We start from the raw sequence: 72,089 nt of genomic DNA on the forward strand, positions 1-72,089 counted from the left end.
AGTCTGGATTGCTGTGGCCTCTTCTAGCGTGATGCGCAGGACCCGGAACACCGATTGGACAGGACCTCCAAATCGTGCTTGCCTGGCCCGTAGGAATATCCTTCTGCAGATGAGAAAGGGGATTAACAGTCTGCAGAATAGTGTGCTAGCTCCCCCCTTTCCCCCTTCGTTCCTCTCTAACTTCCTCCAAACCCCGGTTTAAGCTCACCTTATGGTTTGGAAGGATGAACTCTCCATCCTGCTTCTGGTGCAGGGGCGCGCGTTTGTCCAGTTACTTCACTGGTTTTCAGAATGGCGCTGGCAAAATCCACTTGACTTTCCTGAGCGATGCGCCGTAAGTATGAAAGTTCAAAGTTCAAGTGAGGCCCCCTTTATGTTGTCTTTCTAACCTGTGATCTGTCCTTTATTTCAGGTGCAGAACGAAGGCGATGCGTCGAGGGGTTAAACTGCCGAGGTGAGTAGTGATGAGGGCGATCCCTCTAAATGTCCTTATCATTCCCCAGAAATGTCTCTTGTCCTTTCCCAATAGGGGCGGGGGTACGGTACCTGCCAACGGGGCGGCGCCGACCCGAAATGTGGAAGAAAAGCCGGTAAGTATTATGGCTGTTAATCAGGCTTTCCTTCTGTGTTCCTTCTGCTCACCTTTTGTTTCTTCCTCTCTCCCCTAGGTGCAGAGATGTGGCGTCCGATACTGACAGCCGCGATGGAGCCGGGAGATGTCTCGAGGACAGGTGAGTGAAGTGTGGCGCTGCAGCGAGCAACGCGATGCTTTTAAATGGAAGTCTTTCTTCAGGGATGCTGGCGAGAAGATTCCGGATGCAAGTAAGAAGTTTAAAATAGTCATTGGTTTTCACCTTTCTCTTCTCTTTATTCCTTGCAGGTCTTCCAGGTTCGAGGCGGGCGTGGCTGGAGTCCAGGAGCAGGAGCAGACACGGTGAGCGTTAAGCTGCAGGAAGCAGAACAACGCGAAGCATGAGCTGCTGTCTGGGCGTGGCTTAAATAGCCTCCAAAGAAGTCCAAGGTATGTATCCTTCCCCAGCTAGGTATGTATCCTTCCCTGGCCACGCCTGAGTGAAAAAATAGTCCCTATGAAAAAATAGCCCCTTTCAGGTCTCAGCGGCCGCTGGGCTTTTACCCGAGGGCATGATGCCTGCTTCCGGGGGTGCTGGGCCTGGCCTGGTGCTCCGGGGGTAGGCATCATGACAATAGGTGCTGGGAGCCTCATCAGCACTGCTGATCACTTTCTTTCTTAAAGCTATGTATTTAAAGTGGATGCAATTTGCTACTGATGGCCTATTTAAGAGACCATTGTTGTGTGAAGAGCTGCAAAGGGGCATTTTTATTTTGAAAGCACATGTTGAGATTGAGTCCCGTTCATATTAATAATTAGGGTACAGAAAGCTTGCGTATCTTTATTTCTCAAGGTAAGTAACATCTATTGTGTATCAGACTGCAGAAGCGAAGCCTTGTGGCATTTTAACCACGTTCTATTGATATGTTGTATATGTTTTATCGCTAACTGTATTTGTTCGATGTCTCCTGAACTGCAGTTTTTAATTGCCCTAATCTCTGCCCACATAATCCTTTTCTGATGGACTATGGTAAAGTTACAAGAGTGCATGTGTTTCTTAGTCGTTTTTTGCTCCAACAGTTGGATCTATTGTCGGGGCACAAGAATTCTTTTGCAAAAACTTAAAAGTTCTGCACTCCAAAAGACTCGAATTGCCAATCCAAAGAGGTTGTATTAACACATTGGTGTGCACTCCGATTAACCTTTTTCCACCCGAGTGGAATTCCAGCTCAGACGGTTACCCGCCGGATTGATCATCAAAGAAGGGGCATTGGTTTGTGAAGGATCACATGGCAAATAGTGGAGAAAAAAAATCCAGTCCACAAATAGCTATTATCCCTAAAACTGTTTCTACAGATGGACAACTGGAGGCACTAATCAAACAGTGGTAGACTCGCGTAGATGTAGTCAATAGTCGAATATACCCTCACGTTGTTCAATTTAAATTTATTAGGCTCGTCTCCATTAACAGAACCATTCAGCATAACCAATCCAAGACCTTGCAAATGTTGGACCCAAGCTTTACCAAACTCATTATTTACTGAATGGTAGTGAGACATTCCAATCCTAGATTAAGTAAACATCTAGCGGTAAGGTCCCCCAAAAAGATTAGTTGGCCTTCCACATTCTGTTCCAGCTAACCATTCACATGGGAGAATGTTTTAATCAATCTATGTGCTGAAGTGCCCCAGGTCTATGTGCCACTGTATATTTATTAGCAAGATGTCCCAAGTAATATCTACATTAATTTTGATATGAATCGACGGTATTCCAAATTTTAAAGAGGTGGATGAATTTATGAAGATGGGACTGGAAGTTATAACCATGGTCAACAATCCCCCAAATGGGCCCCCAGAAACGCCTTTTCATGCTGGTTGCCATGCGATTAAACAGCCATCAAGGGCAGGATTTTGTAGTAATCAGGTTTTCGGTATAGCAATAAGTGTGGAGTTCCCACCTCTGAATTAGATTGGACATTTTATGACCCCTAGTATTCCAGCAAAGTAAAGATAAACAAAATCCGGTTTGGTCAATATTAGGGATGTGATGAAAACTTTAGATTTTTATTTACCATAGACCCCCCACATATCTGGGACAAACAGCTTTGTGAACTTGATGCTGTACCAATAATTCCCAGGTAGCAGTGTTGCCTCAACTGTTCCATCTCCCTACAAAGAGCCTCCACCATGTCCCTAGGGGACTTTTCCTCAATAAAGTGTTTTCCCTGAACTAGAGGGATTCCTGTGTATGATGAGAGATCAAATCCCATGGACCTGATTGCATCTATTTGATATGATAGGTTATTTTAAGCACGGACCCGGGGATCGAACCTATGTTGCGCCGTGTCCTCTTGCTGCCAATGCGAGCACGAGCCATCCTCCCGAGACAAAGGATATTATGGACAATTTTGGATTTAAGATAAAGAACCACTTGATCAGTTGTATGCCGATCAACAAAAAATAATCGGCCTGTGGCAGACGAATTGATAAAAGTCAGTGAGGGAAATGAGCGCAGCATTTATAATACATTCGAACGATTCAATACAATAGATTTATGATCAGACAAAACGCTCTCTAACTAAACCAGGAGCCCCTCAGGGTGGTCCACAGGGGGCAGACCCAGAGAATCTACTTCCACCCTTCCACCCTGTCTGTTCCCCCAACTCCATTTACTCAGTGCAGTTGGACACACGGGCCCCCTCACAACATCAACACCCCACGTTCCATCCATGACAGGTTGGTTTAAAGGAGTTTGTGCATTAGAAGATTGCGTTAATGCGTGAGGCTGCATTGGATATAACGTTTGAGCGATTTCTACTGATGTTAATGGGGCAACATACGGTTTGAATGTTAGCATACAATCTTTGCGTATGACACCTTGGCTGAGAGAAGGTGTTCCATGCAGATATGCCATCACCGCTAGGGATAGTATTAGAGTCCCCCAACTGAGCTTCAGAGTTCCTTATTATCCCGTTGACCCACATCCCGACCTGAAGTTGAAATTTAGATGGATTTAGTGGAACCTTATCACCAAAACAGATTTGTGAAACCAGGGAATTTAGATGCACGTGATCTTTATTATTTAACAAATCAGAGCCTGCCCATGTTATGTTATATTTATTTATACAACCCACGTACGACCCAAGGGCATCTTGGCACTAAAGCGGAGGGGTGGCGGCACAGAAAGGGCTCAAAATAAGGTGGTTTTCAGAGAGCGTCAAAAGGAAAGATGGTCAGAGTGGTAGTTCATTCCAGGACCTAACCGCCGCCACTGAAAACGCACGTCCCCCGCCCGTCACAGTCTGACCCGCGGGACCGACAACAGGAAAGCAGACTGGGAGCAAAGGGAACGGGTAGGAACGTACCGAGGAAACTTTTCCTGGAGATATTCTGCTCCCAGTTTGTAAAATGCACGGTGGACCATGACTTAAACAAAATCAGTCTCTCCACCGGCAGGCAATGGAGCTGCCTGAGAAGAGGAGACATATGTGCCCGTGGGGGAGGCTGGAGAATTGCTCTAGTGGCAGCGTTCTGAAGCAGTTGAAGTCTGTTTTGTTAGTAAGCTAGGCTGGCCAAAATAGAGCGACCAAGAACCAGCACAGCCACCAAAGGAGCATGAAATGGGGATGAGCAGGGATGAAAGGAAGAACCTTCCTTAAGATGCGTAATTCAAAGTGGCCAGATTTACTAACCGCCGCAACATGCCAGCCCAACCCTGACCCCCAAAGTGGTTTGGACCACTCCCGTGGGATAATTAAGCTGGGGCAGAGCTTCAGCGCCGTCGATTTTCCCTTTACCATGCTGATGATACCGATTTATTACTCCCACTCCCAGATCTTCACGGGAGCTTGAACCTTTAGGAACTGACTTATGGACCACATCAACTAAGTTACAGTGTAAATCTCTTATTCTTAGTTTCGTCATTACCTCTGGTTTATTTTAACAAAGAGCAGAAGAATGTTTTAGATGCTTGTCTGTTCTTGATCGGCATAACTATGTTTTTAGATTTTGTGGGTATTACCTTCGTAGGTACATTCTTGACCAAAGTAACTGGCAATACATTATTTTCCTTGTCTGAATGCCCCCTACGGCCAGTTTAAATCAACATAACCCTCACCCCCATGCCTGTTATCTTGAGCCCTCACAGTTAAATCAAATGTCCATGGACGATCTTTGATGACGTGATGAACAAACAAGCACCAGTGTAGGGACTTGCTCTAGATTCACGGTAGTCGAATGGGGAGAATCTGGGCACGAGGATGACAATGTTAGAATGCCAGGATGAATAGTCCCCGGTTTTGTCGATAGGCAACTAATATGCTCCTCTTGTCGGGTTGAGTCTAGATCTACTTGATGAGACTTCACTGACCTCATCGCGGCGGCCAGATCTATTTTCTCTAATTCAGGGTGTTCAGTTGATCGCTGAGCAAAACGTTGTATACAGTCATTCGCGGTCACATGAAGTTTCACGTTCTCAAACTTAAATAGCAGGGATTCGAGCAGCACAGAAGGAGGCTTAGATTCTGTTCTTAATGACTCATAGAGTGAAACTAATATCGCAAGCACTTGATTAATTTCCCCCAAAGCTTAAGTGACGGAAAATCATCGGGGCCAGTAGTGTGTTTGAAGGCTGCAGACAACCGCCCAGTGGGGGCGAATATAGATGATGGGGACAAGGAGGAAAATTAAGAGTCCAGATCAACTTGGACTTCCTTAAGGGGTTCAGCATGGAGCACTGAAGTTGTTGCGCTCATTGATGTAGATTCTTGTTGGGCACTTGGCTTTGAAATAGTGGGAAAGAAATTGATGATTTTCGCTTGTTTCTGGAGCTTGTCTCCCGCTGTGGTAACTGTCTCTTCCACTGCTTGCCCATTAATGGAGTCATTCAGGGCTATGCCCATCAGCACACTCTCTGAGGATGAAGCAAGTGATTGTGGTAGAGGGAGCGATATAGCCCGCAGCATATCCTGATCAGAAATCATGGACTGAATAGATGCCAAGTTTGTAGAGAGCACTGACCCTCTCCTTAAGAACATAGTTTTAATGCCGAGAGAGCAGAGAGGCTTCAGAAGAGAATAATAGTAATAATAGCAATAAAGGCTATGAACCTAGACTCGCAACACACAAGACCAGAACCACACTCCCTTCATTTCTCTAGCTGCAACCAGCGTCAATGCTTCATCAGTTAGAAAAAAAGCCCATCCGAGGAACAGTCTTTATGAATGCGTTAACTAAACTTCCCAGAAGCGGAGTGAGCAACTCCACGTAGATGATCGTTAAAAGCCTTCACAATTTGATCTCCACTCACGGAGTGTGGCTGCCCGGGTGTCCACCACTCCAAACACTCCGGAACATGACTGAACCCTTTGTGTTCTCGCAATTGTTATATGGATCTGAGATTTAAAGGTACAGCAACCCAGTTCTCAGCGTCTCCACGGTGAGCACACATGCAGTAAGGTAGCGAGGCTTCCACTGTTGGTAACTTCCACACGACTGAGCACTTAGCGGAACACTTTGCATTTTTATCATTGGGTAATAATTGTATTTTCGCTGTGTTACAACTAACTGTAGGGTCGCCCGTGATCACCTGACTGAGGGACACTGAGTGTAAGGGATCACGTCCTAGTATGACAGACCCAGTCCCACAAGGACATACCACCATTCGACCCTCTGCCCCTGACCATCACTCACATAAAAGGGTCCATGGCAACGGCGGAAAGAAATGGGTGGGCAGTGACAAGGAACTCTTCAGAAAGGCAGGCGATGACAGACCACAGATCGCTCAGGCATGGAATGAGGAGGATGACTATGCAAGGGAAACGTCAGGATAATCTGGCGTTGAAGATGAATCGGAAATGGGGAGCAGAGCATACCTGAGGGAGCATAAAGGTGGAAAAAGTACATCACACCAAGTAAATGACAGACCATGCCGTACCATTCGAAAACCGAGACGATCAATCGAGGAAATTGGCTAGGACAAAGTTATTTTGGGGGAGATGTAGCGTCGCCCTTGATCACCTGACTGAGAGACAGTGTACAGAAAGAAGTAGTGGAACTATGTTCCCTGCCGGCCTGCACCCACCACCCACAAACCCCATCACCACACCCACTCCCACATTCAATACAAACCTCCAAACACATGCACCTGCTGTTTAAGGGGACATTCAGTGTAGTGCACTGAAAGTGCAAGTTTCAACTTCTTCCTAAACTTTTATTTTAAAACAAAACCATTCCGGAACGGTTTCTTTTCAAAATAAAACTATAGGAACAGTAAAATGTAATTTTAAAAAGTAGAGGAGCACCGCTCCCAACCGTTCCCGCTCACTTCAACCACCGGGCAGCGGTCGTGATATGGTCAGCTGACCATTGTTGATGTGAGCGCGCCAAGCACACGAATAAACCAGTTACTGTTTGACCCACATGGTGTGTGGTTGTGTCTCCTTGGAGCAGGCGCGCTTTGGCCTACACACACGCAGCCTCAATCAAAGGCTGCGACCTCACACTAACTGATGATCCACGACCCTCCGGAGATAAGCCTGCTGTTCCGTCCATGTTACCAAAATTGGACAAGGAGGTTTATAATATGCTTGTGCTTCCAATCTGTTCCGATCCCTTCTGGTGTACTAGAGTTGTGGGGCTGATTGATGGTTTAAAAACCAATATTTATCCAATCCATGGAACACTGGTGCCCCGGAAGTTGATTAATCGCAGTCACCCTATATAAAACCCAAGTGCATTACAGATGCTATAAATAACACATTTTGATTGACAAGAAATACACTATTATCAATTACTTTGCCTATAGAGCTACTCTCACTATATTAACTCCTTACCTGCCAGGCTGTTATGCAAATCTATGCAAAAAGGACGAGCATACTCGTCCTTGGCACTTACCAAAACATTATCTAAAAATAGGCTTCATTTTGGGAGGTGGCAGCATTTAGACTGTGTTGTTTTTTCGCCTTTGCCAATATTCCAGGGTTGCGAAACCTCCTCGCTGCGGAACACGTGTTATTTTTAACCTGATAGTTTATTTTCAGTCGCTTGTTTTGTTGCAAACCTTAAAAAAGGGGTTTCGGGAAAAGTCTTTCGACGTTTTTACCCATGGTTCTTAGTTATAACTAGCTAAGTGTAGTCACAAAAACAACATCGCATTTTAAGAACATGTTGACTGACAGTAAACCTGAGGTGGGCGTGAACCTTATGTCCGAGACCTCACTACAATGTCATTTGTTTTATTTATAAATATAAAGGTGCTTAGCTTTAAACACAAACTATCGCTATGTGGTGGCATTAATGTGATCAGAAAGTGTTGAGGCCAAAAAATATAAAAAATAAGGGCTCGTCCGGGATTTGAACCCGGGACCTCTCGCACCCGAAGCGAGAATCATACCCCTAGACCAACGAGCCGTTGTGCTCTGGCACTCTACTTAGGTATATGTGTCACTCAATATCATACAGAGGTACTCACTGGGTTGCTGTAATTTAAGTCATAGAGCCAGTAAAGTCAAAGTATTTTGTAACTGGGGTTAGTAACAACTGTGCCATCCAGGAGCCTTGACCTCATAGCAACAGGTTCAATGGTATCACTGCCTTATAGTGAAAGGGTCATTCGCAGTCTTTTGATACAGTGGCATGGTCAGTGGCATACACTCATCTGATGTGTAAGTGATATTACGACACTGCAGTGTCCTGGTAAGTGACATCATTGCCACTAAGGGGCATGGCCAGGTTAATCACTGTCCGCGAGTCCACATCGTTATGTGGGCGGAGCCTGGTTGAGGCTCCCGCGCGCAGTGGACTAGAGGACATGACGTTGGGGTTAGGGAGGGGCGGGCACGTGTTTCCGGCAGTTGCCGGTTGTAAGAAATAAAGGAAAGTTGTATGGCACATCGGCTCCGTGTATTTATGTGTGAGCCGCCTGCCCGCACTGCGCTAACCCTGAACAATGGCGACGAGGGGTGCCCAACCCACTCGTGCCTAGGCGAGAGGCCTGCCGTCGAGCAGCACAGCGCGTCGGCGCGCCTCCCCTGCTCGAGCGGATCACAGCGGAAGCCGGCCCTGCTACGCAGACACAGAAGAGACGCGTGTCATTAGCGGAGCACACGCAGCTGTACACGCGAGATACACACCGCGGCCGCTACACGCGGACAACGCCACGCTCACACCAGTATAGCGACATGGAAGCCAGCACCAGCACGGGGGCCCCCACCACGAGGAGAATCTCCCGTGAGTGTACAGGGGAAGGGAGACCTGACACGCTACCACGCCCACCAGCTGCTGCACACGCATCGGTCCCTGCAGGGGCGAGTAGGCAGCGTCTTCACAAGGCAAGCAAAAGAAAGATTGGAGGGCAAGCAACCCCAGGAAGACCCCTACAGGCACCAGCATAAGGAGACACAAGGGCCATCCTCACAAAAGGATCCCCACCTACAGTAAGAACATTGGTTGCTACAAATCACGGTACCAAGCATAAACCAACAATGTCAGACACAGCCCAAGCCACTGCATCATCATCAGGGAGTGCTGACAATGCACAAGGAGATGGGCAACCGGCACAGGCGGCAGGGGGTACAGCACAAGTCATGCACATGCCGAGCCCTTTCGAAATAAGAGACACATCAAATCTAGGACCCCGCTGGACCACATGGCTGCGAGACTTTAAGTTCTATGCCGGGGCCATAGGACTGAAGGATGATGAGAGGCTCAAGAACACACTATTCATGGCAGTAGGCCCAGCGGTAAGGGACATTGCGGATGAATTGCTCAACGTTGAAACGGTGACTTATGGTGAACTTCATGACAAACTCTCCCAATATTTCGCACCGCATACCAATATTGACTATGAACGCCACATATTCCATACCACAAGACAAGAGAAGGGTGAATCTATGGACAACTTTGTGATGCGACTCCGCATCAAATTGAAACACTGTGAGTTTCACAGGTATTCGAATGAGGAAGCTCTTAGATCGCAGGTAATTGCCGGATGTCTATCCCAACCATTCCGCAAACAACACCTGCAGAAACAAAGATCCCTGGACGAGATTCTGGCACTCGCTTGCATGGAAGCGGCTGTAGAATCCCAACTGGACAACTTAGGCAAAGTCACCATCCAACAATCCACGAGCAATCCCGATGTCATCAACAGACTGTACACAGCCCCTAGCCAAGGTGGCAAACGCCCAGAAGCCACCTGTTACAGGTGCAGTTATGAATATCCGCACACGGGGGAATGCCCCGCCATGGGACAACAGTGCGCCTCGTGCGGGGGTATGGACCACTATCGCGCCATGTGCAAGAATGCACCGGGCTCCACCATGAACAGGAAACGCACCCAGGACAGACGTAGAACAGCACGGCGAAGCCCAACCACCCTAAGGAGGGAGGATGACCATGATACGCCCAGAAAAGGGGACAGAGACCGCAAGGGTCCACCGCTTCGCATAGACAGGCGGTCACATGAAGGGTCCAGACGCTCTCAAAGGAGACATTTCGTCCAGTACATTGAGATGCGCTCCCCCACCAGCAGCGACACACCGTCGTCGGAGGATGACCAGAGGAGAAAGGAGTATGTATGGACACTCAACAACAACACGGCCACCCAACACAGCCCAATTCTCACGTTGCACGTCAACAACATCCTGCTACAATTCCTGATTGACACGGGAGCAACCGTCAACATTATAAGTGAACAAGCATATGAGTTGCTCACCCCACCGCCGAAAATCAAGCAGACCACGGTAGACATCTACCCATATGGAGCGACAATGCCATTACCATGCAAGGACGCGATCACGGCTTGGTGCACACACAAGGACCATGCGGCGAAAATCCCCCTGCATATCATAAAAACCGAAACCAACAGCGGGTGCATCCTGAGTTTCCGTACAGCAGTAGAAATGGGACTAGTACATATCCTATACCAATTGATGGCCCATAAGTACTTTGCCAAGCTGGAAGCCATTGAGCGAACATTCCCCAAAATGTCCAGAGGTCTTGGAAAACTGAAAAACAGAAAAGTGCACTTGCACATCAACCCGAACATTGAACCAGTGGCACAACATTATCGCGGCATAGCGATCAACATTCAAAGACAAGTGGAGGAGGAGCTGGACAAACTCATCAAAATGAACGTCATTGAACCAGTTGCGGGCCCCACACCCTGGGTATCGCCCAGTGTCCCCGTCCAAAGAAATCCCCTGATGGATCCATACGCCTGTGCGTCGACATGCGCAGAGCCAACGTAGCCATTGAAAGAGAAAGACATCTGTCTCCCCGAATAACGGATATGATCCACCTCCTACACGGGGCGAAAATCTTCTCGAAACTGGACCTAACGAAGGGATATCACCAGATAGAAATAGCCCCAGAATGCAGATACATCACCACGTTTGTGATCCACCTCGGCTTATTCCAATATAAACGACTCAGCTTTGGCATTTCGTCGGCAGCCGAGATATTTCAGGAGGAGATACACAGAGTGATCAGACACGTCCCCAATTGTCTGAACTATTCCGACGATGTACTTGTATACAGCAAGACCCAGGACGAACACGACAAAGCATTGCACAGGGTGTGTCAGGCCCTGAAAGAAGCAGGATTTACACTGAACAAGGCAAAGTGCGAATTCTCTAAAGTAGCGCTGAGATTCTTTGGCCACATTTTTTCGGAAAAGGGAATGCGCCCAGACACGGCTTTGAACTCAGCCCCGCCCCAAAAAACACATCAGAGCTGCGTTCATTTTTAGGATTAGCCAGTTATTGCTCCAGATATCTGAAGGACTACGCCACCATAAGTAACCCGCTACGGTTACTCACCCGTAAAGATGCATCTTTCACCGGGTCCCCGGAGTGTCAGAAAGCATTCGAGAACATCAGGAATGCCATCTCACATGAAGAAGACATGGCATACTTCGACGCCGGGAGAGAGACAGAAATAATCGTCGACGCCAGCCTGGTAGGACTCGGGGATATGCTTACCCAGAAAGACCTCATGGACCCGCCCAACATTTACATTGTGGCCTACGCCAGCCGGAGCCTCACTGCCACAGAACAGGCCTACTCCCAAGCGGAAAAGGAGAGCTTGGCAGTAGTGTGGGACTGCGAATATTTCCACTTATTGCTATTCGGAAAAGAATTCACAATAGTAACGGACCATCAGGCATTACTGACGATATATGGCGACCCGAGGGCACGAATGCCCCCGAGGATAGCCAAGTGGGGCCTGCGATTACAGGACTACAAGTTCAAGGTGGTACACCGCTCGGGTAAGGACGAAAACCCGGCGGACTACCTGTCCCGACACCCCACAGGACCGGCAGAGTCACAACCATCCATAGCGGACGCTTACATAAACTATATCATACATCACTTGCAGCCCCTGCCGGTAGGGTGGCCGGAGCTAAACATGCACTCCGAGCAAGATCCAGCCCTCCGAATCGTGAGACACTGCCTACAAACCAACAAGAAAACACTCATGAGACAACAAGCGAGGACCGAAGCGGAGACGGTGCGCGAGGAGGTCAAATGGCTCGATCAGGTGCGAGATGAACTAACAGTGGTAGAGGATCACATAATACTCGAAGGATGTAAAGTAGTGATCCCAAAGGAGCTTCCGGAACGGACAGTGCACTTGGCACACGAGGGCCACAAAGGAGTGGTAGCCACCAAGCGCCTCCTCCGACAAAAAGTCTGCTTCCCACAACTCGACAAGTTGGTAGACAACATCGTGGGGGGATGCCATATCTGCGCACAAGTAGCGCCACCCCCACAACCCAACCCACTGCAAATGTCACCGCTGCCCAAGCAAGTATGGGAAGAACTCGCTGTGGACCTCTTTGGATCCCTCAGAGATGGCACCCATGTGGTAGTTCTCATGGACGAACACTCTTGCTTCCCGGATGCACAGATAGTGGAGAGCAGCGCAACCGCCAGTGTCATCCTGACCCTGGACCGAATGCTGTCGGCATATGGGATACCCAAAATCATAAAATCGGACAATGGCCCCACATTTGCAAGTCACGACTTCCACAACTTCGCCAAATACATGGGATTCCAACACCGCAAGATCACCCCGCGATGGCCGCAAGCAAACGGCATGGTCGAAAGGTTCATGGCCACCATTAAAAGAACTCTCCAAATAGCAAGCATCCAGAACAAATCATTCGAACAGGCCATCAACCAATTGCTGAGAGAATACCGACACACACCCCATAGCACAACAGGGATATGCCCTGCGGACTTAATGTTTAGAAGACCAATTAAGACGAGACTACCAGACGATCCCAGAACACCAGAAATGACAGCGCTGGAACAAGAAGCCAAGAATAACGATGATGCAGCCAAGGAAAAGATGAAGGAGGCTGCTGACCGCAAGAGACGAGCGAGAGAAGCACCAGTGCAGGTGGGAGACGAAGTGTGGCTTCGGCAACAGAAAATGAGAAAAGAAGACACCACCTTTGCGCCCACCCCACTCATCGTGACCCACAAGAAAGGCACAATGATTACTGCACAAGGAAATGACTGCTCAGCAGTAACAAGAAACATATCATACTTCAAGCGTGTAGCCCCCACCTCAAGAGGGGCAGTGGAAAGAAACAGCGAAAGTGAAGAAGAAAGAATGTGGGACGAACCATACCAAGGAGATGGTGAGGAATCCGAAGGAGAGCAGAACACTGAATGTCCGGCCCAGGGGTGGACAACACCCCGAAGCTCAAGGCGTCCGCAGAGGAGCCGCATGAAGCCACTCTGCCTCATAGAAGAAATGGGGTAAGGACGCTGATGCTAAAAAGGGGGGTGATGTCCGCGAGTCCACATTGTTATGTGGGCGGAGCCTGGTTGAGGCTCCCGCGCGCAGAGGACTAGAGGACATGACGTTGGGGTTAGGGAGTGGCGGGTACGTGTTTCCGGCAGTTGCCAGTTGTAAGAAATAAAGGAAAGTTGTATGGCACATCGGCTCTGTGTATTTATGTGTGAGCCGCCCGCCCGAACTGCGCTAGCCCTTAACAATCACTAACTCTCTGTGATAGGGTTCAGCTGAACTTGTGTATAGGCGCGTTATAAATGTCATATATCATTGTTGGCTCTGTCTGACAGGGTCAGCTGTCTCACAGCTTCTCATTTATAAAGTTATTTATTTTATTGGCTCCCAGTGGCAAGTTCAGTGACAGCAATGCCTATCAGTGACAAGAACAGTGACATTATAGCCATCTTTCAAAATAGGGACAATGACTTGTTGGCTCTGAGTGATGGACACATTTACCTGTTATTGAGGGGTCAGCGACTTGATTGTCTCTCAATGACAGGGTCAGTGCTATCACTGCCTCTCACTGTCAGTCTTGGTGACATTATTAACTCATAACGACCGCTGCAGTGACATTTGTGTCTCAGACAGTGTCAGAAACAGTGACTGTGTTGCCTCTTAGAGACACCTCTGCCTCCAGGTGACAGGTAATCACATCCCTCTTCCCAGTGATATTAACCAGGCCAATGATCTATTGAGAACACCTTTTCTGACTCCATTTAAAATAGCCGTGTTTCGCCTGCAGAACACGAAGTGGAGGCTTTCCTTGATGTCGTGTAAACGATAACACATGGGAATGCAGGAGCGGTTTTGTATTAGTTACTGAGTGAGTATAATATCATTCATAGTAACGATACTTTAGCTCGCCAATTTTGCCCGGCCACCATGCAGCACTACGGTCATAAAGCGCCGAGCGTGCTGTGGGGTGCAGGAGGAGTAATTCACTTCCGCTCACACGGAACACTTCTGCATGACATCCTTCATCAATAAAAAGGTGCCGACCGCGCTGCAACTCTACAGACGAGGTGGCCGAGTGGTTAAGGCGATGGACTGCTAATCCATTGTGCTCTGCACGCGTGGGTTCGAATCCCATCCTCGTCGTGTCTTTTCTTTGGAAACGACCTTTTAAAATAAATACCAATGATTATATGTATGGGTAATTATCTAGTAAAAAGGAACACGATTCTAGTTAACTACAGTTTTTCTTTGTCGATTTACCTTGCACTTCAGTTTAATGCTAATGACTTTGGCAATCCAAAACATCCATCCAGGGCAGTTTCTAGTCCGCTTGGTTTTGGTGCTCAGGGCGAAACATTAAAATGCGCCCACCACATCTAGTGCCTGCCCCAGCTCCACTCCCAAAGTACACTGTTAAGTAAATCCTACCCAAACCTATAAATCACTGCTAAACAAATGAAATCGGTTTTATTACATTAGGATTCAATAACTTTGCAGTAACTCCTCCGACAAAGAGACGACACAAACAGTATATACTATTTTTAAAGTGTTGTGTCAATTTTTAGTCTATGTTAAGGGCAATCTTCTTAACTTTTCTGCTGCGAAAACGTATATTGCTGCTGCATAATCAATTTTTTCAACAATTTCACTCTCAATTGAAAGTATTGCAAGGGCTGATGGCCTTTCCTCAGTCATTGTGGATGCAAGTATTTCTTTTTCAGTTTCAATTTACTAAAGCTCCTCTCACCGTGATCTTAGAGTGTACCAGGCAGGTAGTATGTGGCAGGATTACAACAGTTTTGGTCTTCCAGCTCCAAACATGGAAAAAATGAGCTAGAAATTAAAAAAGGACTTGTGAGTTCTTTTTTAACAGTGATCTGTCAGATAATCCAATAGGCGGCCGTGCATTCATCTTACCTCGGGACCAGGAGAGCGGACTTGTAGAGGAGCAAAACTACTTAGAATAGCTCTCAAGTTTAAGTGGCACAATTAAATGTGGCTTCAACCATAAATTCTGAGGAACTTGAGTTTAGCATCACCATGTACCTCACGTACGCATTCTGCGAGCATCGATCAAATCACAGGGGGATGGGATAATATAATGCTGTGACAGGGGATCATTACAAGGTTGTTGTAAAGGTACTCACATTTAAGACTCTAATTCTTAACCAGCTTAGTAATATCGAAGCTGTGGGGACGGGGTCCCAAAACTGGGTCACTTGAATGACCCATTGAAAAACGCTGGCCTATGTTTAATGATGTGTGCTATCAGAAAATGCATGTCAAATACAAAAATACCACGTTTGCAACTGACACGAGCATGTCATTAAAATAATTGGGGATGGCCGTCAATAAAATTTGGAGGTCACAAGAAAATATCTGTTTCGACATTCATGCAGCAGAGGAGAAAACTGGACCACTTGAAGTACTTGTGAAACGATGAAAGAACTGTAGATGGGTCATGGGTAGGTATCTAGCGACATGTACACGCCGTGACCCTGAGAATACTAAGACAGGCTATTCGCAGACATCATATTGCATTTGTATATGCATTCATCTGCTTCCTGGGAATCAGTCGTAGTGCAAAAAAGAATGCAAGGATCGTACTTACTTAAACATGCTATCAATTTCAACAATAGTATAAAACAGCACATATATAGAAATTACCAAGTAACACAATGGGATTTTAAGCCATGCAGGGCAATTGGCAACAGCATTCTAAACACGCACGCAGATTAAAGACGAAATGCAAACATCCGTATACACGCTCACACACAAGCAATATATGTGGTCTACAATTAAACACCCAAATACAGTACACGCAGAAACAGCCATTGTGCAAATATCCTACTAGGAACATGTATAAATACAATCAATGTATATTTACTCACTTTTAGTTGGTAGAATATGTTCAACATGTGTGATTTAAAAAAAAATTCATAAAGAGATTGCTTAAAAGTAAAGCATAGAGGGTTAAAAAAATGGCAAATCAAAGCTGTACAGTTGAGTGAAGTGAAGTTCCTCGCTGTGTCTCCATTAACGTATCTGTATCAACCCTGCGGTTCAGTCAGCGGCGAGAACATAAACAAATAGTGGGTTTGTATTTCATGAATTGTACGTATTAAATGTATTGTGTAAGCGAGCGATCTGTGGAGCACGATCCACAGACCGTTCGCAGGGTCACAATGTTTTAAACATTTCTGGAAATAAACAAACAGTTTGAGAATGAAATGAATAAACGCAACGTATGACCCAAAGAACACCAAACGCTATGTACTCAGAGTTTAAAGAAACATCGGGCTGTATCTACCTTCTTCGGAGTTCTGCACACAAACCAGTTAAGGTGCCCTTTTATTCCCCCGACCCCAAGGGGTGCAAAAGTTGTCAGAGCCTCCTTCACCCCACCCCAAGTGGCGTGAAAGTTGTCAGAGCCTCTGACCTCTGCAATGTCAAGAAGTATGTGACTGCCAGTCAGAAGAGGGAGCGGCAGCACCTACTGCGACTACTGTGCTGCAACTACTCTCCCCACGGAAATTGTGCCCCACAAGCTAGGAAATGTCGTCCTCCAGGGACCAGGGCAATTGTGCCCCCCCCCCGGGGCAATTGCACCCCGAGCAGCCGCCCAGTTCAAAGAAACATGCCTGCATCCACCAATGGGAATGTCTCATCCGAGAGCAACCTTCTATCCGAGAACAACCTTCTACATGTCTCCGAAAACTACGATCCCTCCTTTTTAAGGGAAATGCTGTCTGGCATTTCTTAAATTAGTGGACATTGCAGAAGGAGACGCTTATTGTTCAATATTGTTTATAGTTAATGGAAAGATCAGTTATATAATCCTGCAATAGTTATTACAATGCTATGTAAAGCAGAGAGGGTCACACTTTACTATTGGTGAAATGTAGTGGCTGTTCTGTGTGAGGTGCACTCATTTTAGTCCTACAGTGGAGATGACTCACTGGATGTGCTTTTGGTTTAGTGCCTTGTTGGGGTCCTATTTTATGAAGTTTCAGTGTCCTCTCTTGTGTGGGGCACTCTTGCTTCAGTTCTGCAATGGTCTCCTTCTAATATTAGAGCACTGGTAGCCTTGTAACTGCGTATTGAAAGGCCACCCTCAACACAGGGAGCCCCCCCAAGCTAAGTGTAACACAATAAACGGGTAATGGCAGTTCTTCTATTCAGCCCTTTCTCAGCCTCATATCATGCCCCTTGGATCCCTCCCTGTGAGCTACCAATGAGCCAAGAACTAGGCCGGTGTACAAAAAATATATTTGTATTTATTTCAATTATACGTAATAGAAATAGCAATAAACTACACACACCACCTTCTTTGTGACTCACAATTGACTTCTTGTTACAGAAATAAATCACATCAATGGGTTGGGAAAATCAAAAATTACAATACTTTTGGTTTCTATAGAGTTCACTTAACAAAATAATCAGCACTGGTCAATGATGGAATTCCATTTACATATGCAATGCTGTGCAATTTTGATTTTCCTGCATGCTTAAAAGGCTAACAGTTTAATTTTACAAATTTGTGCAAATGCATATGGCAATTATTATTTTTACCCACACTTTTGCTTCAAAATAAAGAACAGGGTGATTTAGCAGTTTGTTTTTTAGACCACACCCCCTACTTTGGTCTTTGTTGTAGAAGTTCGACAGAAACATTGGAATGATTTGGGAATTTTGGATTTCACACCCGGCTTCACTTAAAGGTCTGTGTTGGGGAAGTTTGACAGAGAAATTGGGATGATTAGAGAATTTTGGATTTCAGACCCCCCTCTACTTAAAGAACGGTGTTGGGGAAGCTGGACAGCAAACATTGGTATGATTGAAGAATGTTGGATTTCAGACCTGTCCCCCCTACTTAAAGGCTGAAGTCTACTTACATTGAAAACCTCTGTTTAAAGTTCAGGAAAGCCAGCTGCATTTCAGGACCCTCTGGAAAGATAGGGCAGGGGTGTGGTCACTTCACTCTGAAGGATGTCCCCCAGCATTCCACCATAGGATGCAGTCAGCTTTTAGGTCTTCCCAGCCATAGACATCTCCACCCAGAGGCAATCTCAGCAAAATCACCTTTTGGTGTTTCCGTGTGGCTGTCGGGTGGTATGTTTTAGCAGCTCCTTTCACAATGGTAGTTTTAGGAGCTCTTTTCTTTCCTCATAGTGCATCCACTTTATATAGCAGTGATGACACCATAAAGTTTACAATCTATGGAACTTTGCAAATAGGTTTGGACAGTTACCCTTCTCTCTCCTCCCAAAACCAGCCTCTCCTAAAGGATTGGTTTAGGAGTCTGGAACAGACCTATGGCAACTCCCCTTTGAAATCCCCTTTTTTCGTTTCATGTCAAATTTTGGCAAATATCTAGTTATGTGTCAACACTTTGTGATTTACTAGTAATTTCCATAATAAATAGATTTATATTCCGCTTCAGCTAATCAGGGGGAATTGTATAAAATGACAGCCAGGTCTGCACCATTTTGCACACCCGTTTGGCAATTTACCAGAGTTTTTACAAAAAGAATAATCGTTTGGAACATGCAATTTATTCCCCACATACCTAATTTTACCCTCCACCCATTCGCTAACTCTTACATTCGGAACATGTTCAGAGCAGCCAGGAACCCCTTTTAGCTGGTCATTACAAATCCCTAAGTAGCAGATGGAGAAATGTTATATCACAAAAAGCGCCTTGAAATTATCTAAAAAATTAAATATGAATGTAATCGATGTGATGTGTGGTTTCTGGGAAAATGCAACAACTGTGGCAGTCCATTTAAACAAAGGGAATCTTCATATGTGCAAAAATTAGCTTCCCTTTCTGTAGGCCAATTGTGTCTCTCGGCCAGCCTGTGACCATAGTCTTTTTATGAGTCTCTTTGTTGTTTGAAGTTGGTTGTTTGAAGGGATCTATGTGATCACTGCAACCACACATAATTGCGACGGCCAAAATGGAGACTTTTAAAATATTTTTAATTAAACCCCTTATATACCAGATAGATAGGTGGGGGGAGACCCCCACAACCCTCTATATTACTATCATATCCCATACCCCGCCCACATATATATGTGGTGTAAATGGGGTGCTTAAAACAACCAAAAGTCAAGCATTTCGGCTGTCATAATTGTGAGGGCGACATCTTGGGCCATTTCCGTTTGAAGTTGGTGGCTGCAGATCATAAAACCTAGGGCCTTGGCAACACAAACATCCTCCTCCCCACATTCCTGTCATGCACTGGCTAAAGCATTTGCTTGCTCAGAACTGCCTTCAATGACAGCAGGTGTAGGGAAAATTTGTTTTCGACAGCCATTGGGCCACATTTTATTGCAGTTGTAAACAGTTTGGATGCACAAACTAGGCTGGCAGTGGGAGTAGCCATTTGTGAATTTTGCCCATTGTCCTTGGCTGACAGGCACCCACATACCGTGTTTTCTAACATCAGCCTTTATTCTTTAACACCCAGTGCGTTTTACTGATCAGAGTTCACTTTGCTTTTGCGCTGAAAGCGCAAGACTGTTTCTTTCAGTCATTAATAAAACACACTTTTAATTATTTGCTGTTAATTTTTCTGCTGAAAAGTGGGCCTGAATTGTCACATTTGTGAGAAACCAGAGGGTGTCTCACCCGCTAGTCCCCAGGGATATCTCTCGCAGATGACCAGGGCATGGCCATCGCCTTTGGATCCAGACCCTGGGGGTGAAGCAGTGCGGGAGGATCACCTGGTTGAGGGGTCTTCGGGGAGTGGGGGGTGAGGCAGCCGATGGTGATATGCGGTTTTATATCCTGTTTTGTTTATCCAACCCATCCCATTCTTTAGGATTCTCTGAGGTCCCAACTCACCCGTCCCCTTTACACAAACACTGTGCCAAGGAAGAAGAGGGTGACTGAGATTAACAACATTAACTTCCACACATCGTACTAAACATGTCCCGCTAATCGGGTCAGGCAACGTCAGGCACTTGACTCTAAGTGTGCACACCTGATACCAATTAGCTCTCCTCACACGAATAAAAGGCAGAACCTAAAGACACACTCAGAGCAAGGCAGAACAAGAGTACAGGCAGAACTTCTTGGGCAAAGGCAAACCTATTGAAGCAGTGCGACGGACCAAGGGAGAAGAGCAGCGGGTCAAAAACCCCAAGAATTCCCTACTGAAAATGAAACCGTGAACCTTGAGTCGAAGTGGTCCAGCGGTGGTCTGTAAACAAAGCCATGCACATTCGAAAGCTTTCGGCATCCGAAAGTGGGCCGAACCCGCAAAAGGAACCCGAAGTATAATAAACTGGTGGAAGAGGGCCCTCTTGCAAGTTTTTGTTGAACTTTGTTGTGAGAGGTCTGAGCCCGACAGAGAGGGACCTACGTGAACTTTTTGTTGAAGCATTATTTAGAAGTCAGGAAAAGAGAACTTTAACGTGGGAGGCCAGGCGGGCCTCAACTGACGTTGTGGAACTGTTTATTGTGTTAAAAGCTAACATAGGAAGGAGAGCTGGTTTAACCACATTTATTCTTTTGAACACTGAATTTTCCTTTGCATACATTTCTCCTTTATACACCTTTTGTACAAGATATAGGGCAGGCATTAGGTTTTGTAAGCATAGGCCATTTTGATTTGACAGACACCACTAGGACTGTTTTGTTTATCGTTTGATGGTCGAGACTACTCCCATTTTAGTTATAGGGCAAAGTAGGAGTTTTTTCAGCCCCAACAACTTCAATAAAGTTTTTACATATTGTACCCATTGTGTCAGTGTCATACTTGTGATACCATGCTCCCCGACACGTGCACCACATTTTGATTGGTGGCAGTGTCAGGGAAATTGCTACATTTTATTTCTCAGCCAGTAATGTGATGTGCTTTTCCAATCTGCACTTGGATTACATTTTTGTAACCGTTCCCACTCACTTCGACCACCGGGCGGCGGTCGTGATATGGTCAGCTGACCATTGTTGATGTGAGCGTGCCGAGCACACGAATAAACCAGTTACTGTTTAACCCACATGGTGTGGTTGTGTCTCCTTGGAGCAGGCGCGCTTTGGCCTATGCACTCGCAGCCTCCATCAAAGGCTGCAACCTCACACTAACCGATGATCCACGACCCTCCGGAGATAAGCCCTCTGTTCCGTCCATGTTACCAAAATTGGACAAGGAGGTTTATAATTTGCTTGTGCTTGCAATCTGTTCCGATCCCTTCTGGTGTACTAGAGTTGTGGGGCTGATTGATGGTTTAAAAACCAATATTTATCCAATCCATGGAACACTGGTGCCCCGGAAGTTGATTAATCACAGTCACCCTATATAAAACCCAAGTGCATTACAAATGCTATAAATAACACATTTTGACATTTTGATTCACAAGAAATACACTGTTAGCAATTACTTTGCCTATAGAGCTACTCTCACTATATTAACCCCTTAGCTGCCAGGCTGTTATGCAAATCTATTCAAAAAGGACGTGCACACTCATCCTTGGCACTTACCAAACCATTATTTAAAAATAGGCTTCATTTTGGGAGGTGGGAGCATTTAGACTGTGTTGTTTTTTCGCCTTTGCCAATATTCCAGGGTTGCGAAACCTCCTCGCTTCACAACACGTGCTATTTTTAACCTGATAGTTTATTTTCAGTCGCTTGTTTTGTTGCAAACCTTACAAACAGGGTTTCGGGGAAAAGTCTTTTGACGTTTTTACCCATGGTTCTTAGTTATAACTAGCTAAGTGTAGTCACAAAAACAACATCGCATTTTAAGAACATGTTGACTGACAGTAAACATGAGGTGGGCGTGAACCTTATGTCTGAGACCTCACTACAATGTAATTTGTTTTATTTATAAATATAAAGGTGCTTAGCTTTAAACACAAACTATCGCTATGTGGCGGCATTAATGTGATCAGAAAGTGTTGAGGCCAAAAAATATAAAAAACAAAAGTGAAAATGTGACTATGATAAAAGGGCTCGTCCGGGATTTGAACCCGGGACCTCTCGCACCCGAAGCGAGAATCATACCCCTAGACCAACGAGCCACTGTGATATTGTCTGCTATGTACTCTCCTCTATGTTAGGTATACGTCACCTTCAATATCATACAGAGGTACTCACTGGGTTGCTGTTTTCTAAGTCATAGAGCCAGTAAAGTCGAAGTATTTTGTGACGGGTTAGTAACAACTGTGCCATCCAGGAACCTTGACATCATAGCAACAGGTTTAGTGGCATCACTGCCTTATAGTGAAAGGGTCATTCACAGTCTTTTGATACAGTGGCATGGTCATTGGCATACACTCACCAGATGTGTAAGTGATATTAGGACACTGCAGTGTCCTAGTAAGTGACATCATTGCCACTAAGGGGCATGGCCAGGTTAATCACTAGCTCTCTGTGATAGGGTTCAGCTGTACTTGTGTATAGGCGCGTTATAAATGTCATATACCATTGTTGGCTCTGTCTGACAGGGTCAGCTGTCTCACAGCTTCTCATTTATAAAGTAATTTATTTTATTGGCTCTCGGTGGCAAGTTCAGTGACAGCACTGCCTATCAGTGACAAGAACAGTGACATTATAGCCATCTTTCAAAAATAGGGACAATGACTTGTTGGCTCTGAGTGATGGGCACATTTACCTGTTATTGAGGGGTCAGCGACTATGATTGTCTCTCAATGACAGGGTCAGTGCTATCACTGCCTCTCACTGTCAGTCTTGGTGACATTATTAACTCATAACGACCGCTGCAGTGACATTTGTGTCTCAGACAGTGTCAGAAACAGTGACTGTGTTGCCTCTTAGAGACACCTCTGCCTCCAGGTGACAGGTAATCACATCCCTCTTCCCAGTGATATTAACCAGGCCAATGATCTATTGAGAACACCTTTTCTGACTCCATTTAAAATAGCCGTGATTCGCCTGTGGAACACGAAGTGGAGGCTTTCCTTGATGTCGTGTAAACGATAACACATGGGAATGCAGGAGCGGTTTTGTATTAGTTACTGAGTGAGTATAATATCATTCATAGTAACGATACTTTAGCTCGCCAATTTTGCCCGGCCACCATGCAGCACTACGGTCATACAGCGCCGAGCGTGCTGTTGGGTGCAGGAGGAGTAATTCACTTCCGCTCACACGGAACGCTTCTGCTTGACATCCTTCATCAATAAAAAGGTGCCGACCGCGCTACAGACTCTACAGACGAGGTGGCCGAGTGGTTAAGGCGATGGACTGCTAATCCATTGTGCTCTGCACGCGTGGGTTCGAATCCCATCCTCGTCGTGTCTTTTCTTTGGAAACGACCTTTTAAAATAAATACCAATGATTATATGTATGGGTAATTATCTAGTAAAAAGGAACACGATTCTAGTTAACTACAGTTTTTCTTTGTCGATTTACCTTGCCCTACAGTTTAATGCTAATGACTCTGGCAATCCAAAACATCCATCCAGGGCAGTTTCTAATCCATTTGGTTTTGGTGCTCAGGGCGAAACATTAAAATGCGCCCACCACATCTAGTGCCTGCCCCAGCTCCACTCCCAAAGTACACTGTTAAGTAAATCCTACCCAAAGTCTATAAATCACTGCTAAACAAATGAAATCGGTTTTATTACATTAGGATTCAATAACTTTGCAGTAACTCCTCTGACAAAGAGACTACACAAACAGTAAATACTATTTTTAAAGTTTTAATGTCAATTTTTAGTCTATGTTAAGGGCATTCTCCTTGACTTTAATGCTGCAAAAGCATTTATTGCTGCTGCATAATCAATTTTTTCAACAAGTTCACTCTCAATTGAAAGTATTGCAAGGGCTGATGGCCTTTCCTCGGCTATTGTGGAGGCAAGTATTTCTTTATTAGTTTCAATTTACTAAAGCTCCTCTTACCATGATCTTAGAGTGTACCAGGCAGGATTACAGCAGTTTTGGTCTTCCAGTTCCAAACAAGGAAGAAATGCGCTAGAAATTTAAAAAGCACTTGCATGATCTTTTTTAACAGTGATCTGTCAGATAATCCAATAGGCGGCCGTGCATTCATCTTACCTCGGGACCAGGAGAGCGGACTTGTAGAGGAGCAAAACTACTTAGAATAGCGTTTAGAGTCACCATGTACTGCACGTACCCGCATTCTACGAGCATCGATAAAATCAAATCAAATCACAGGTTGATGGGATAATATAATGCTGTGACAGGGGATCATTACAATGTTGTAAAGGAACTCACATTTAAGACTCTAACTCTTAACCAGCTTAGTAATATCGAAGCTGTGGGGGCGGGGTCCCAAAACTGTGTTACATGAATGACCCATTGAAAAACCCTGGCCTATGTTTAATGTGTGCTATCAGAAAATGCATGTCAAATATAAAAGTATTGTGGTCTCGTGCAGAGGGGATGTGGCCTAGCAGTTCGGGCTGGACTGCCCCTTTTGGGGTGGGGCCAAGCCTGATTTGCATATGGTTTTTCCCTTCTGTAATGGCTTGGCAGGCGAAGAACGGTGGTCTGGAGGGTGCCCAGAGCATTGCCAGTGGTTAAGATTAATTCTAAACCTTCCAGCCATCACCTCTTTGTTTTTGCTATGTCACCCCGAGTGGGACGGGTATGCCCAGACGTGGGTCCCGTGCCTGCTGGACCTAGAGACCCAAGCTACTCCTCACTGATGAGCCCCAACAAGGGCGAAACATGTTTGGGGATGCTTGTGGTCTCGTGCAGAGGGGATGTGGCCTAGCAGTTCGGGCTGGACTGCCCCTTTTGGGGTGGGGCCAAGCCTGATTTGCATATGGTTTTTCCCTTCTGTAATGGCTTGGCAGGCGAAGAACGGTGGTCTGGAGGGTGCCCAGAGCATTGCCAGTGGTTAAGATTAATTCTAAACCTTCCAGCCATCACCTCTTTGTTTTTGCTATGTCACCCCGAGTGGGACGGGTATGCCCAGACGTGGGTCCCGTGCCTGCTGGGCCTAGAGACCCAAGCTACTCCTCACTGATGAGCCCCAACAAGGGCGAAACATGTTTGGGGATGCTTGTGGTCTCGTGCAGAGGGGATGTGGCCTAGCAGTTCGGGCTGGACTGCCCCTTTTGGGGTGGGGCCAAGCCTGATTTGCATATGGTTTTTCCCTTCTGTAATGGCTTGGCAGGCGAAGAACGGTGGTCTGGAGGGTGCCCAGAGCATTGCCAGTGGTTAAGATTAATTCTAAACCTTCCAGCCATCACCTCTTTGTTTTTGCTATGTCACCCCGAGTGGGACGGGTATGCCCAGACGTGGGTCCCGTGCCTGCTGGGCCTAGAGACCCAAGCTACTCCTCACTGATGAGCCCCAACAAGGGCGAAACATGTTTGGGGATGCTTGTGGTCTCGTGCAGAGGGGATGTGGCCTAGCAGTTCGGGCTGGACTGCCCCTTTTGGGGTGGGGCCAAGCCTGATTTGCATATGGTTTTTCCCTTCTGTAATGGCTTGGCAGGCGAAGAACGGTGGTCTGGAGGGTGCCCAGAGCATTGCCAGTGGTTAAGATTAATTCTAAACCTTCCAGCCATCACCTCTTTGTTTTTGCTATGTCACCCCGAGTGGGACGGGTATGCCCAGACGTGGGTCCCGTGCCTGCTGGGCCTAGAGACCCAAGCTACTCCTCACTGATGAGCCCCAACAAGGGCGAAACATGTTTGGGGATGCTTGTGGTCTCGTGCAGAGGGGATGTGGCCTAGCAGTTCGGGCTGGACTGCCCCTTTTGGGGTGGGGCCAAGCCTGATTTGCATATGGTTTTTCCCTTCTGTAATGGCTTGGCAGGCGAAGAACGGTGGTCTGGAGGGTGCCCAGAGCATTGCCAGTGGTTAAGATTAATTCTAAACCTTCCAGCCATCACCTCTTTGTTTTTGCTATGTCACCCCGAGTGGGACGGGTATGCCCAGACGTGGGTCCCGTGCCTGCTGGGCCTAGAGACCCAAGCTACTCCTCACTGATGAGCCCCAACAAGGGCGAAACATGTTTGGGGATGCTTGTGGTCTCGTGCAGAGGGGATGTGGCCTAGCAGTTCGGGCTGGACTGCGCCTTTTGGGGTGGGGCCAAGCCTGATTTGCATATGGTTTTTCCCTTCTGTAATGGCTTGGCAGGCGAAGAACGGTGGTCTGGAGGGTGCCCAGAGCATTGACAGTGGTTAAGATTAATTCTAAACCTTCCAGCCATCACCTCTTTGTTTTTGCAATATAAAAGTACCACCATTGCGACTGTCATGAGCGTTTCAGTAAAATGAATGGGGGAGCCATCAATAAAATGTGGAGGTCACAAGAAAATATCTGTTTTTGACATTCGTGCAGCAGAGGGGAAAACTGGACCACTTGGAGTACTTGTGAAACGATGAAAGAACTCTAGCGGGCTCATGGGTAGGTATCTAGCCTCGTGAGAATACTAAGTCAGGCTATTCGCAGACATCATGTTGCATTTGTGTATTTGTGTATGCATTCATCTGCTTCCTGGGAATCAGTCGTAGTGCAAAAAAGAATGTGAGGCTCGTAATCACTTAAACATGCTATCAATTTTAACAATAGTATAAAACAGCATATATAGAAAATACCAAGTAACACAATGGGATTTTAAGCCATGCAGGGCAATTGGCAACAACATTCTAAATACGCACGCATATTAAAGACGAAATGCAAACATCCGTATACACGCTCACACACAAGCAATATATGTGGTCTACAATTAAACACCCAAATACAGTACACACAGAAACAGCCATTGTGCAAATATCCTTCTAGGCACACAGCTCCACAATTGTCGAGGGCAGGAGCCCGCAACAGCAGCCACGCACCGTGCGTGCTGCCGGCCCGATCCACGCTGCAGGAGCATCTAGGATCCCAGCTGCCAGCGATCGTCGGAGCGCGGCCTCACATCGCCGTGAAAGCACCATTCCACACAGCTGCTGCAGTCTGGGCCGTGCAATCAGGCACGGTGGCCCCCTGCATTTGCTGCATCTTGCCCCCAACCTGCTCCCGCACCACGAGAATCCGCCGACCAGCATATTCAAAATGGCGGCCATCGAAACGCTTCCATAGCGTCCTGGTTGCCTAGCAACACACCGCCGAAGCCTCCTATTTCAGCCGGCGCCATCAACCGGAGGCGGAAGCCGGCCCACGTCCACAAGGGCCACGGAGTACAAGGGTCCTTCCTGTCTGCCCCTGTCCGCCACTGCGCTACGGCGCGAGACGCTTCCCTGCCGTCCAACGCCTCCTCTCCCTCAGAGCCAGGCAAGCACACCTCCCGCATCATCGTGAAATCCATGACCCCTCCTGCTTGCCCTCCTCTAACGAACGCCCTCACCCATTAACTCTGGCACCTGAGCCAATGACTATGGGCTAGAACAAGCTCAATCTTAGCTCACGGAAGAGACAGTAACCGTAAGTCACTACCATTTGCCTGCTAATGTTACTGCATAGCATCTCCCCTAGACAACATTGTGTTAGCCTGCCAGCATTTATGATATCCTGCCAGCATTGTGTTAGCCTGCCAGCAATTATGATATCCTGCCAGCATTGTGTTATCCTGCCAGCATTGTGTTAGCCTGCCAGCATTTATGATATCCTGCCAGCATTGTGTTAGCCTGCCAGAATTGTGATAGTCTGCCCCCGCGCAACAAACACTTGCTCAGTATGTCCCCCCCGCTCCTCCACACCTGCCTAATATGTGCGCTACTAACCCTCATGATCACATTACTCAGTAGTAACAGAGAGCTTCACCCGCACGACCTACACTCACAGAGACCCTCAACTATAATGGACCGCTTCAGTACACGCACGCCGCCACTACAACTCACGGCACTAACACCTGACTCGAACATTAGATTAGTCAGACTCAGAGCCCGCACAGCACCCATCCAACACCAGGCCAACACGGCACACACAACACTCAGAAACTACAGACTTAGCTCACGTACCACGAAAGTCAACACACCCTACTATCATAGGAAGAATACCTCATACCACAATAGGAAGTCTACTGTCTATACACCCAGCAGCAATCCCTGCACCCCAATTAACACTGCCGCTACACCAAATCCTCTCACCCCAGGACCTCAGAACGCCAGCCATACTCAATACAAGTGCGCTCTCCTCAACGTAAGATCCCTCAACGCCCACGCCATAGAAGTACATGATCTACTAACCACTAATGACCTAGACATACTAGCCATTACTGAGACATGGCTTTACCAAGCGTCTGGCCCTGCCATCGCTCTAGCCCTACCTCCAGGGTATGCCATCATCAGACAAGACAGATTGACCAAAACAGGAGGGGGGGTTGCCCTTATACACAAAGAAACTCTACCCATTAGAACCACACCACACCAAGAAGAGGGAAATGTTGACATTCTATCGATCAAACTAGCACCCTCGCCGAACTGCACGATCAATATTCATACTATTTACTGTCCACCTGGCCCTGCCACCAACTTCCAAGGCCAAATTAACCACCTAGTAGGAAATAACATTAAAAAATCCACGAAATCACTCCTCTTAGGAGACTTAAACTTAGGACTCAACGACCTCAAGGACAAAGCTGCCTTATCTCTAGCCAAGGACCTCCACAATCTAGGATTCTCTCAAAAAATCGTAACGCCTACACACACTAAAGGACGCACCATAGACTGGATCTCTGACCACAATTGCAACATAGCAATCACAGCCAACACCAGCCTCCCGTGGACAGATCATAATCTCATTCTCTTCGATATCCCCAGCACCAAGAGCAGTAGAGTGCCCACCAAAGCTACGGCTACCCTAGCTAGAAGTTCCAAAAAACTCACAGCAGCCAACATCGGCGCACTACTTAACGTGCCCTGTCTAAAGCCCCCTTTCCCATCAGACCCTAACATACTTGCGGAAATATTCAAAGATTCCAACACAAGGGCAGTGAACACTGTCGCCCCCCTAGAAAGCAAAAAAGAGAAAAAATCCTTCCACTCCAACTCGTGGTTCTCAGAGGATCTCCAATCAATGCGCACAGACAAACGCCAAGCACTCAAAAATTGGCAACGCATTCCCTGCGACAACACAAAAGATATATTCAAAACCATAGCCAAAAAATACAAAGAGGCCATCTTCCTAGCTAACTCCGAAGCATACAACCAACGCATCACTGCAGCGAACTCTCAAACTAAAGAGCTATTCTGCATTTTAAAGAACTAACCATACCTCCCACATGCCCAGACGAGATCGTCAAGGATGAGGCTTGGTGTACAGGCATACAAACAGCCATGCTAGAAAAAATAAACCTCCTCCAAAAAAAGATATCACACCATTACAACTCCTTACCCAAGCAAAGCTCACTCACACCCATGAAACCTAATGTCAAAGCCAACAACATACCCAAGTTCACCTTCACCGAAATCTCCAATACTGAGGTCATCAACATCCTTAAACATCTCAAACCATCACTATGTAAGGGTGACGTATGCCCCCCAAAAATTATCAAAGAATGTGCGGAGCAGCGCGCACCCATCCTCACCGCGTTCATCAACGCATCATTTAGGTCAGGAATAGTCCCAGACACCCTCAAAGAGGCCTGGGTGCGCCCCCTCCTAAAAAAACCTACACTTGACCCCACGAACCCCAACAACTATCGACCCATAACCACAGTCCCATTCCTTCTAAAATTACTTGACAAGGCCGCCCATATAAAGATCCAACACTACCTGGAATCGAACGCAATCTTAGGTAAAAGGCAATCTGGATTCCGTAAAGGACATGGAACTGAAACCGCCCTTCTAGATTTAAAAAACGAAATCACCAACATTCTCGACATAGGCAAGCCCGCTCTCCTCCTCCTCCTCGACCTATCAGCAGCATTTGACCTGGTAGATCACAGCACACTCACCAACCATCTAACACATGCAGCACACTTCTCTAAAGACGCTGCCTCATGGGTAACCTCATTCCTACAAAACAGAGCTATGAAAGTCTTCTCCAACACAGCTCATGCAGCGCCTTCCATCATCCACTGCGGGGTCCCACAAGGCTCGTACATGGCCCCAACGCTATACAATCTCTTCACCAAGCCCCTGTTCGACAAGCTAGACGCTATGGGGATCACCTACACAAATTACGCTGACGACACGCAGATACTCTTGCCCATGACGGGTAACTATCATCAAGACTCCACCGCCCTTCAACTAATCTACTCCACCATACAAGCCTGGATGGCCACCAACGGCCTCTGCTTGAATGGGGAGAAAACTGAAATCCTCATTTTAGGACAGAAGCCCACTCTTGCCAACCTCAACCCACTATACACTAACTTTAACATAGACAACTGCATTATCCCAGTCCTATCATCAGTCAGAACATTAGGAGTCCACATAGATGCCACCCTATCTATGGATAAACAAGTAAGCGCAATAGTCTCGGCCTCGGCATTAAGTACCAAACTCATCAATGCAATAAAACCGTTCTTAACTAAAGATAACTGCCTGTCCATAGCAAGAGCCACCATTGGAGCTAAGATGGATTACTGCAACGCGCTCCTAGCCGGCACATCCAAGAACAACATATCAAAGCTCCAAACCACCCAAAATAATGCTCTCAGAGCAGCGCTCAGCATACCAAAAAGAGAGCACATCACTCTAGCTAGGAAAGCTGTCCATTGGCTCCCAGTCAAGGATAGGATTGCTTTCAAAATCCTCACCACAACGCATAAATGCATCAACCATACAGCACCATCCTACCTATCCGACACTCTGTCTAGATCCCAGTCCATAAGACCTACCAGATCTACATACACCAACCGTCTCATCATACCACGCATCAATAGATCCAAGGCAGGAGGTATAGGCTTCCCCTACCTGGCACCAAAGCTTTGGAACACACTGCCCACTAACCTCAGAGCAGAAACATCCCTCCTCTCTTTCAGGAATCAACTCAAAACTGCTCTCTTCAACTAACATGCGCACCTGCACACCCTCTAGCTCTCTATTTACATGTACCTTAACCATAACCATTGCCCAATGTAACCAAGGGCACAACTGTATGTAACCAAGTATAAGAAACACTGTAACCAGCGCCACAATGCCTTCGGTCTGATGTGCGCTTAACAAATGCGAATAAATAAATAAATAAATAAATAATGTGTAAATACAATCATTGTATATTTGCTCACCTTTAGTTGGTAGAATATGTTCAACATGTATGATTTACAAAATAAAATGTCATAAAGAGATTGCTTAAAAGTAAAGCGTAGATGGTTAAAAGGAAAGTGGCAAAACAAAGCTGTACAGTTGAGCGAAGTGAAGTTTCTCGCCATGTCTCCTTTAACGTGTCTGTATAAACTTGCGGTTTCCGTCATCAGCGAGAACATAAACAAATAAGTGTTTGTAGTTCTTGAATTGTACGTCTTAAATGTATGGATCGTTCGCTTACACAATAGATTTAAAATGTACAATTCATTGAGGTTTCTCGCATTTTCGCAATGTTTAAAAAATGTCCGCAAATAAACAATCAGTTTGAGAATTAAATGAATGAACGCACGCGTATGACCCAAAGAACACCAAACTCTATGTACACAGAGTTTCAAAAAACATCTGGCTGTACCTACCTTTTTAGGAGTTCTGCACACAAACGAGTCAGTGAGGCAATGCATTCTTCTTTCTTTGTGCAGGGTCCGGGAATCCAGGAACGCTCAAAGCAAATGTCTTTATTCCACTGTGGTGTTTTGTTCCTGCACAATTGCAAAGGCGGGCGGCCACCAGTAAAGGCGCCCGCCTTTGCCCCCCACCCCAAGGGGTGCGAAAGTTGTCAGAGCCTCCCTCACCCGACCCCAAGTGGCACGAAAGTTGTCAGAGTCTCTGACTTCCGTAATGTCACGTAGTACGTGAGTGCCAATCAGAAGAGGCAGTCGCAGCACCTGCTGCCACTACTGTGCTGGGGCTACTCTCCCCACGGCAATATCCCTCACAAACTGGGAAATTTTGCCCTCCAGGGACCGGGCAAATTGTGCTCCCTGGGGCAATTGCACCCCAGGCTGCCGCCCGGTTCACCCAGGTCAAGAAATCGGCCTGCATCCACCAATGGGAATGTCTGACCTGAGAACAACCTTCTATCCGAGAACAACCTTCTACAAGTCTCTGAAAACTACGCTCCCTCCTTTACAAGGGAAATGCTGTCTGACATTTCTTTAATTAGTGGGCATTGCGGAAGGAGCCGCTTATGGTTCAATATTGTTTAGGGTTTATGGAAAGATCTGTTATATAATCCCGCAATCGTTATTACAATGCAATGTTAAGCAGAGAGGGTCACACTTTACTATTGGTGAAATGTAGTGGCTGTTCTGTGTGAGGTGCACTCATTTTAGTCCTGCAGTGGAGATGTCTCACTGGATGTGCTTTTGGTTTAGTGCCTTGTTGGGGATCCTATTTTCTGAAGTTTCAGTGTCCTCTCTTGTGTGGGGCACTCTTGCTTCATTTCTGCAATGGTCTCCTTCTAATATTAGAGCACTGGTAGCCTTGTAACTGCGTATTGAGAGGCCACCCCCAACACAGGGAGCCGCCCTGCCCCCCAAGCTAAGTGTAACACAATAAACGGGTAATGGCAATTCTTCTATTTAGCCCTTTCTCAGCCTCATATCATGCCCCTTGGATCCCTCCCTGTGAGCTACCAATGAGCCAAGAACCAGGCCGGTGTACAAAAAATATATTTGTATTTATTTGAATTATAGGTAATGGAAATCAGACTAAACTACACACACCACGTTGTTTGTGGCTCACAATTAACTTCTTGTGACAGAAATAAATCACATCAATGGGTTGGGAAAATCACAAATTACAATACATTTCTCTCTATAGAGTTCACTTAAAAGAATAATCAGCACTGGTCACTGACGGCATTCTATTTACATATGCAATTTTCTTGCGTGCTTAAAAGGCTTGCAGTTTAATTTTACAAATTTGTGCAAATGCATATGGCAATTATGATTTCACCCACACTTTTGCTTCAAAATAAAAAAACACGGTGATTTAGCAGTTTTTTTTTCAGACCGCACCTCCTACTTTGGTCTTTGTTGGAGAAGTTGGACAGAAACATTGGAATGATTAGAGAATTTTGGATTTCAGACCCCCCCCCCCCTACTTAAAGGACTGTGATGGGGAAGCTGGACAGCAAACATTGGGATGATTGAAGAATTTTGGATTTCAGACCCACCCCCTACTTAAAGGCTGAAGTCTACTTACATTGAAAACCTCTGTTTAAAGTTCAGGAAAGGCAGCTGCATTTCAGGACCCTCTGGAAAGATAGGGCAGGGGTGTGGCCACTTCACTCTGAAGGATGTCCCCCAGCACTCGACCATAAGATGCAGTCAGCTTTTAGGCCTTCCCAGCCATAGAGAGCCCCAGAGGTAATCTCAGCAAAATCTCCTTTTGGTGTTTCCTTGTGGCTGTCAGATGGTATGTTTTAGCAGCTCCTTTCACAATGGTAGTTTTAGGAGCTCTTTTCTTTTGTCATAGTGCATCCACTTTATGTAGCAGTGATGACACCATCAAGTTTACAATCTTAGGGACTTCTCGCAAATAGGATTTGACAGTTACCCTTAATTCTCCTCCCAAATCCAGCCTCTCTCAAAGGATTGGTTTAGGAGTCTGGAACAGACCTATGGCAACTTTCCTTTGATAGCCCCTTTTTTCCGTTTTATGTCAAATTTTGGCAAAGATCTAGTTATGTGTCAAAACTTTGGGATTTACTAGTAATTGCCACAATTTATATATATTTCGCTTCAGATAATCAGGGGGAATTGAATAAAACAACAGCCAGGTCTGCACCATTTCGCACGCCCGTTTGTCAATTTACCACAGTTTTTACAAAAAGCATAATCATTAGGAACATGCAATTTATTCCCCACAAACCTAATTTTACTCTCCACCCATTTGCTAACTCTTACATTCAGAACATGTTCAAAGCAGCTAGAAACACCTTTTAGTTGCTTGTTACAAATCCCTAAGTAGCAGATGTAGGAATTTTATATCAGAAAAAAGGGCCATTGAAATTATCTAAAAAAGTAAACATACATGAAATCGGTGTGACTTGTGGTTTATGGGAAAATGCAACAACTTGACAGTCCATTTAAACAAAGGGAATCTTCATATGTGCAAATATGAGCTTCCCTTTCTGCAAGCCAATTGTGTCTCTCGGCCAGCCTGTGACCATAGTTTTTTACGAGCCTCTTTTTTGTTTAAATTTGGTTGTTTGAAGGGATCTATATGATCACTGTAACCGCACATAATTGCAACGGCCGAAAATGCTGACTTTTTAAAGATTTTTAATTAAACCCATTTACACCACATAGATATGCGGTGGGAGACCCCCCACAACCTCTCCCATATTACTATAATATACCATAGCCAGCCCACATATATATGTGATGTAAAGGAGGTGTTTAAAAAAGAAGTCGGCCATTTCGGCCGTCGCAATTGTGAGGGCGACATTTTGGGCCATTTCCATTTGAAGTTGGGGGCTGCAGATCTAAAACCTGGGGCCTTGGCAACACAGAGATCCCCATCCCCACATTCCTATCATGCACTGGCTAAAGCATTTGTTTGCTCAGAACTGCCTTCAGTGACAGCAGGTCTAGGAAAACTTTGTTTTCGACAGCCATCGGGTCACATTTTATTGCAGTTGTAAACAGTTGGCATGCACAAATCAGGCTGGCAGTGGGGGGAGCCATTTGTGAATTTTGCCCATTGTCCTTGGCTGACAGGCACTCACATACCGTATTTTCTAATATCAGCCTTTATTCTTTAACACACAGTGTGTTTTACCGATCAGAGTTCACTTTGCTTTTGCGCTGAAAGCACAAGACTGTTTCTTTCAGTAATTAATAAAACACACTTTTAATTATTTGCTGTTAATTTTTCTGCTGAAAAGTGGGCCTGAATTGTCGCATTTGTGAGAAACCATAGGGTGTCTCACCCGCTAGTCCCCAGGGATATCTCTCGCAGATGACCAGGGCATGGCCACCGCCTTTGGATCCAGACCCTGGGGTGAACCAGTGCGGGAGGATCACCTGGGAGGGGGGTCTTCGGGGAGTGGGGGGTGAGGCAGCCGATGGTGAGATGATGCAGTATTTCACCCTATTTTGTTTATCCAACCAATCCCATTCTTTAGGATTCTCTGAGGACTCAACACCCCCCCACACACTTTAAACAAACACTGGGCCGAGGAAGAAGAGGGTGATTGAGATTAACAACATTAACTTTCACACATCGTACTAAACATGTCCCACTAATTGGGTCAGGCAATGTTAGGCACTTCACTCTAAGTGCGTACACATAATACCAATTAGCTCTCCTCACACAAATAAAAGGCAGAACCTAAAGAAACACTCAGAGCAAGGCAGAACACGAGAACGAGCAGACCTTCTTTGGCGAAGGCAAACCTACTGGAGCAGTGCGATGGACCAAGGGAGGAGAGCAGCAGTTCAAAAACGCCAAGAGTTCCCTACTGAAAGTTAAACCATGAGCCTTGAGTCGAAGTGGTCTTGTGGTGGTCTGTAAACAAAGCCACGCACATTCGAAAGTTTTCGCCATCCGAAAGTGGGCCGAACCCTACAAAGGGAGACCCAAAGTATAATAAGCTGTTGTAAGAGGGCCTCCTGGCAAGTTTTTGTTGAACTTTGTTGTGAGAGGTCTGAGCCCTGCAGAGCAGGACCTATGTTAGATGAACTTTGTTGTGAAAGGTCTGAGCCCGACATAGGAGGACCTATGTGAACCTTTTGTTGAAGTATTATTTAGAAGTCAGGAAAAGAGAACTTTAACGTGGAAGGCCAGGCGGGCCTCAACTTACATTGTGGAACTGTTTATTGTGTTGAAAGCCGGGCCAGCCTGTGTCATCCTGCCTACAGGGACAGCCTTACTCTGTGAGGTCTAACATGGAGAGGAAAGCTGGTTCAACCACATTTATTCTTTTGAACACTGATTTTTCCTTTGCATACATTTCTCCTTTAGACACCTTTAGTACAAGATATAGGGCAGGCATTAGGTTTTGTTAGCATAGACCATTTTGATTTGACAGACTGTTTTGTTTATCGTTTGATGGTTGAGACTACTCACATTTAAGTTATAGGGCAAAGTAGGAGTTTTTCCAGCCCCAACATCTTCAATAAAGGTTTTATACATTGTACCAATTGTGTCACTGTCATACTTGTGATACCATGTCTTCCCACCACAGTGCACCACATTTTGATGGGTGGCAGTTTCAGTGAAAATGCTACATTTTATTTCTCAGCCTGTAATGTGATGTGCTTTTTCAATCTGCACTTGGATTACATTTTTGTTTTAGCTTTCTCTGGATTTCCATTGCAGAAAGAAAACCACGTAGTCTGCCTCGGGTTTACAGGAACTTTTCATGGCGACAAAGTGTGCTTTTCTTTTCAAATGTGTTCCGGTATTTTGTATGTGAAGCATAATATACATTACTTTTTTGTCAACACACACCCTGCCTTTTCACTGACATCTTTATGTTGGCAGGGGAACATTTTTCTCATGTCTAGCTTTAACTTGCAAACACACATGCAAAGCCATTTTGGTGTCAGTGTTTACAAATCTTGTTTTTCATGAGAAAGGGACCTGTGATTTTCTTCTGCCTTTGTCAATTAAAATGCTGCTTTTCCTTTGGTAATGATGGGTAGGCCTGTTTCACATGGCCCTTCAGTTCTGTTGGTTTGGGGCCTTTGATCCGACCCCACACAACCTGAGGGAGCTGCGGTTGCAGCAAGGTTCAACTCTTGGAATACATTGGTTCATGACTTGTTCTGTCAGAGGTGCACATTGTTCAGTCCTGCAGTGATGGTCAACTTTCTCTATTGCAGTTGTGATGTAATGGCTGCAGTGAACTCGTTTACATACTGCTGTGAAGATCACTTCATAGAATGGTCTTGGCTTCAAGTGTGTGAGTGTGTGTGTACCTGGATGTTCATGTGTGTGCCTTCATGTGTGTGTTTGTGTGTCTGCATGCTCGTGTGTGTAAATCCTCTCCCTGTCCGGGGAACACTGGCCTCCCGGGAAAGTCTGGAGATTTACCGTTGGGCCTCTGCATCATGGGCCCCTTTTGTGTGGTTAGCTATTTTATTTTCACACTCGGTTTGCTCAAAATGTGTACTATGAGTCCACTTTGAAAATTATTTCCAGGGCCTGTTTTGGTTTCCTGTTTAGCCTTGCTCCTTATTGAGCAAATTAGAGTTGCATTCTCTAGTGCTGGCTAGATCCACCGCAAACTATAGCAGGGACATTAATGTTATACTCTGTGTGCTCATCTAAGAGTCAAGCATTGTGTGTTCTAATGTAAAGACACACACACCTTGTTTTATGGAAAGTATCACTGGAGTGAAAACATGCACAAGCTCCCATGAATCATACTGTTTGGCCCTGACTTCCCATGTTGGTTAGAAAGCTAGCTCCTCTTGCTCCTCTCCAGCTTCCAGGCGGTGGCAAGTAGGGAAATAACGAGCATCAGCTGAATCTGTATAATGACCACATGTCGTAGACATTGCAGCATGCCCAGGGGAACCTGTAGCATCGCTTAAAGATGAGCAGCCAGTAAAGGTCATGACACTGAATGGTAACCTGAGCCAACTGAAAGTAACAGGAGCACTGGGAAATCCACTGACTTGGGCGTCTGCGGTGGCTGATGCATGAATGTAGAAAAAAGGACGGAATTCAGGCTGAAATGCCTATCACTGCACATGCCAACGTGCTGGGTATATAGTGCCAGGCACTGGAAGACCCACCCCACCCCAATAACAGCTCTTTCCCATTGTTAACTCCCCTTCCCCCCTCGCCATACATGATGGGTACTCCCTTTCATGGGGCTTTTTCATTCCCTAAAACTGTTCCCAATACCTTCTCATTTAACCCTAAGACCTCTTCGGAAATAATAAAATTCGGACTGGGCGACCTACTCGTACATGGATTGGGGACATTTGAGAACTCTGAACCCTTTTCGTCTTGACCGGCGTGCAGAACACAGTGACTGCCAGTAGCAGGACATGAGAAGTGGGCGACATCAGAGAGGCAGTAGCAGCAGGACTTTAAGTGGGCCGGGGATCTCCAGGGCAGCCTCCAAAAATACTGCAGAAGCCGCATTAGCTCCCCTGCTCTGTACAGAATAAGTGAAAGGCCTGCCCGAAGAATGAGGCCACCCACATGAGTTTATCTGATAGGTGGTTTTCAGTCATTGTTCTATTGGTATATTATCATACATGTTAACATTCTGTGACGAAAAATCTGTAGGAATCTTAAAGTTTCAAAAATAGTCAGGCGAGGAGGCAATGATAGGAATAGGGCGCTTCAGCAGCCCATTGTCATTGAGTTAGCCCGCCGCCGCGGGTGTGTTCAATGACAATGAGTTGCCTGCCGTGGCTTCTCCCGCTACGCCAGCTCGGGGGTGCACTTGAAAGTCTCCCCTGAGCTGGCTTGGCAGGGGGGTAATGGCGCCTTTTGTCAAAGGCACCCGCGGCGGAGGGGTGCATTTAGCCCGCCGCCGTGGGCGCCTTTTACATCAAAAGCCTGCATGCTGCACCTTCTCCCGCTACGCCAGCTCCGGGGAGCCCTTGAAAGACTCCCCCTAGCTGGCGTGGCGGGGGCTGATTGCGTCCTGAGGGGCGGGGGCCCCGGGCGTCACCTGGCTCGCCCCCCCCAAGGCCAGCTCTGCACCAGAGGATGCTGATCATGCTGTGCCGGGCCTCAGGCAGCCAGGCCAAAAAAATATATATATATATTTAACAACAAAAAAAAATCGGTATTTGTTGCCACTAAATCGGTAGGCGGTAGGACTGCTTAAAAAGCGGTATCCTACGGCTAAATCGGTAGGGTTGGCAAGTATGTATTATATCAAACAAAATGAGCAGCAAGGCCATGGTGGATGTTGTGCTCAGGAGGGTTGCAGGCTTGAAAAGCTGCTACAGACATAGCTCTGAAACACAAACATGTGTGGTCATTCTTATGTTCACAAAATGCTCTTTGGTTTTATGCAACGCAGCCATGACTACATGTGTGCTATTTGCTCCTCTCCTCTTTCTCATATGTCTAAAGTAACCCCTTAACGGTCGCACCAGAGAAAATACAACCCACTAGGGAAAAAGGCCCAGCACACCTCTTGCAAGGAGAATAAGGTTTAATCTCACAGAAATACAAGTACTTGCCAACAAACTACTCTGCTGCCATGGAGTGGTCTGATAAAAACAGCATGAGCAATAGCTTTAAAGGGTAGACAGCGTTACGAATGATGTACATTAGATAGGTTATAAATCCAGGTGGCTAGTTGATTTGACCCTATACACATACAGCCTGCTCCATATGGGATGCTAGGAGATTGGTCCTGTCATCTTCTGTCCATCTTCCTCCACGTGGGGATCTTCTTCCTTTCATCAGCGAAAATAGAAAGCTTTTAATTGACACATTAGTTCACAAACAATTCATTATTTCACAGTTCTGCAGTGCACCTGGTACCAAGGACAAATGCGAGGTGAGGTCGTGATAACTCCTCACGACTACATGAATCCCCGCTCCATTCCCAGACATGTCGGCGCCTCCCTAACTTTCCCACCGCGCACCTCGCAGCACAAATCACACTGAACTGAGGGTGGAAGCAGCCAGTCCCTGTTCTCTGGTCTTTCCTATCGATTGGTCCTTTTACAGTTTTATGGCCAGGAGTCTTACGTTGGTCAGTGTATTCAAATGTTTATGTATGGACCGTGCAGGTCTCTGACCGCTATAACATAGGGATCTGGAATGGCTAGGACCGGGAGCTCTCATCCCTCTTCTTGTGGGATTGCTCTTCAAAGATTCATTCAGGCCTCTCTTGGCCTTGCTGGGCACATTCCTTCTGAGTGACATGCACTACTGATAAGATGCAATAAAGAACTGTGTGTGTGTGTTCAAGAAATTAACATTCTGCGAAGCTGCCAGTAGTAAGTGCACGTACACCCTTCTAACTCTCTGAGCTAACTATAAGCATACTCGCATAACCATGGCATTAGGCCTCGATTTAAAAATAGCGTCTACCTTCTAAAATGGATTCCAATTCACTACATTTTCTGCTACAATCTAGCTTCTATAAATAGGCCCCCTCTGGCCCCTTTGGCAGGGCTTTAAGTGGGGTAAGAAATCGAGGGGGGGCCCTCATTTGGGGGCCTGGCTTGTGGGAGGGGCGTGGCCTAAAAACTAGGCAAATGGTAGGGTATACACACAAATATATATACATGTTATACATTTGTGTGCGTACCTTACTATGGTTTGTGTACTATGCAAGCCATCTTTTCTAAACATAGAAATATGTAACATATTTCTACGTTTATAAAAGATGGCTTGCAAAGTACACAAACCATAGTAAGGTACGCACACAAAAATATAACATTTATATATATATGTGTGCATACCCTACGGTTTGCCTAGTTTTCAGGCCATCTCTTTTTAAACATTTCAGGTTTATAAAAGATGGATTTGAAAGTACACAATTCAAGCCATCTTTTATAAAGCTTTGACTACGGACAAAATTGTCCGTCGGCAAAGCTTTATAAAAGATGGCTTGAAATGTGTACTTTCAAAGCCATCTTTTATAAACCTCGAAATATGTCGAGGAATCCCCAGGTTCGCCGAGGGTTTAAGACGCCTCGGCGACCTGGGGAAACAAAGGGACAGTAACTGTAACTGCCTCTGGTGACCTCTCGCGCGAGGGTTCACCAGATGCAGTTACTATGACTGACCGAAGTGGCAGCCAGTCACAGCATCGCTGTGGCTGGCTGCCACTTCTGTCAGCTTTCCTGACTTCATTGCAGGTGCATCATCCCGTCGCGGCTGCAGCCGCGACGGGATAATGCATCCCGCCAATGTTGCGGTAGGACGGGGCCCCGGCACGGCTCATTCCCTCTTTTTGGAGACTGCCGGGGCCGGGCCCCGGCAGGCCCCGGCCCACTTTAAGCACTGCCCTTTGGGCTCCTAATTCTCTGCAACGTTTCCTTCTACAATCGCCCCTCGTCCTGAATCGCTGCAGGGCCTCGGACATTCGCCCCTGCTTCCCAGCATATGTGAAGATGTATAGGGGTATGTGGGAGCCCATTTCAAAATGTTGTTTGGGCTGCTCTTTCACCCAACTCCTTTCCCCTAACCCAGACGTCTGAGGCAGCTGTGTGGTGCATAGATTATAAAGGAGATGTTTTCTAAAGCAAACTCAAATGGTTCATTTGCTCAAACTTCAACTTCATTGATTCCCAAGTGTGTTCTCTGTCCCACACCAAAGAGCTGAAAAGCAGAGTAAAACATGTCAACAAGTTAACCCCTCTAAAAGAGGTCTGTCTTTGGCCAGCAAAAACAAAATTAAAGTGACACAGTCTTTAGTTTGGGAAGACTGGTGCCTCCTAGTGTATGTGTGCATACTATCAGCCCAAACATTTAACTTCATACTGTAGAAACATTTTAGGTGAAGCAAAGCAGGCCGGGGGGGGTTTAAAAACTGCAGATTATCATGGGACAGGTGTATTGGCCTCTGCATAGCAAAACAAAGAAAGGCAACCAGCAGGCGAGTTGCAACCCTAAATGACCACTTCAAAAAGCTATTAATCACGCTGCGACCGGATCATTGATTCACTGAAAGAAGGGGATTTACTCACTGAATTGTTTATATACTAATTAAGAATGCTATTTTTTTTTTACAGACCGTAATTTATGAAGAAACAGAACCAGGGGAAGCTTTAGTTACAGTATGTGGACAAGAATACCTGAGACAATGCTAAGTGACCAAAAATACATGCAGGGCCTCACAGTGTATTGCTTGGTACAATGGGCCCTTGCTTAAGCCACGTGCCCCTCCTTCAGGCAACGTCCAGCACACTTTGGCCACTCTCTTTTCAATGGCCCTCCCCGTCGTCGCCCCCACCCCACGACCCTCTATTTTGCTTCCCACTTAAAGCAGCGAGTGGCAGTTAGAGTGGCTATCAACCCACATTTAGTCCGGACCGGACTTTTTCACTCAGTAGGCTGAGCTGCTTGGCCCCTGAACTCTCACAGAGGTGCCAATGGAGTGACAGTGATATCTTTTGTTGATTGTTCAAACACAAAGCCGATGGTTTCACCCTTAATTGGCCATCTCTTGGCAGCAAGTATCCCTCTCCACCCCCGGCTGTGAAACAGCTCGAATATCTGTATAAAGGGAAGAGAGTGCGCTTGAAAAAGAGGACAGAGGTAATGGCACACATTAGGCACTAATCAAGGGTTTGAAAACCGGCACACTGGGGCTCTACGCAATGTCAATAGGTCTTATTGCAAAGCATGAAGCCAAGTTGGTAGAATATAGACACCGAAGTAAAACGTTTCTTTTTCTGAATGCGATTTTCTATTCATACTCATTAAATAGGCATTTTATAGTTTTCTCTAAGAAATAAAAGCATTGTTTTACGCCATTTCGCATTTTTTTATCCTTAAAGCCTATTTTTTATATATATATGTGTTTAAAAAACGGTTTGACTTTGAACGTTCGAACCTAATTATAAGATGTCTTTTATTCACGTATTTGGATGTTTTTTAGAGGATGTAAACTTTACTTAACATGGGCATTTTGGCGCTGGGATAAGTGAACACTTACGGTAAGGTGGTGAAAAAGGAGGGCAACAAAATAAGGAAACACAAGTCAGAAGTAACAAAACAGGAAGTACAAGGGGCAGTAGGGAAATATTTTAGGCAGTGGGGGAGGAAGGAGTGAGGCAAGGGGAAGGACTAGGGACTATGGAGGTCAACCCTCCATAAAGCGATGGTCCGCAATAAGAGGGCGGTAGATGTGTGAAGATAAGGACGTGAAACCTGATCTTTGTGAATCTGTGGGGCTTCATGAACCCGCACACCCACACACCACACCCACAAAACAAGCCCGCAACAGTAAGGTCTCCGGCAGGGTCTACATGTTTGAAATAAGAAAAGACTTCCGGTATCTGCTGCAGGGATCGACCACGCGTTTTGGAGACGTCTAGCCACATCAGGTCATGTTTTTATTTCCTGAAGGATGGACTTGCCAAGATTTGAAAGGTTTTCCCAATTTGGAAAACCTAAAGAAATCTCTGGTACAATGTCTTTAAACTGTGGATATTTTTAGTACTACACCTAAAATAGAACATTCTGCTTGGACAAAGTATTCATTTTAAGTCGTCTTAAGCAGTGTGATGTCCTGACTGTACCTTGGCTAGGATATCGAGATGTCCGGTTCCGGCCGGGGACCCCAGACACCAGTGATACACGTCATAGCACATAGGCCATGATGTGCCTGTAAGTAGGGTGATGGGAAAAAAAGAGACGCGGGCCCCCAAATGGGGAGAGACTGTTTTCACCGGCAGCAGCGTGCCGGGTCCTAGCGGCCAAAACCAACACAAGCCGCAGCCGCTCGTTACCCGCACATCATGTGGGCGCCTCAAGTCAACTGTCTCACAAGAATGCCAAAGCCGGTGAGCGCCACCACCCTAAGAACCTGCGGACTGTGGAGGGTTTTGACCCATGTGGAATCATTAGACGGGGTAAATGTGGGGATTAAGCTGTCGCTGCCCATCATTTTACCCCAGAACAAAAATAAATCATTGGAGTGGGTAAAGATGGGGATGCGCTGTCGCCGCCCATCATTTCATCCCAGAATCCAGGAGAGCTGCGCAGTTGTGCGCACACCAAAATGGTTACCTAACTTGCCACCCACCAGTGTAAAGAAAGGTCTTTGTTAACAAAATCCACTGTTACTGATGTCAAAAAGTTGCTGAAATCGTGACTCATTGGACCACTTTAAAGATTCAACCCTTTTGTGGGGTTCCACATAACCATTTTACTGTAAGGAGCCCCATCAAAACAATGATAAGCAAGGATTTACTACCATGTAAGAACCATTCCTGTTTAGAATGCATTAATCCAAGAAAATCCCAAAATTGCATGCAGTACCAACAAAATCCTCAAGGGGGCGCTAGCGGTCTAAACTCTGACAGGAGAACTGAGTGCAGTTGCTGACAAAGGGATTTGACTCAGCTGACTTCAAAGGCTGCATTTTAATTAAAAATTAGCCACATGCTGTTCCCAGAGGCCTGAAGCCTGGGAAACCCTCTCACCTCCAGAGCTTCACACCAGGAGTTAGAATCTCACATGACCTCTTGATTGATAGAAGGCAGACTGGCTGGGAGCTTCCCAGAGACCACACAATGGCCCCTTTCCTCTGAAAGGAATATGTTGATTTTGACTGTTTAATGTCAACAAAGCCCTGCCTGCCCAGAGGACTGACCCACCCAAGTCTTGGAGGCGGACTCCAACACTCTGAGAACTGAATTGAAAGAAAAATATATATTTTACAGAAACACTGATAACTCTTTGTAATCAAATGACAGAAATGTATAACTTTGAGAGCCTTAATTTAAAAAATGTACCTTCAATTCAAGCCCAAACTCCAATTTGTGTGATGTTCTGGGGGCAAACTAGCAGTTAAGAGGATATTACTCAAAATGTGTGCATGTGAAAAATCTGACACTTCATCAACTAATGTCCATACTCCTGGCGCACATGTGTGTAAATTTGGGGTAATGTCCGGTATTGCAAATCAGTTAAAAAGTGCAAAATATTGCCATTTCTGAATGCAAGCCCCCTGGAAGAGCAGAGTTGGAACAGGGTATACCTCCTGTGATATGTGATGGGTGCATATGATTTTAAAACAATATGTACCTCTGCATATATGTATTTGGTTCAAATCTAGATTTGTGTGCAAGTTGACAGGAGGAGTGGACTTTCTGCAGGCTGTAAAATGACATCACTCTGACACAACTTAGCTCCCCCAATCAGGGGAGAAATGAAAGCTTGGCCAATGGCAAGTGGAGAGGGGTAGGGTCTAGTGATGCTCACACACACCCATTTTCAAAACACATAAAAGCAGAGAGACAGGACAGATAGGGACCTTCAAATCCATTTGCAGCTGGAAGCTCTGCGGGAAAATCCATACTTTACCTCCATCAATCTCCAGAGAAAGCTGTGCAGAAAGACCCAGAGAAAGCAGAGCAGTATCCAAAACCAGAGAGAGCTGAACCGGAGTGCAGTCCAAAACCTGACCAGATCCGTGGCAAGGCATATTTCTAAATATAGTGTGAGTACCTAGCAAAACTGCGCAGAACCAATCTCTTAGTTAAAATAATATAATCCAAGCTATTTTAATCTAAGTAGAACTGCCTCCTAACTGTCACCTGTCATTTGTAAAGCTGTCACTTGTCATTTTCTAGTTGCAAGCTGCACTTGTTTTTTTTAACTTTAAAATTTCAATCTGAAAAACGACCTTTATTCAATCGCTCATATCTCCGCGTTTGTCCTAGAGACTTGCAGTAACTTTCGTCTGGAAGCTGAGATCCTAGGCTTTCCTATGACCCCAAAACGATATTGCTAGCCCTTGTAGTTCCTCTGTAATCGCACCAGACGCATTCGCGAATTTTGCCGCGATTTGCAAATTTCTTCACGTGTAAAAAGCTGCTGCTGCTTGCCTTCCATTTGCCAGAAATTCGTTTAACCTGCTAATCATCCCTGAATCATTGCTAGTGTGAGCCTGGACTAATATTAACTAAATACCACTCACCCTGAACCTCTAGAGGGAATTAAAAGCATTTTAGCATATTTTTCACTTTATTGCCAGCACATATAAAAGCATTTTGCCTGTGTTTTAAACTTCTGTAGTCTATGTTGCTGGGGTGAACTGAATTACATTTGAATTGCATTTCTGAGAATTGTGTGCCTTCCTTCCACTTCCTTGCATTGCATAAAAGGGGGGGTGAATTGTCCAAGAAAGTGATTACATTGTGTTTGCTGAAATCCTATCAAGTTATTTTCTGTACTGCATTTAATTCCACATTGCATCCATTTGAAACCATAAAAGCATTGTTGCTATCTTATCCATTTCATGTCAACTCCTTAGTGATTATCAAGAAGTGTGCTATTGCCAGATTCTCTGTTGTTAATCTTTATCATACCAGATTAAGTGTGATATCCAATTATTAATTTATTATAAAGCGTGATATAATATATATTGTTTAAGTTATCAAATAAACCTTTAAACTTGCAAAACAGAACTACTTCTTGGCTCAGTGGGGTCAGGGGGATTCCAAGGGAGGGGTGTTATATAGGGGTAGTCATCCAGAACGCATGAACTGGACATAAAGATATATCAATAAGGGTTTTCATTCAGTATTCTAGACTAGGCGTTGACTTGGCTGTAGTGCTGAATTGAATCCTCTTACAGGACCATCCGACGTGCCGATCTAACTGTCACGGTACGCAAATCCTGCCTAGCAAAATGACCGCAACCTGGGCCCAGAGTAATCGAAGGCAGTGTGGGCCAGCAACCGAACAGCCTAGCCCACACTGGACAGGCAGCCCAGAAGTGGCTGTTGGCTTGGAGAGGGTCATAAGACAACGGGGAGAACAGAAGAGCCAGTACGAGGGCTAGCAGATGGACTCAAGATGCACACTGCCACATAGCTGGACTCCACCCAAGGCACGTTTATGCAACCGTTTGAACCATCTGTATCTGGGGCAGCTGTGAGATGAGAGCAATGGCTACAGCGATTTGAACTGCATCTGAGGTTGAGGAAAATAATGGCAGAAGAAAACAAGTGTTCCTCATATTAAACCTCACTGTGGTGATGCAACTGTTTAATTCGCTACTAAACATCTGCCTAATCCACGATTATGCAGCTGCAAAGGACGCAATGCACACCAAATTCAAACCTCAGCTCAACCCACACTATGAATGGTTTCTGATGACAAGGACAGAAGAAAAGAATTGATAACTTCCATGGCAGTCGTGGCAGGAATTTCTGGATGAAGAGTTCTCAGTCAGACAGCAGGTGATAGATGGACTGTCCTCTGAGAAACTCCACTGAGCTATACTCTCAGAAAATAACCTATCACTAGACCGCATCCTGGAGATGGATCGCCAGAGAGAAAGAACAGACACACAAGTAGCAGCAATGGAGGATGCAATGAGCCACCTCCCAGTGGATGCCGCAGAACCAGAATCAGTGGTGGCCGTTGTCACCACACGAGGCCAAGGGAGAGGCTGGGGGAACTTGATGCCAAAATGACCAGAAACGTGCAAGTGGTGCCTGGCACAAGTGGGAGCGTGCACCGGATGAAAAGGTGACATGCCGAAAATGCAGCCGACTCAGCCATTTTGCCACGGCATGTCTGAGCTCCACACCAAGGAAAAGCCAGGACAGAAGAAACAAAGGGAAGACTCTAGCTATAGCAGAAGAACAAAGTGGCAGCGAGAGCAAATGTGAAGAGCAGTCATGGAGAATCCTCACTGAAAAGGCCAACAAGGCACCATCGCAGGAGAACCAAGAAAGTACACATGATCTCCGCAATAATCCCAAAGAAAGGAAAGAAGAAGACAAGATACCGGGCACAGCCAACATGCGTGGTCCTGGCAGATGGGGCACCCGCACGCATGGTCACAGACACTGGAGCCACAGTCAACATCATGCAGGCATCCAGGTTCGAGAAACTCACACGGGCCCTCGACTACAACAAAAAACAGTATGGCTGTTCACATATGGGAGCAAGAAGCCACTGACAGCGAAGGGATAATTCAAAACTAACCTTGCTTATAACAGCGAAACATGCTGCACGTGTATATATGTGGTGGATGCTAGGACTGAGACCCTGCTTAGCTGCAAGACCGTGGAATGACCCAAGATCATACAGTTCCCGTTCAGTCTTCAGTCTCCCAAAATTGAACAACTGTGAACAAACACACAAAGTTATTCCAGGATATCGTTGTCTCAAGAACAGAACAGTGACTCTGCACATTGATCCAACTATAGAACCCAAAGCTGTACGATGCTGGCGGTTGCCATTCCACATGAGGAAAGCAGTCAAAGCGGAGCTAATGAACCTGGAAGACCTCCACATCATTAAAAAAAACATCAGGCCCAACCCAGTGTTGTCTATCCAATGGTGGTCATGGCAAAGCCAAAACAACCTCATCAGTAAGGATCTGCACTGATATGAGGTTACCCAATGCAGCAATAGGACGAGAAAGACACATCACACCGACCATTGATGAACTAATAGTAGACCTCACATAGGCCAAAGTGTTCAGCAAGTTATACCTGCAGTCAGGATACCACCAAATAAAACTATCAATAGAGTCCCGATAGATAACAACGTTCTCATCCCACCGGGGACTGCCGCGAAAGCGCAGACTGACCTTTGGAATCTCATCTGCAGCAGAGGTATTTCAGAATGAGATCCGAAAAATACTTCAAGACCGACCAGGAGGCATACATGTCAGTGATGACTTATTCATGTATGGTCAGTCGCCAGTAGAGCTTCATGAACGTCTAGCCTCAGTACTACAGCACCTTGAAAAGTCAGGCCTGACACTCCCTGCAGAAAAGTGTGAATTTGGGAAAGAACTAGTATTTTTGGATACATACTGTAAGGGTGTCCCTAATTACGCTCACACCATAATGAATACAACCCTCTAGGGAAATAAGGCAAAACGGCGATCTTGTAAGGATAACAAGTTTAATCTTTACAAAATTAGGGAAAGAAGTAGTATTTTTGGGTACATACTGTAAGGGCGACCCTATTTACGCTCACACCATAATGAATACACCCCTCTAGGGAAATAAGGCAAAAAGGCGATCTTGTAAGGATAACAAGTTTAATCTTTACAAAATTAGGGAAAGAACTAGTATTTTTGGGTACATACTGTAAGGGTGTCCCTAATTACGCTCACACCATAATGAATACAACCCTCTAGGGAAATAAGGCAAAAAGGCGATCTTGTAAGGATAACAAGTTTAATCTTTACAAAATTAGGGCAAGAACTAGTATTTTTGGGTACATACTGTAAGGGTGACCCTAATTACGCTCACACCATAATGAATACACCCCTCTAGGGAAATAAGGCAAAAAGGCGATCTTGTAAGGATAACAAGTTTAATTTTTACAAATGAGGATGGTAGCAAAGGACTCTGCTGCCTGAACAGTCTTCTCCTGTCCCTCTCCCCATTCCTTCCTGCCAAAGTGGTGGCAGGCAGGGGTTTATATAGGCCTGCTTTGCTGTGGTGGGGTCACTGGATCTGGATCATGGCTTCATCCCAATCCATCTTTTTTCCATAAGAGGGATTCTCCAAAGCCTTCTTTCTTCGTTGTCAGCGGTTACGTCAGAGCATGCTGTTCTACATTTTGCTAGCTATGCAAAAATACACTGTAGCTCATGCTTTCCTCCATTTTGCTAACTATACAAAACACACTGCAGCTCTGCAGACTTTTAAAAACCTTGAGGCCTAGCACAAGGAAAAACTAAACATGTTTATGTACAAACAATTTTCATTAATTCTATCCATATTTCACTCCTCCTGCTAACGTTACTGGGTCATGCAGTTTCCTCCACACTTAATACTTATAATTTTTAAATGCACTTTGCCGTACAAAACTTGCTAGTCCTATTTTTAACACGCATGGACCCTTGAAGGACAGTGGACATCTGGTGAGTCGGTTCGTGCTGGTCTTGGTGACGAACACCGCACACTTAAGCGCCTTTGGTCAATTTTAGATTCCACAGGCCACATTCCTTTTGGGAAGGAGCGGGAGTTTGACTCATATACAGCACTAAGGTTTTACAATGTCTACAAATCTATCCAGCTAATAGTTAATTGCGCCTTATGTTTAAACAATAACTACCTTCTTCAGGGCTTGCTTATGTCTGTCTATGTGATTATGTTTGCATGAGAGATCCTTCCCAGTATCCCTCCTCCCCCCAGTCCTTTATAATGCCTCAAAGAGGTCTTGCCTAACTCTAAAGCGCTTGGGGGTTCGGGAGGATCCTGTTTCCTTCGCAACAATATTCAATGCTAACAGAGTGTCCCTGGACCCAGCGAAGGTAGCCAATGTCAAGGGGACTTCAGTGTCCAACATAAGAAGCTTCCTGGGAATGGCAACATACTGTGCCTGTTTCATCCCTGACCTTGCAACAGTGGCAGCACCACTGCGAGAACTAATGTGGAATGGAGTGCCCTGGGTGTGGGGCCACGAACAAAAGGCTGCATTCCAGAGAATAAAGGAGATGTTGCTAGCGGGGACCACCATGGCATGCTTTGATACATCCATGAAAACTTAGCTGTTGGTATACACCACAGCCCATTAGGCTTGGGAGCTGTCCTAACAAAAGTAGACTATGTAGTGACAATTCACCCAATTGCCTTTGTCAGCCGGGCACTCACGAAGATAGAGCAGAACTACGCTCACATCGAGAAGGAGGTGCTAGCCATACTCTGGGGCTGTTGACACATTCACGTCTACCTCGTGTAACATTCACTAAAAGTGTGCACAGATCACAAGCCATGGCTGCCGAAATTCAAAGGATCTGCCCCCCACCCACTGGCCAGGATAGAACGGTGGATACTGCCACTACAACAGTTTGACACTGAAGTGGCGTTCCAAGTGGGCAAAAACAACCCGGTAGACTCCCTCTCAAAGCACCATAGACCGGCCACTCCTTCAGAATGTGAAGCTGCAAAAGAAACAGAAGCGCATGTCTGCCACGTCGTGGCATGCATGAAGCCAAAAGCCATGAGGCTACAAGACATAGTCTACGCGACTTACGATGACACTTGCTTGCAACTGGCCAAGAATACGGTACTATCAGGAGAATGGAAGAATTTTCTCATGGCAGTAACGTGCCACACCCTGGTGGCTCAAGAGATGCTCCAAGGAATATTTAACATCTGGCATGAACTATTGCTATCTCCATAAGGCCTCATCCTAAAGGTCACTGAATCATCCTGCCTGTAGCCCTCAAGCACTGAGGGATTGACCTGACCCACGAAGGACACCAGTGCATCGTAAAGACCCAAACGTTCCTCAAATCGCAGGTGTGGATGCCCACATCCAAAAGAAGGTGATGCAGCTAGTGGCATTGTGCGCGGCTTGTCAATGCACACAACCGCAGGGTCCCCCAGAACCTATTACAAGTCTGCCATCCAGCCAAAAGAGGTGGGAATCAATCAGCATTAATTTCTGCATGATCGCAAACAAAGCATACATGCTAGTCGCGATAGAAGAATACAGCCGGTACCCAGAAGTGGAGCCGGTGAAATTGACTGATGCCCTGTTGGCAGTTATGGCCCCGGAAAAGATGTTTGCAGTAGATGGACTACACCGACAAGTCAAGAGTGGCAACGGGCCACCACTCAAAGTGAAGGAGATCCAAGGGTTTTTCGACAACCTGAATATTCAACAACTCCAGATAACTCTATGTTGGCCACAAAGAAATGGAGATGAGGAACGATTCATGACATATATCAACAAAGTGGTGAAAATGGCAAAAGACTATAGAAACCCATGACTGCCAGAGGTCTACAGACTCCTCCGATCCTATCGGCAATCTTTGCCCTCCTCCACGCAAGTCAGCCCAGCAGCCTTAATGTTCAGAGTACCAATACAAGTAGGTTTACAGCTACATGTGAGCTGGGAGGTCGCTGAAGTTGACGAGAAGCGAGTTGAATGACAGAGACAGCTCACAATGCCAAAGAAGGCAAAGCGGGAGGAGTCCAGCACCATAACCTGACCATCGGAAACACATTCCTAGTCAAGAAAAGGTCCCCCCATAAGAAGATAATGCTGCGATATGTGTCCCAGCCATGGACAGTAGCACAAACCAATCATGGGATGATCACTGCAAAGAGGGGCACAGAATCTGTGACACTCAACTCCCCTTGTTTCCGAAAAATCCCCTCCACTTTGTGGAGACGGGAAACTGCGTCAACAACACCCCAGCACCAACAGCAGTCAGAAATGACAGAGCAGAGGTCCGACCAGGAATCACTAATGGAAAACACCCCAAATTAACCAAGGGAAACAGGAGCAGGACAAGAAAGCCCAAATCAGAACGAACACCAAGCCCTGGCCAGCGAAGGCACCTCAACGCCATCATGAAGACATGACAACGCAAGAGATTGCTACACCAGCTTGAAGGAATCACTCATGATACGACATGCAAGAGCATCCAAAACCAGCTATCAGGCTCAGAGGCGGCGTCCTTCACAGAGCATACTAGCGAGCAAGGAATAAAGAGAACAGTCACTTCTCTAAGCATCAAGTTGGTGGTAGATCCCTTTCTTCTGCTGGGGCCTCCATCTGGAACAGCCTCCCGGCTTCTCTGAAACTTGAGGAGAACCACCTTCAGTTCTGGAAGCACCTCAAGACCATCTTCTTTGCTTCTGCTTTCTCTCCTCCTCTGCCCTGCTGATCTCCTGACTGAATCTGAAACCGCACTGGTTACCTGGCTACCCTCTGACCTCGGGCCCAAGTCCCCTCCCCACCAGTTGCACACCTGCAGGGCCTCCCTGGCAACCCTTGCATTCAGGGAATGTTCTGTTTCCCTACAGCCCCAACTGGCACTTGACACCTGATGGCTGCACTTACCCTTGTACTGGCCACCTGCTGGCGCACTTTTATTTATGTATTTATTGTCTTTATTCATCTGACTGTTATCCTATATAATGCACTATCACCTCCCCTTTCCCTCTGCACTTTTCCCCTTCCCCCCACCCCTGCACTTGTGCAATCTCAATGTCACCTGGCCTAGTAGGATCGTTGTATTGTCTACCCTCTGTTTCCCCTCCCAGACCTTGTCGCGCCTTGAAACAATTGTGTCTAGGCGCGTTATATATGCGATATCATATCATATCATAACACATAAATCTTTGATCCAGTTTGGGGAGGGATGTGATGTCCTGACCGTACCTCGGCTAGGACATAGAGATGTCCAGTTCCTGCCCGAGACCCCAGACACCAGTGATGCACGTCATGGCACATAGGCCATGATGCGCCTGTAATTAGGGTGATGGGAATAAAGAGAGGCAGACCTCAGAAGTGGGGTCAGAGTGTGTTAGACTTTCACCGGGTGTGGTCTTGTTTCTTTCTATGGCTACCGCGCAAAGCCACCCAGTATCACAATCAGATCACTGATAGGATGTATCAAACCAAGTTAGTGACTGCCCATATGGACGAAACTGCACAATTTAATAAAACATTTTTAATGAGGATTTAAATAGTAGGTCAATTCCAGTCCCAAGCAACAGTATTATCAGTGCGCTTGGATGTTAGTAAAAATCCGACTAAGAAAACTAAAACATTATGGGGGTAATTCATAGACTTTGGCACACAAGTGGAGCACGCGGCTGCCGCACAGCGTTTTCATGGATTTATACATCCATACGCAGTCGTGGCTCAGAGTGGCGCAGAGTGGCGCAGCACCAGTTTCGCCTCCAACTCCGCCCCGTGCGCCAAAACATTGCACAAATCCAGTACATGGCGCAAAGGCCAGTGGACCAACATACAGCCCCTCCAACCACGAAAACGTGTGTAAAACTCCATGCACACCCATCGGAATACACGTACCCCTCTCGCGCCAGGCCAATCGCATGTAAAACTTCCCACTCACCGCTCCGAATACACGTACTCCGCTCGCGCCAGGCCAATCGCGTGTTAAACTCACAGCGCACCCCTCAGAATACACGTACCCCGCTCGCGCCAGGTAAATTGCATGAAAAAAGTCCCCCCTGTGGTGTGGGCTGCCTGTGGGTATGCCCAGGGTGGATGGGCTGCCTGCGGGGCATGGGGAGGGTGAATGGGCTGCCTGCGGGGCATGGGGAGGTTGGAGTGGCTGCCTGCGGCTATCCCGGGGGTGTGATGGGATTTTTACACGCAATAGGCCTGGCGCGAGCGGGCTATGTGTATTTTGGGGGTGCGTGGGGAGTTTTACACGCAATTGGCCTGGCACGAACAGGGTACGTGTATTCCAAGGGGTGCGCAGGGAGTTTTACATGCGATTGGCCTGGCACGAGCGGGGTACGTGTATTCAGATGGGTGCGCAGGGAGTTTTATACGCGATTGGCCTGGTGCGAGCGGGGTACGTGTATTCCGAGGGGTGCGCAGGGAGTTTTACATGCGATTTGGCATTGTGGGCCCTCCTGGGTGTGCCCTTTCCCCCATCCCCATGCTCTGCAGGTAGCCCACACCACAGGGGACAACCCACACCCATGACCATGCCCTGTAGGCAGCCCATATGGCACCATGCACCTGTGAGCCCCAACACATGTCCCCCACCCACCCACCATTGACGGGCGCTTGCCAGCAGGCCCCGACGCATGTCCCCACCCCACCCCCAGTGACGGGCATTGCCAGCAGGCCCCGACTTATGTCCCCACCCAACACTTCATGACAATCCAGATCCATGACCCTTATGGCCACCCAAATCCCACCCCACGCCACCTCAGGCCTAACACCCAAGCAAGCATTCCATCCACTCCACATTGAAATCCCCATGTCATGATAGATCCCAAATAACCAGTATGCTCATGAGTACAAGTCCGTCAGACCCACATAATGGCGACACATGCATGAGAAAACCCACATTGTGACATGCACAAAACCAATGAGAGAAGACCACACAAATGTAGTTAAATATAAAAATGTATTGTATACAAAAATGAATGAATGAAACGAAATGACACAAGAAATAAATGATAAATAAAAGGATGTCCGAAATGAAGGAAAAAATAGCAATGGTGAAATCAATAAAATGCAAAAAAAATGGCCTCCAAAGTGTCCGTCCATAACACCAAATCCAAAGTCAAAATGAAAACAAAACCATTCCTCCATGGTAAAAATAAATATGTAAAATCAGGTCCATAACTATATACAATGTAAAAATCAAGCGTCCATGTGCACAACAATCCAAAGGAAACCTAAGAAAATACCTACCTAATAAATAACTATTTACAAAAAGGCGGGGCATAGTGCATGCGCCCCAAAGGAAAATAAATAAATAAATAATTAAATAAACCTACAACTACATAACTATTTACAAAGGCGGCAGGCTAGTCCCATGGCTCACTGTTTGTTGTTCCGGGCCAGGGCATCATCGAACTCCACGTCGATGTTCCGGCGGCAGGCCTGTTCCCTGGCCTCAAGGTCTCGCAGGGATGCAGCCATCGAATCCCTCAACTCCCTGCGAGTTTCTTTGAGGTCCTCTGCCCGCCTCAGAGCCTGGTGCATGGAGTTCTCCGCCCTGACCATCCTGAGCCGTGCCCTCTCCGCCCACCGCCTCTCTGCATCTATTTGCCAGCCCAACCGCTGCCACACGGAAGACACTCCCACTCCGGGGTCCTCCTGCCCCTCGGCCGATGCCTGCCCCTGGGGTGTTCATGGCCCTGAGCCATGATGCCTCCCACGCTGAGCCTGTTGCTGCCTCCGATGCAACTGCCTCTGCCACCACGAAAGCATCCGGGCTGATGGAATCCCTCGGCGCCGTTGTGCACGTGCCCTGCCTGATGATGCCGGCACATCCTCCATCCACTGGGGTCCAGTTGGTGGGATGGCCACCCCTGCTGGACCTCTGACTCCCGACTGTGGCAGGGATGGGATCTCTACCTGGCTGGCTGTGTTGGTTGGGGCAGATCCACAGGGGGCCCTGGTGGCATCTGGGCCGGAAGACGGCACGGAGAACGACTGGCGTATAGTGTGCACAGAGGAGGAGAGGGCCGCAAGACTGGCCGACACATGGAGAAAACCCCCGACCATGGACCCTCCCAACTGGGCCACATTGGCACACAGCTCTTCGTGATGACGTGCGTGCTCCATCCAGGAAGCACGCATGTCATCATGAATGTCACGTGTGCGCAACGTGACACCAATCAGGACAGACTCCATCCGGTCACGGGTCCCCTCGTCCGCAGGTAAAGGAGTGCCAGATGATGTGGACCTCCCCCCTACCTGCGGACGGGCCTATGACGGGGCATCCCTGCTGGTGCATGGTGATGCAGTCACAGTGTCAGGGACAGATACATGCACAGGCACCTTCGTGGCGACCTGTGCTGCCTCCTGCCCCTGCCCCTGGACTGCACCAGTTGCACCAGTGGTACCACCCCCACCAGGCCGCATGTGCGGCTCTGTAGCAGCCTCCTCCTCCTCCATACACACCACCGACCTGGATGGCACCGCACCGTCTTCTGCCGTTGAGTGGCACTGTCAAACGTCACTTCCATCTCACATCAACACATGGGTCAGTGCAGGCAACACACATGCGGAAACCGGCATGGCACATGCAACAGATATTTGCATCCATGTCCACGGCAGCGTACAAACATCCAATGGTGGGCTGTAACTCACATGCATCATGGGACATGCTGATCACATGCACATTCATCTGGCCCCGTATACCCACAGACACAGCGGATACAAGCATGACTAGGCTGTATCAGTGAATCAACACATTGTCACAGACATGTGAAATGCATCCATTGCGCACACACTATTCAGACACACAGACATGTACATCATGCATGTCCATGACAGCAGCACACATCTCTCACACCCCAAACATGTCAAAGTACAGACACAGGCAAGCATACATGTGTGCATTCCGCATGCTGCTCCGCATGCTGCTCTGCATTATGCATTGTAACACATACACCATCCATGAGGGTCACGCCTGACTGGACTCACATGCAGCACCATCATGTCCCTGCACACACACTGCAACATGCCCTTTTTTAAACGTGAATGCATGGCCACTTACCGCTCGACTCTAGACAGGCCTGCTTCCTGAGGATCTGGTGCTGAAGCAATGGGCAAATGTGCTCCAGGACCCTCATCTGCTGGGTGGTAAGCTGGACCCGGCACCCCACTGCATCCGCTGCCTCCAAGAGGTGCCGGGCCTTCTTGAGGGTCCTGGAATTGTAGTCCTCCCAGCGCTTCTGGACATGTTTTATGTTGCGGGGTGCCACCCCCTCCGCGTTGATGGCACCCACTATGTCCTTCCAGATCCTCTTCTGTCCTTCCTTGTCAGCACACGATGGTGTGAAGAGGGCATCATAATGCCCCAGGACTTGCTCCACCAGGATACCAACTTCCTTTTCACTGAAGCTGGTAGCCCTCTGCCTCTGTGTTGGGGGCTTGCCACTGGTGCCAGATGGTGTTAGTTCGGACATGGCAACCCCCGAGGCAGGTGTGGGTGGGCAACTGGGTCCTGGGGCTGGGCTGTGGGGCTATGGAACACCAGTCGGGAGTCTTCTGTTCCAGCAGGTGCAGTCACATCAACTGGACCCCTGCAGACGGCAGATGTGCAGGCACCAAATGGCAGGGCACGGTGGCAGCAGGCAGGCAGGCAGCAGCAGATGGCTCGTGGGAGACTGCTCGGGGCTCTGGGGGGCAGTAACTCGACCTTCTGGGCAGGAGCGTGGTCTTCCGTGTGTTGTCGCGTGGCCAGCTTGATACGGCACGAGAAAAAATAGCAAGTCAGCATGTAATTCGAGGAAAGGCCGTTAGCGCGTAAGCGTGTAAGCGTGTAAGTGACATAACACGCGCAGGCGTTTCCTTCTGCACATGTTAATGGTCCGCGCGGGTCTGCAGCGCAATGTACGTGCTTTCAGTGGAGACCAACGCATGTGTTTTTCCTACTTTGGGGTTCACACGTGATTACTTCACAGCGGTTGCAGTGCCTACACATATTTCTTTTACACGCACACGGTGAGTCGCACACGCTATTGCTATTGCATGCTATTTTCCCCACTGCGGGTGCTCCTGTTTGTTGCGTACCCCATTTATTGGGGTCATTGTAGCCCGCGTGTTGATCGCGTACGCTTATTTGTGTTCCTGGGTGCCACAGCTTACTGCGTGAGGTTTTCTTGCACGCACGTGGGCTACAGGGGTTGCATATATGTTTTTCTTGTATTTTGGGGTGCCTGAGCATTGCGTGACATGTCATTTCTCCTAAGGGGCCACAGAATGGGACATTCATCGTAGCTGTATACACGTGTTTGTTGTTTGTGCGCACTTTTATGCTGCGCCGGGATGCTTCCGCCTGCCTTTGTGTGGCGGACGTGTTTAGGCCTGTGCATGTCTTTTGGCATGCGCATGTTTCCCCTATTCGATTCCATGAATACGTATAGTTCGCTTGCGTGTGGGAATTCCGTGTATTTCCCAGCAGTAGTTCCCCAGTTAGGCCCTCATTTTCAGGCGTTGTTCCCCATTCCACGTGTTCTGCCCCATGTTCCTCCCCCTTTTGGTGTGTGTGCTAAACATTGTGCGCTTTAGCTGTGGGAATCCACGCACAGCGTTGGGGATGTTGCTGTGACGTGTGCGCCCGTGTGCGCCATGCTCGATTTGGAGCACATCCCAGAGTAAACACGCGCAAGCCCTTCCATGAATAGCACGCGTGCGCTTGCTTTTTCATGCTTCCGCCACGATTTTCGGCGCTCATTTGTTCCATGAATCGGCCTCTATATGTGTACCCTAAAGCTAGTTTTTAAATATGTTTAACAACTTAATAGACCAACACATATTACAGAATAACAAATCAAACATTGCAAGATAGGCAGCAGAGGATTGCATAGAAATCCCAGGCAAGAATGAGGCTGTAGAATGCAAATGGTTCTTTCATAGCGGGGACAGCCCACAGCCACACCCCCCAGTGTTGTAGGTATACACCACCCCACTCATTATACTGGACTTCCCACCTCGGCAGGCTCTCCCCCCTCCTCCCCGAAAAGACCCCTTGGGATTTCCCCGAAATAAAGACGCAGAACCAGTTTTCAAAGGTGGTAGTTACAAATGCTGCAGCAAGCTTTATTGAAGCATCAAGCCAGAAGTTATCTTACAGGTGATCCGTTTCTCCAGCACACCTCAGGATTATTCTGCGCTGGGTGTGGCTTCCTAAGTACCTTCCCCCCAGCCCCTGTCAGTGTCCGGAGGATGCTGCCAGGTTCACACCTCGCTCCCTAGTTGTTATTTTTATTTTATTATTTTCTTCTATTCATGAATTTGTTCTCTTCACACTCTATCCTTCCATCCATTCGTTCTTTCTTCACATTCTATACATGCGATCCTTCTATTTCTATTCATTAGTTTCTTCACATTCTACCCTTCTTCCATTGGTTCTCTTGCTTCTCATTTTATTCTTCTTTCCAATAGGTCGCTATTTCCCCATTTCTTTCTTTGCCCACTCGGTGCCCCTTCTCCCGTCTGACCCACCCCTACCCTTCTGCCATTCCAAAGTCTCTTCTCACTCCCCCAATGCTTTCATGCCCCTTTGTTTTTTTTTACCATTCCCCCCTTACGGTTTCCTTCCTCAATTGTTTCTATTCCCCACACACCTATTATTCCCTCCCCAAGTTATTCTTATGTCCCACATCTCTTATCCCAAATGCTTTGCCTGCCCCCCAACTCCTTCAATTGCTAATCGATTCCATCCCCAGTACCCTCATTATCCTTCCCCAACTCTTCCAATACCCCCATACTCAAGTCTATTCAACCGCCCAATTCGTTCCAGACTTGAAATCGTTACTCCCCAATGCATTTCCATCCCCCAACTCTTATCATTCCCCAACTCTCCCATCCCCAACTCCTTCCCATTTCCCAAATCCTTTCTTTTCCCAATCCTCTGGTAATTAAATTCTTCCCATTCCCCACTACTTCCCCTCCCCTTCCCTTTCCCAAGTTTCATTCCCCCATTACTTTCCCTTCCCCCCATTGGCTTTCCTTCCACTTCTCCCGGGCTTCCCACCGCCCCCATGTAACATACTTGGGCACCCCTGTAAGAAAAAACAGATAATTACAAGACAGCAATGGACCATGCAACACAAGTGGGAAGGGTGGGCCGGTGTAACGTCACTTTTTCCTATCTGTCAGAAAATCCTATCTTGCTGACTGAGCATGCGTGCGCATGCTCAGTCAGTACTTAAAGGATAGGACAGCAGGAATGTGGTGTGCCTGTGTTTATGGGGTCCGAGGGGTGCCGTTTCTGTAACTTGATGTGAGCCAGGCTCACTGAAATAACAGAACACGGCGAAGCCCTGTTAAGAGCTACTCGTAAATGTACGCAAACCTCACGAACCCACCGGACTCCAGAAGATAAACACAGCGGACACTGTGTTTCATAAAGTCCCAGGATTTTAATAAGCACTAAATGTGCAAAACATATGAAAGTATACATAACGAATATATATGTACCTGTATGTGAAGTAAGTGCATCATTATCACGTTAATAATGCACTTATTTCACATACACGTACATATCCATCATAAATCCGGCTGACTGCGCATGCTCAGTCATGATGTATAGTTAAGCACTGGGGACAGGGCCGTAGAAGAGGCATCTTTCTACAGATGAAAGCAGTAGGGACAGGGGAAGTCGCGCTCAGCCATCTGTTCACATTGCCCCCCTCCCTCTTAATGAAGCCTTGTTACAGTGAGAAGTGTTGACACTGCATGGCTCAGTGAGTTCAGTGCTGTTGTTCCACTTGTTTTCCAGTCCCTGCTCGACTTGGCCACATTTACAAAAAAGAAAAAAAAATGCATATGAAACAACGCGAACATCCCGTCCTCCCATAAGCAGTTAAGCACACAATGTGACGCTCGGGCTGATTGCCATTCTAATTCAAAGCCACACGCAGCGTCCTGGACGGGCTGTCTGCAGCCCCTTAATGACCTGCAAGGACTCCCAGCTCCCATTGTAGGTTGTGTGGAGGCATTTTGCATTGATGGGCTCTTTCAATATTGGAGACCCTTTGAAGACGCATTACCTAGCAAAGAGGTAAACAATTACAGGGTATTTACGGCAACACTTAGTTAAGTCAAGATGCAAACAAGCAATGGCAATGCCAATAGTTTGGGTTTTTGTGTAGGCATGGTAAAGGCCCTCGGTAGGCCCTGCTGTCTTTAATGGTATGAACGGTAGCAGGTGCAAGTACCTGGGCATCTAATGGCAGTGCCTGGCAAATGCCTGATATGTTTTTAAACGCCAAAAACTGTTAACAGGACTTCACTGAAGGGCACACAGAGTGCTTATAAATTAATTGGCTGAAGGCAGACCAGGTTAAAACATTTTTATTACACCACTAGCATTTACAGCTTAAATTAAGTCATTGTCGAGTGCAAAGTTTAATGTTAAGGCTTGATTAAAGAGAGCTCAAAGAGTTCCCATGAGAAGGTTTTTTGGGCGCTACTTGTCGGGTATGATTCTTATCTTCCCGCTTGTGCTTTTGTTCATATATTATTTTTCCTGTAGGTTTAAATTTTCCTTCTTGCTCAGTACATTGACAGGCCAACTCTAGCGTGAACCGGAAGACTGAGTCCCTTCACCAGTACTGCCACAGCATCTGGCTAGTTCACTTTGGGAGTACAAGTCGACACTTTGTAAATGGCTATTCTTTTTCTTATTACGCCAAATACCAGAAGGAAAAGAAGGAAGATGGCAAGGGGGTGGGGTTATGTCATGCGTGTTGCCATGAGCCAGTCCTGGATTTTCCCTTTGCATACTGATCCTTGTAGGCCTATACTTATAATGGGAAGAAGTAAAATACCAGTCCTAGCATTTAACAGGAAATAACTGGACTCCGTGTCATGAAGGACATGTGACTACTTGCCAGGTACCATCAATGGAGCCAAGGACCAGAGGTGAGCGACGAATGAAGGACCAGAGCAGCCAAGGATCCAAAAAGCCAATGAGGCGCTTATAAGTCGCACACATACAAGAAATTAAAATAGACACAAATGTTAGAAAATAACAATTTTAATAAATGCTTTTTATTAACATATTATGTTTGTGATCGCTGTATGTATTATTTGCGTTATAGTTATTTTTCAACTTCTAAAACCTATCCACATTGTTTTAGAGGTGTGCTTGTTTTTTTAGCTTATTTGGTTGGGAGTCCGCTTGTTTTCGGCTTGTTTTGAAGGGGCATTCAGCTTATTTTTTCCTTCTGACCTGGCAACACTGGGCTTGAGGGCCCTGGAAAAGACACAGTGGATTTTACAACCCCACCATGCAGAGGTACACCCAACCCAGAAGGCTTTTTAGAAATGGAGGTACAGATGCAAAGCGAGGGAGGGGGCAGGGAGAGGGAAAATGAGACTGTTTGCATGTCTCTGAGGGTGAATGCTATGGGCGGGGAGCGGAGGCGTATGAGCCAGCACTTTCTAGTAGAGCTGCTGCCATATTTGAAATGGGGCAATGCTGGTGCTCCTCAGTTAGCTGGCTATACTCTTGATGGGATAGTAACAGGGCTTCTATAATTGTTGAATCTTCTCAGCGTTAATACTATGCTTTTGTTGAGGCAATGCTAGTTCATCTTAGTGGGGCTGCTATACTTTTGATGGGACAACAGCAGCACCTCTCAGTTGAGCTGCTACACTCTTATTGACAAGGTCCCAGCACTTCTCAACAGATGTATTTTTTTTTTATTGGTTATTTATAATGAGTGTACTACCCAGAGGTTTCTAAGCGCGGACTGTGGGAGCGAACCTGTGTTGCGCGGACCGAGGGAGCGAACCTGTGTTGTGCGGACCGAAGGAGTGAACCTGTGTTGCGCGGACCGAGGGATCGAACCTGTGTTGCTCTGTGTTGTCTTGCTTCCAAGGTGAGCACGTTGCCCCTGAGCTATCCTTCCGATACTCTAAAGATCTGAAGTACATTTAATGATACAGAACCAGAACTATTGAGCAAGTCCATCATCATCAGAATATCTCAACGCTATCATGGTTATACAAGAGCTCATATATTTAAAGGGATGGAATTACTCAGAATGTAGCAGCACTATTCATTAACCCAAAGTTCTTAAGCATAGTTAATGTGAAAATACTACACTTCTCACCGTTGGGCCAGTACTACCACTTCTCACAGAGGCGTCTACACCTTTTATGGGGCAGCACTGATCCAGCCCACTGTTCACATGCTCAGAATTGTCATTTCTCAGTAGGACTGCAACACTATTCCATTCTGTTCTGTATGTTGAGTGCTTCTTCACCACCAATGTGGATTCATGGCGCTCTCCCAGTGTCTAAATAGTAGATCTGTCTACATTCAATTGGCAACAGGCATGTCCGGAGCTGCCTGCTGTCCATAAGCTGCCTCTCAGGATTTGGGAGCCGTGATGGGGCAAGGGATAGAAGGTTCGAGTCTGTCGGATAGCAGAATCAGCAGGGTCTTAAAACCTGCTCACTCCTTCTGGAGGGGCCATGGGGCAAAATGTGCCTGATCCCACATACAGGGGGTTGTTACCCCTTTATCTCTCCTGAATGAAAGAATTAGCTTTCTCAGACACAAGTTATCACCCCTGCACACACTGAAAGAATATGGTATGGATCTATAGATCGAGAAAACTGGAGTGACAATTCAGAGTGTTTTAACAGAAATATAATTGTCTTCCCAGATGGGAGACTGACTCCATTTATATACATGGGGTCACTGAGATGACCAAGAGTGAAACTGTACATTCAGTTGTGAGATTACCAGCAACGGTTGATACTATGCTCCAAGGAGTGAGGTGCCCACTCAATATATCACACTGTTTATAGGTGTGAGACCCATCCTGAATGCTTGCCCAAAGAGCCTTGGCCAGAGTTTCACACTGAAGAAGTGAGCATGTGATCCGGGGTCTGAAGCCACACACACGCAGGGGATTCCCATGCTCCCACTTGCGAGATTTGCACCAAATTAGTGAGATTGTGCTCCAAGGTAGGAGGCACCTGCACAGTCTTTGCTCTGACGTTTGACACACTCGCAGGATGGGACGGCATTTAGTTCTCCCATCCTAGTTGTGTTGCTCTGCCTTTTGAGGGCTACTACAACCTGGATGATTATAGAGGGGTGGAGTAGGGGCACTGATGACTTACTGGAATGCAACTCGAAGGCTTAAATCTCATTCTTACTTGACTTTAGTATATGCAGCACATGCTAGCCAATATTTCCACTGTTCTGCGCTGCGTGCGACTCCACCCCCCCGCGCGCCGTTGCACCAAGTTGGTGACTACATGCAAATTTGTGGTCCTATAACTGCCAGTGATGTCACTTCCTGTATTTGAGCCCCCTCCACCTGGGAAATTCATAAGCCGGTTCCCCTGCCACCATGTACACGGGGCATGGGTTTTGGAATGGCACAGAAGTGTGTTGACAGTTCAACTGTGCCATGCCACGTCCAGGTATATTGCGAGGTAGGATGATTTTGGACAAATGTTATCATTTTAGTAAAATAAATGAAAATTACTATGTGGGAGACTACAGAAAAAAATTGAGAGACTGGCAGTGTCCAAAATTGGACTGTATATGAACGGGTAAGACTCAGGTCCACAGGATGAAACTTGAGTTGCTTGAAGCTGTTTGCATCTCTGTCATTCTGCCAACACCCCAAAAATATGCACCCATCAATGCGTGGCGCAGTGCAAAGATAAAGGTAGGCCAGCATTCTAATGCCAAAGGAGCCTCAAAGTACAATTGTAAGGTGATTGCTGTGCCGGTTTACACTTCACTGCAGACTCTTAAGGGCACTGCACAGACAGAGAACCTCCCCAAATGCCAAATTACAGAACATGTTAGGGAGAAGTATGGAGATGAAAATCCCACCTTTTACAGCCAAGATGATTTGTAGATGTTGTAAACACGACTTTATCATGGTACTTCAGTGAGATGGAAGGCATTTCACTGGGAATATTTATAGATAAGAATAGCCTCTACCTATCATTGAGGATGGGTTTACCCCTCCACCTCTGTGGACCTCTTCATTCTCCAGGCATCTGACAGTCCAAATAACAGATACAAAATTCATTATTGTGGGGTACTAATCCGTGAGGACAATTCTGAGACTAATTCAGTGAAATGTGAAGAAATTGGATAGATGCATTGGATGCTGTAATGCCTCGCACAATAAATGAGACTTCACTATTGACTAGAAACTGTTGAATGTTCTGGCTCAGCGTGGACATGCTCACGCCTGCCTTATCAGAAGTGAATGTGGGTTTGTTTAGTCCTGGACCACAGGCACCTGGATTCTGTAGACAGGGATAGTCTTCTGCTTATGGTCATCTTTCCCGGAGAAGTCTCTTTTGCTGTCCCCTTTCTAGAGTATGCACTAGTGCCTCCTATTGAAGAATGCCACTTTGCCTACAAGAATCTGCCTAGCACCTGAGTTGTCTTCCTAAAAAGGGCTGCCCTGTGCCACCTTTTGAGGTGCCACCCAGTGGAGACACATTGCAAGCCCACATTTCTAAGGATGGCACATGCAAGGCTGACTATTGCCCATCTACTGGCTGACTCTAAGTGGACAGGGGTTTTTGCATCATCTTAATTGATATCGGGTGGGTAAGCTGTAAAGAGGTTCTGGTGCTAATGGAGTAATAGAGCTCAGAGCATTTGATTGATTTGATAAGCGGCCCCCTTCCCCCTGTGGCCCCAAAGCATGGGGCCACAGTCCAGGAGACCCCTGGGGGCAGATGATCACTGCCCCCAGGGGTGAAAAAGAAAAAAAAAGGCGAGGGAAGGGGGGAGTTGGGAGGGGGTTTGGGGCCCTGGGGTCCACTAGGCCACCAGGGATATAGGAAAAAAGTGGTGTCCTTGGAAAGGGGAGGATCTCCCCTTTCCAAAGACACCACGTATATGATGCATTGCTGGTCACGGATCAGCGCAAAGCGCTCAATCCGTGACCAGCAACCCACTGGACCACCATGAAAACATTTGTGATGTGGGGGTGAGGGGGGCTGCCCTCTTCCTCCCCTGGCTCCCCCCCCCCGGCCCCCAAAGCATGGGGGCACATATGTGCACGACCCTGGGGGCAGATGGCTGATCATCTGCCCCCAGGGAATGGGGGCAAATTTTTTTTTTTTTATAATAAATATGATGGGGGGTGGGGGTGCTGGGATTTTTTTGCTCCCATGAAATGGTGGTGGCCCTCCCCCTCCCACACCAAGTGGAAAGGGGAGGGCACCCCTTGTAGCCCTCCCTGGGGGCAGAATTATGGCCCCAGGCAGGAGTACATGAGGTGGCCCCCCATCCAATTGGGGGGTGGGGGGGCTACCAGGAATTAATGTTCAGGCCCCCCAAACGATGGGGACTGCAGGTTAGGCCCCCCCCTGGGGGCAGATAGCTGATCATCTGCCCCCAGGGAAGGGGGCAAAACAAAAACAAAAAATAAGAAAAAGGGAATTTTGGGTGGGATGGGTGGTGGGGGGGGGGCACTAGCCACCAGGGATATATTTTACAGAAATGGGGGGTGGCCCTCTCCCCCTCACCCCAAGGAGAAATAGAGGCACCCCTTGTAGCCCTTCCTGGGGGCAGATATCAGCTCCTAGGAAGGGGCATCTGCCCCCAGGGAGGGCTAAATGAGATTCCCCCCTGCATTTGGTGTGGGTGTAGAGGGTCACCCCCCAGTACATTCGAAAATTACCCTCAGCCCGCCCTAAAGTGTAGTGTACCTTTTCCATTTTTTTTTTGTTTATGAAACTTGCCTTGGCGCAGAGGGGCACATTGGTGTGCCAATCAGGCGCCGGGGTGCCCAAACCTTACTGCCCGACCCACTGGGGGGGCCTGTCCCACAATTTTTGGGGGCCCTCTCCCCCCCACCCCAAATGGAGGGGGGGTGTACCTCACGCAGCCGTTTGTAGGAGGCCCAGGAAGACCTGCATGAGGTGCCCCCGCCACCCATTTGGTTTGAGGGGGGAGAGGGCCCCCAAGAATAGTGGGACAGGCCCCCAGTGGGTGGGGCAGTAAGGTTTGGTCACCCCGGGGCCAGATTGGCACATCAATGTGCCTCTCTGCACCAAGGGGAGTTGGGTTACCAAAGGAAAAAAGTGAAAATGGTGGAACGCTTTTTAGGGGGGGCTGTGGGGCACCCCAAAGAGTCTGGGAATTTTCTAATGGGATGGGGCGTTGACCCCCCTCACCCCTAGTCGCAATGGAGTGGGTACCATGTCATGCAGCCCTCCCTGGGATCAGATATCTGCTCCTAGGAACGGACGCCTGAGCCCAGGGAGGAGTGCAGGACAGCCCCCCCGCCTTATCCGCCCCTGGGAGGGTTACATGAGATGTGCCGCCCCTCCAATTGGGCCATGTGTGGATTCCCAGCGGTGTCCTTTTTTGGGAAATGCATGGGGTTCCCTGTTTCCCTTGCTGGCTTCGACACCCTAGGCCCAAATCTGTAGGTTGCCCACATGAACAAAATGGGCAGTGGCGAAAGGCTTGGGGTTCCCAGTGGGTTACCCTTTTCCTTTTGCGCCCCCGGTAGGTGACCCCACACATGTGAGGTACCGTTTTCATCAGGACACGTGTGGGGATGCAGGAAGGTAGGCCGTGTGTTGCTGGCGGTGTGTTTCGGTGGGTGGTCAGAGCAAAATGTCTGAGAATTGTCTTCATTTCCAGCCAATTTCAGAGACATTTCCCTGTGTCCACTCACCGAAACATGTCGCCAACAGCAGATGTCATACCTTCTCGTGTTCCCACAGGTTTCCCGACGAAAAAGGTACCTCACATGTGGGGGCGCAAAAGGAAAAGGGTAACCCGCTGGTAACCCCAAGCCTTTCGCCACAGCACAATTTGTTCATGTGGGCAACCTACAGATTTGGGCATAGGGTGTCAAAGCCAGCAAGGAAAACAGGGAATCCCATGCATTTCCTAAAAGAGGACACCCGTGGGAATGCACAGAGGTCTGACTTGCGCGAAGCGGCCCAGAATGTATTTCCCAGAACCCCAGACAAAGTGAACATTGTGTTTTTTCCCCACCAAATATCACACTTTGTCTGGGATTGTGGCTAATAAAAACTGGGGCAATTTGCGCAAGGCAGACCTCTGTGGATTCCCCGCAACCCACCCAGAGCTTACCCCAGGAGTCCACCCACCCAGGCATCTCAATAGCTCACCCACACTTGCTACCCCAGGGTCACACCTAACCCTCTACCCACTCTTCCTCACTTAGAATCCCCCCTGCTCGTTGCAGCATCACAACAACACACACACCCTAAGAACCCATCCAATCTCACTTCCATACCCTAGCCCACCCCATACCCTATGACACCCTGATCACTCCCAGCCCAGCTACATCACTGCAACACATGCGGATCACCCCCGCACCCCAACCCCCCTTGCGCACCTTAACAAACCCTAGCTCACCCCAGCAAACCTACCTCACCCCAGCACAACCTACCACACCAAGGAACCCTAGCCCAGCCAAGCATTCACCCCCAATGCAAATGCAATAAAAACAAGCACAACTCATTCAACATAGCTCATCCCAGCGCCCCATTCTCCCCAGTCACACAACCTCCCTCACACCTCATCCGACCTCACACACTCCACCAAACTTCAACAAACCACTTTGCTGCATCCTACACAAGCTTATCCAACAACGTCACCACGCCCTAGCTCCCCAGCATAACACCGACCCACCCTATCTCTCCGCAGCACGCCACCCATCTACCCTTACTAATCCCCGCACAATACATATACACCCTAGCTCCCTCCAGTACATAAACCTCTCGGCCTAGCTTGCCCTGGCACAATACTTATTGTAGCTCACCCAGGACACCATAAGCTGCCTCAGCAAACCAATCCACACACCAATCCCAGCTTGCATCAGTATACTCCCGACCTTTCCTCTCTCCAGCTCACCACCCATCTACCCCAGCTCACAACATAGCTCACCCAGGGCACCATAAACTGACTCAGCCAACCAATCCACACACCAATCCCAGCTTGCATCAGTATACTCCCGACCTTTCCTCTCTCCAGCTCCCCACCCATCCACCCTAGCTCACAACATAGCTCACCCAGGGCACCATAAACTGACTCAGCCAACCAATCCACACACCAATCCCAGCTTGCATCAGTATACTCCCGACCTTTCCTCACTCCACCTCACCACCAAATGACCACTCACCCTAACACTTACTAGCATACAATCTACCCGCCCTAGCTCACCTGTGCAGTACAACCACCCTACTCTACCTCTTAGCAACACCCCCTGCACTCTAGATCACTCCAGCACAAGATCACTAGCACACCATCTGTCAACTCAAGCTCACCAAAGCATCCCATCATCCAAGCATCCTATCCACCATAGGCTCCCCAACACTGCGCACATATTTACTCATCTCAGCCCCTAGCCACTCACTCTAGCTCACCACAACACAGCACCCACCCACCTAGCTCATCACGTACAACATCCACTGACCGTAGCTCACACCAGCAAAACGCCCCAGCCTAGCATGACACAGACTAGCACGCCGATCCTAATTCACCCCAGCAAACCATCCGTTCTAGTTCACCCTAGCCCCACACCCACCAGAGCTATTCCCACCAACCACACCCGCCTACCCTAATTGACCTCATTATCCCACTGGACCTAAACTCATACCAGCACCCAGCCCACTTAACCTAGCCACCCAGCATCTGAACAAGCTTACATAGCTTATTACAGCACATCACCCACCCACCCTAGGACACTAGAGCAAATCACGACGTCACCGTGGCTCATCCAAGCACGCCACTGTAGCTCACCCTAGCACAGCACCCACCCAGCCTAGCTCACCCCAGCAGCCCACCCACCCACATAAGCTCCCCCGAGCTGTATAGCCAAGCACCCAATTACATCCCAGTACAGGCTCCTCTCAAGACTTCACACACCACCCTAGATTTCATCTTCTTGATGCCCACCCACTGCATCAACCGAGCAAACCCATAGCTCACACAAGCATCCCCTAGCTCACACATGCATCCCCTAGCTCACACACACATCCCATAGCTCACACAAGCATCTCATAGCTCACACAAGCATCTCATAGCTCACACACGCATCCCATAGCTCACACAAGAAACCCATAGCTCACACACGCATCCCATAGCTCACAGAAGTATCCCATAGCTCGACCGAGCACAACACACACCCAACTGAGCTAAAAGCAGCACACTTTAAGGGCCTCATTACAAGTTCAGTGGCACAGCAAAAAGTGGTAATTCCATTACTGCCACCTTTTTGGGCGGTAGCAGAATTACCGCCATTTTTCACAAACCACTGAACACAAACACAAAAGTATGCCAGTCAGGTAACACAATGGTGTCCCCTCCAAAAACATCTTTTTTTTGGCAGATACCCTGATTACTGGACAATTATCAACACATTTGTTCTGTGACCATATCGTACAGTTTCCCCTCATGGTGTAGGAAATGGTAGGATGATCCTATAATTTTAGCCAACCGCGCATTGCACCCTGGAACTTGGAGTTCCATATTAAATTTGACAAATAATAAATACTACAAGCACCAAAATGCAGAAGCTTGTAGCGCTGTGTAAAGTGTGCAGTGAACCTCTGTATGCAGACCTGTCCACATTGGCCTCTTGGTGGCCCTGGGTGGGTTGCCCAATGCCTGCTCTTGGTAGGATTTACTGACGGGTAGGAAAAAATGACAGGTTAGGCTGTCAGATTTTCCTAGCCCGTCACTTTTTCCTACCCCTGGGTGGGTTGCCCAATGCCTGCTGTCGGTAGGATTTTCTGACAGGTAGGAAAATGACAGTTCAGGCTGTCAGATTTTCCTACCCCGTCACTTTTTCCTACCCCTGGGTGGGTTGCCCAATGCCTGCTCTTGGTAGGATTTTCTGACGGGTAGGTAAAAATGACAGGTCAGGTTGTCAGATTTTCCTACCCCGTCACTTTTTCCTACCCCTTGGTGGGTTGCCCAATGCTAGCTGTCGGTAGGATTTTCTGACGGGTAGGAAAAAATGACAGGTCAGGTTGTCATATTTTCCTACCCCGTCACTTTTTCCTACCCCTGGGTGGGTTGCCCAATGCCTGCTCTTAGTAGGATTTTCTGACGGGTAGGAAAAAATGACAGGTCAGGTTGTCAGATTTTCCTACCCTGTCACTTTTTCCTACCCCTGAGTGGGTTGGCCAATGCCTGCTCTTGGTAGGATTTTCTGACAGGTAGGTAAATGACAGGTTAGGCTGTCAGATTTTCCTACCCCTTCACTTTTTCATTCCCCTGGGTGGGTTACCCAATGCTAGCTGTCGGTAGGATTTTCTGACGGCTAGGAAAAAATGACAGTCCAGGCTGTCAGATTTTCCTACCCCGTCACTTTTTCCTTCCCCTGGGTGGGTTGCCCAATGCTAGCTGTCGGTAGGATTTTCTGACGGGTAGGAAAAAATGAGAGGTCAGGCTGTCAGATTTCCCTACCCCGTCACTTTTTCCTACCTCTGGGTGGGTTGCCCAATGCTAGCTGTCGGTAGGATTTTCTGATGGGTAGGAAAAAATGACAGGCCAGGCTGTCAGATTTTCCTACCCCGTCACGTTTTCCTACCCCTGGGTGGGTTGCCCAACGCCTGCTCTTGGTAGGATTTTCTGACGGGTAGGAAAAAATGACAGGTCAGGCTGTCAGATTTTCCTACCCCGTCACTTTTTCCTACCCCTGAGTGGGTTGCCCAATGCTAGCTGTCGGTAGGATTTTCTGACGGGTAGGAAAAAATGTCAGGTCAGGTTGTCAGATTTTCCTACCCTGTCACTTTTTGCTACCCCTGGGTGGGTTGCCCAATGCTAGCTGTCGGTAGGATTTTCTGACGGGTAGGAAAAAATGACAGGTCAGGTTGTCAGATTTTCCTACCCCGTCACTTTTTCCTACACCTGGGTGGGTTGCCCAATGCCTGCTCTTGGTAGGATTTTCTGACGGGTAGGAAAAAATGACAGGTCAGGTTATCAGATTTTCCTACCCTGTCACTTTTTCCTACCCCTGAGTGGGTTGGCCAATGCCTGCTCTTGGTAGGATTTTCTGACAGGTAGGAAAATGACAGGTTAGGCTGTCAGATTTTCCTACCCCGTCACTTTTTCATTCCCCTGGGTGGGTTACCCAATGCTAGCTGTCGGTAGGATTTTCTGACGGCTAGGAAAAAATGACAGGCCAGGCTGTCAGATTTTCCTACCCCGTCACTTTTT

The 72,089-nt window shown here is 47.2% G+C and overlaps 4 non-coding genes across 4 annotated transcripts; 2 read left to right on the forward strand and 2 right to left on the reverse strand.

The window, feature by feature from the left end:
- Positions 1-7,908: 7,908 nt before the first annotated feature.
- TRNAP-CGG (transfer RNA proline (anticodon CGG)) lies at positions 7,909-7,980 on the reverse strand. The gene has a single exon. It is a non-coding gene; the product is annotated as a tRNA-Pro (tRNA).
- A 6,413-nt stretch (positions 7,981-14,393) lies between these two features.
- TRNAS-GCU (transfer RNA serine (anticodon GCU)) lies at positions 14,394-14,475 on the forward strand. Its single transcript has one exon. It is a non-coding gene; the product is annotated as a tRNA-Ser (tRNA).
- A 7,815-nt stretch (positions 14,476-22,290) lies between these two features.
- On the reverse strand, positions 22,291-22,362 carry TRNAP-CGG (transfer RNA proline (anticodon CGG)). The gene has a single exon. It is a non-coding gene; the product is annotated as a tRNA-Pro (tRNA).
- Positions 22,363-23,517: 1,155 nt separating this feature from the next.
- Positions 23,518-23,599, forward strand: TRNAS-GCU (transfer RNA serine (anticodon GCU)). Its single transcript has one exon. It is a non-coding gene; the product is annotated as a tRNA-Ser (tRNA).
- The last annotated feature ends 48,490 nt before the right edge of the window (positions 23,600-72,089 follow it).

The sequence above is a fragment of the Ambystoma mexicanum genome, chromosome 1p (assembly GCF_040938575.1).
Source record: "Ambystoma mexicanum isolate Mex_15411 chromosome 1p, UKY_AmexF1_1, whole genome shotgun sequence".
NCBI classification, from domain to species: domain Eukaryota; kingdom Metazoa; phylum Chordata; class Amphibia; order Caudata; family Ambystomatidae; genus Ambystoma; species Ambystoma mexicanum.